Below are 72,089 nucleotides of genomic sequence, written 5' to 3'. Positions count from 1 at the left end.
AGGATACGCTGCTCCCAGAAGACCGCAAGGAAGGATCGGGGGACTGTGCCGGTAACGCTGCTTCCCGCGGTGAGTGTCCCGCGCTGCGCGCGTGCGATGCCCTGGCCCCTGGGGGCCACTTCCGCAGTGCTGGTGTTATGAGCGGGCAATGACCGGGGCAGCTGCAGGGGTGTATACTTGTCACGGTATAGGCCTGAGGGCAGCACAGCTGTAGGGCCGGTCTGTGGAATCTGCGGGTGATGATGGGCATGCGATTCTTCGCTGCACTTAGTCAGGGCACCAGTTAGTGGACACCAATGCCAGGGTTCAGTAACAGCGGTTTTATTATAGATGAGGTAACTAGTAGCAACAGTTCTGTCCGGATGCAACCGGGTATATAGCAGGCTTTGACAAATAAGGCAGGAGTGGTGCTGCATAGGCTGTGAGAATACGTGCCGGATGATGGGAGTAGGAGTATGAGAGGAATAGCGTTGCTGGGTGGATTAGCTTGAGAGTAATACTTGCTGTGAATCCTTGCAGCGATGAGGAGAGATAACGGAATGACACCCAGATGAGAGAGAAGAATCCGGTCACTTGAGCAGGCAGATACAGCCGAAGACTTGAATATAGCAGCAGACTCAGTCACTCTTCTGAGGGAGAGGACAGAACAACACAACCTCCTTGCTTGAAAGCAGGGGGAAGACTAACTTGTCAGCAGGAAGTGGGAGGTCACATGGTTGCTCCTGGCCAGAACTAGTCGGCCATTGGAGGAACCATGGTTACAAGTCACGTGATCAACAGCCTTGCATACCACTGTACACTGTAATAATACACAGGAATACATGACAATACACATGAAAATGCACATTACCAGAGAATACTAGGGGAAAACCAGCAGCAGTTGCAGTGCAAACACTTACCAGAACAGGCATTGACACAGCAATAGAAATGGCCATAATAGGAGTAGTAGTCTGCATGTTCTGGGACACTGCATACCTCCCTAGCAAATTTGAGCCGACCTCGGCGAATCTAGAAGGCAGCAAACACGAATAGACTGGACAATCAAACAACAGGAATGAATGATGAGAGTGAGTGTGATGAGGTGTGTGTTTCCCACGCCCAAGGCACAGGTGAGAAGAGAGAGAGAATGAGAAACCCTAGTGGCAGGACTTCACCTAGGGGTGCCTAACGTACTCTGGCGACCAGGTAGCTAGTGCGTGAACCATCTGACGTGTAAGCCAGGACAACTTAACTGCTGGTGGGTGACCCTCAATATTCCAGCCAGTTAGACAGTAGGTTTTCTGTTAAATGTGTTACCCTACTGGAAAAGAGAACTGTGAAGACCTGTGTACTACCTTGGCGTGTCTGAGTAGTGTCTTGGATACCTGGAAGAGAAAGGAACAAAATAATAAAAGCAAACATACATGGGGAGCTCCCTTTCATACCACTCGATCACACACACAAGCACTCCACAGGCCAAACACACGAAAAGGCATCCAAGGTGCAATATGTATGGACCAGTGTGAAAGTTAGGTATGACTATGTGTGATAACTACTGTGTTGGGACAAGACGGAGGCGAACAAATACTCAAAACAAAAGGAAGGGAAACACAACAGACAACAAATACTGCGAGGTCTTGAGGAGAACTGGCTCACATGAATCTGAATGAAAATCTGAGAGAAATCTGAATGAAAATCTGAGAAAAATCTGCATACAAACTGGCTCAACTAAATCTTTCCAGCTATAGATATGATAATAATACACAATAATGAGACTGGATGAGAAAATACACTCCTACATAATCTGGACTTTCTCTGAGGTATATATATACTGACTTCTCTTACTCAGAGGAGGAGCTATCTGACTTTGACACTGGAAAATATACTGTTTTACAAAAGAGGCGCTCTACTCTGAGGCAATCTATGTAACCTTGTGCTTACTCAGAGGAGGAAATACAAAGACTCCGATAACACTGGAATACAATAGTACAATAAGTGCAATAATACCCTGTGTGGAACACACAATCACAGGAAAGTGCATTAGGAAGGAATGGGTTAAGTGTCTCTGTTAGGTAAAGTCTCTTTTAGGCAATTGGAACATCGTCCATGTGAAAGGCTCTGGGACAGGCACTAGAGAACTTTTTGTAATGGTAAGTGTCCATCAGCTCATGGCTGGTTAGTACAGGGAACTTAGTCAGGAGGACCAGGCACGAACCTTGAACGTTGCATGAACTAAATGGTGAAACAGCACACAAAAAAAACACAGTCATAGAACTCAGCCCTTGGGAGGACATTTAACAGAAATGTTCTGGAGGACCCCAAGTGGCACCCCTCTTTTTCTCCCAGGGATAATACCGGGAGGAAGCCGGAGCAGGAGCATCATCTGCTGCGGTTGTGACCACGAGGCTAGGGGTCACGGTGGTCACAGGAGAGACAGTAGGGGCCACATGGTAGGTAGCGGTGGTGGTCGCAGCTTTAGCCACGGCAGTGGTAGGGGAAGTCACCGTAGTAGCCATGGTGAGGGGGGCTTTAGCCACCGGAGGTAGCAAGGTTAGGGCCTGCTTGATCTCATCCGCCAACTTCTTGATAACCGGGTCGTCCCCAAACACCCACTGAGGCAGGGATGGTGACTCGGGCCCGGGGAGCCTCCAGGGACTGGCGTAGCCGGTGGCCTTAAAGTTATCCCCCTGGCTAGAGGCAGGAAGAGGGGCGCCCGGAACCCCGGTACTCACGGATCCATCGTTTTCTGGCGAGGTCGATCCTCCTGTGGAGAAGGCAACCTCGGAAGTGCTGGAGCAACGAGATCCCGGTGAGACGCTGGCGATGGAGACAGGCTCTTCCTCCGGACCGTTGGAGACTGGTGTAGAGCCCCAACTGATATCGCTGTCGGAGGGTGGCGGCATTAGCAGGCACGCAGGATTGAGCAGAGGCAGACTCTCAGGCAGTGTAGGCATCACAAGCGCTGGGGCTGCAGGCAGGTGCTCTTCATAGGCCGCCATCTTGCGTTCCACTGGCCGGAACTTGTAGCAGGAAGGGGAGGAGCGCCAGGCTGGAGGATCAGGCTCCAAAGTCTGCCCAGCAACAATGACGTCAGTGGAAGCGGCCGGCCAATCAGGAGAGACACAGTCATTATCAATGGCGCCAAGCAATTCCCGCTTCTCGGCCGCATGGCAGTTAACCCCCTCGTCACTGGGGGATGGCGCAGGTAGAAATAACAGCAAGAAGCGGCCATTTTGTGTACAGTCCCAGCCGTGCAGCGACTCAGTTATCAGAACTCCCATGGCAATTTTAGCACAGTCTCTGGAGACGATATTAAACTGTAGATCTGGTACACCGCGTGGCGGGTAGATCCTGTTCGTGACGCCAAAAATGCGATGCCCTGGCCCCTGGGGGCCACTTCCGCAGTGCTGGTGTTATGAGCGGGCAATGACCGGGGCAGCTGCAGGGGTTATACTTGTCACGGTATAGGCCTGAGGGCGGCACAGCTGTAGGGCCGGTCTGTGGAATCTGCGGGTGATGATGGGCATGCGATTCTTCGCTGCACTTAGTCAGGGCACCAGTTAGTGGACACCAATGCCAGGGTTCAGTAACAGCGGTTTTATTATAGATGAGGTAACTAGTAGCAACAGTTCTGTCCGGATGCAACCGGGTATATAGCAGGCTTTGACAAATAAAGCAGGAGTGGTGCTGCATAGGCTGTGAGAATACGTGCCGGATGATGGGAGTAGGAGTATGAGAGAAATAGCGTTGCTGGGTGGATTAGCTTGAGAATAATACTTGCTGTGAATCCTTGTAGCGATGAGGAGAGATAACGGAATGACACCCAGATGAGAGAGAAGACTCCGGACACTTGAGCAGGCAGATACAGCCGAAGACTTGAATATAGCAGCAGACTTAGTCCCTCTTCTGTGGGAGAGGACAGAACCACACAACCTCCTTGCTTGGAAGCAGGGGGAAGACTCACTTGTCAGCAGGAAGTGGGAGGTCACATGGTTGCTCCTGGCCAGAACTAGTCGGCCATTGGAGGAACCATGGTTACAGGTCACGTGATCAACAGCCTTGCATACCACTGTACACTGTAATAATACACAGGAATACATGACAATACACATGAAAATGCACATTACCAGAGAATACTAGGGGAAAACCAGCAGCAGTTGCAGTGCAAACACTTACCAGAACAGGCATGGACACAGCAATAGAAATGGCCATAATAGGAGTAGTAGTCTGCATGTTCTGGGACACTGCACGCGCGCCGCCGCCGCCCCGTCCGTCTCACCAGGCCGCAGATGAAGAAGGTCTCTTGCCGGGCACCACTAGTCTTCAGGGTTGCCGGTAGGAGTGTAGGGGTCACGGGTACCTCAGGGGGGCAAGCTGGGGCCGAGGGGGGAGCCCGTACAGGATATATTCAGGAGAATAGGCCAGGGAATGCAGGAGCTCTCAGGAGAAGCGTCTGCCTCAGGCAGCCATCAGACCACGCCCCCATATATATATATATATACACACACACACACATACCATTATATATATATATATATATATATATATATATATATACACACACACACATACCATTTTATATATATATATATATATATATATATATATATATATATATATATACACAGGACATGTAACACACACTGCATTCATACACATTACACACTACATGTACAGTACACTCTAGTATACCACTACACCCAGCATGCTGGGTGTAGTGGTGAATCCCCCTCATGTTCCTTAGCAGCAGGCTGTCATCCTCACCCGGCAGCCCTCTCCTCCATCGTCCCGACAGCTCCACACCAGAGGAGGAAGTCACGTGCAGTGAGAGGAGCTGGAGGGAGGGGGAGGGGGAGCTACACACACGGAGCAGACACCGAGCCCAACGTCCTGCAGCCTCTGTGTGACCCCTGATGGCAGCAGCCAGGGATCACTCCCAGACGCTGCAGGACCCTGTCTGTGCTCTCCTCTCCTACTGGAACTGTGGTAGGGGGCCCCTGGGGGATGGGGGCCCTGGGCATTTGCCCTGCTTGCCCCCCCCTAACGCTGGCCCTGCTGCCAGGCCTAACATGGGCCTGCTCTTATATCACCTCCGACCAGGGCCGGACTGGGACTAAAAAGCAGCCCTGGCAGTCAAACCCTACCAGCCCACATACAATGCAGTGCCCTCAGAAGGTACGAGTAATCGAGCAGCCGGACCGCACAAACGATCACTGTCATACCTCCCAACCGTCCCGGATTTCGCGGGACAGTCCCGTTTTTCGGGGTGCTGTCCCGCGGTCCCGGAACGGCCCCCAGTGTCCCGCATTATATGTGGCCCCACAGAAAAAAACAATAAACCAGTAACTCACCTGTCCTCCGGTCCCAGCAGCTCCTCTCCCGGCAGAGCGCGCACTCCCGTCATCCTCCGGGGCGGGCAGCGGGGTACAGAGTCACTGACTGTGCCGGAAGTGACCTGCAGCCTCTGTCATTAATCACTTCCGACACAGTCAGTGTCTGTATACCCCGCTGCCCGCCCCGGAGGATGACGGTAGTGCGCGCTCTGCCGGGAGAGGAGCTGCTGGGACCGGCGGACAGGTGAGTTACTGGTTTATTGTTTTTTTTCGCTGGGGCCACAGAAATGGGGGGTATTGGCTACTCTGTGGGGCACTATATGGGGTATTGGCTACTATGTGGGGCACTATATGGGGAATTGGCTACTATGTGGGGCACTATATGGGGGATTGGCTACTATATGGGGCATATATGGGGGATTGGATAATATGTGGGGCACTATATGGGGGATTGGCTACTATGTGGGGCATATATGGGGGCATTGGCTACTATGTGGGGCATATATGGGGGATTGGCTACTATGTGGGGCACTATATGGGGGCATTGGCTACTATGTGGGGCACTATATGGGGGATTGGCTATAATGTGGGGCATATATGGGGGCATTGGCTACTATGTGGGGCACTATATGGAGGATTGGCTACTATGTGGGGCATATATGGGGGATTGGCTACTATTTGGGGCATATATGGGGGCATTGGCTACTATGTGGGCACTCTATGGGGGTTTGGCTACTATGTGGGGCATATATGGAGGGATTGGCTACTATGTGGGGCACTATATGGGGATTGGCTACTATGTGGGGCACTATATGGGGATTGGTTACTGTATGAGGGATTGGATACTATGTGGGGCATATATGGGGGGATTGGCTACTATGTGGGCATATATGGGGGATTGGCTACTATGTGGGGCACTATATGGGGGCATTGGCTACTATGTGGGGCACTATATGGGGGATTGGATAATATGTGGGGCACTATATGGGGGCATTGGCTACTATGTGGCGCACTATATGGGGATTGGCTACTATGTGGGGCACTATATGGGGGCATTGGCTACTATGTGGGGCATATATGAGGGTATTGGCTACTATGTGGGGCACTATATGGGGGATTGGCTACTATGTGGGGCACTATATGGGGATTGGCTACTATGTGGGCACTATATGGGGGGATTGGCTACTATGTGGGGTACTATATGGGGATTGGCTACTATGTGGGGCACTATATGGGGGCATTGGCTACTATGTGGGGTACTATATGGGGGCATAGGCTACTATGTGGGGCACTATATGGGGGCATTGGATTCTTTGTGGGGCACTATATGGGGCATTGGCTACTATGTGGGGCACTGGCTACTATGTGGGGCACTATAATGGGGGATTGGATACTATGTGGGGCACTATAATGGGGGATTGGATACTGTATAGGGCACTATTCAGTCAGCAACATGTGGTGACTGTAGGGGAGTGGCTATGGAGGGCTGCTATGGGGGCGTGGCTATGGAGGGTTGCTATGGGGGCGTGGCTATGGAGGGTCGCTATGGGGGTGTGGCTATGGGGACCGCGGCGCACATGTCCCTCTTTGCTTTTTGCAAAAGTTGGGAGGTATGCACTGTATTGTTCATGTGGCCATTGAAATATATTGCTATTGTCCAGTGAGATGTGTGGGCAATAGCAATATATTTGACTGCCCACACAAAAGATAAGATGAGCTGAGGTTTCTGTGATAAGGAACTATTAGACAAGTGTACTCCGGCAAATATCTTGTTTTTTTAAACTGGTGTCAGAAAGTTATACAGATTTGTAAATTACTTCTATTTAAAAAATCTCAAACCTTCCAGTATTTATCAGCTGCTGTATGTCCTGCTGGAAGTGGTGTATTCTCTCCAGTCTGACACACTGCTCTCTGCTGCCACCTCTGCCCATGTCAGGAACTGTCCAGAGCAGCAGCAAATCCCCATAGAAAACCTTTCCTGCTCTGGACAGTTCCTGACATGGTCAAAGGGGGCAGCAGAGAGCACTGTATCACACTGGAGAGAATACACCACTTCCTGCAGGACATACAGCAGCTAATAAGTACTGGAAGAGTGGAGATTTTTAAACAAAAATAAATTACAAATCTTTATAACTTTCTGACACCAGTTGATATAGACAGAGTAGCCCTTTAATGCAGAGCGGAATGCAAGCTGTGGCAAACTCTGACTTACTAGGTCACATCCCTTCACATCCCGTCACATCTTCACTATCACTACACAAAGAACCATATAACACATAATACATAGGTGCACTGGAAAGTATTATCACACTGCCATTTTGGTCAGTTTTTTGCAGTGGCAAATTTTTTCAAATCACGGCCATTATTTCAAATCAACTGCCAGTGTTTTGAAATAATGGCGGCTATTTGCCAATAAATGGCGGCCATCCACTCAATTTCAGCAGTGTGTGAACAGATCCTTTCTGTGTTTTCAATCCACTCCTGGTTTTGGTTGCAAAAATACTGCGTGGGAACATAGGCTAATAAAGAATCTGCCACTTTTCCTAACCAGTCAGCTTTAGGAAATACAAGTATATAAATGTATTATCCATTAATGATTCCAGAGCATCTTGATCCTCTTTTATTCATCCTGGAAATATATGAATGTCTGGATGTAAATATTCTCTTTGTCATAGTGCCGTGTCCCCACACAGTACAGTGTCCAGGGACAGGAATATGGCGGCACCCAATACATATTAACTAATGAGTGACGGCAGCCTTCCACAACTAAATGGATTGCTGTTCATTGGAGGCGGAGCCTCATAGGTAAAATGAAGACATTGAGGGAGATTTATCAAACATGGTGTAAAGAGAAACTGGCTCAGTCGCCCCCGGCAACCAATCAGATTCCACCTCTCATTTTCCAAAGAGTCTGTGAGGAATGAGAGGTGGAATCTGATTGGTTGCCGGGGGCGACTGAGCCAGTCTCACTTTACACCATATTTGATAAATCTCGCCCCATTGTGTTACAAAAGTCTCCATGTAGAGCCGACCTTACATAGATATTTCCAGGAGGAATAACAGAGGGACATTACAACACAGAGTTCTAAGTCAAAATGCTCCAGAATTATTATGCTGTGGGAAATAAAAAGGATGTACTGTACAGGTCAGGGGAGGTGACAGGGTCTCTATGATCTGAGACTCACAGAGAACGTCCTTTCTGTTTGAAGTCATGGGGAATTTATCAATTATGTTATGTTATTATTATTATGTAAAAAGTTCTTATTTCGTCGTAAAACGGGCAGATGCGAATGAATTTATTCGTGAAAGCTCAGTTTACGCCACTTGCACCAGGGGGGCGGGGAAGGGGCAGAAGGGGGGCGCTCAGAGCTGGTGTAGGTTTCCCTCCGTGCGCTTAGGATTTATTTAGTCAGTGCGCCTCTACATAAATCTGCCTACTGTCAGAGCTGGGGGAACATTTTTAAGCCTGGTGCAAAAAACGCCGGACTTAATAAATGTTCCCCATTGTTTCCTTTTTCACCTGCCTCCGACCACCATGACAATGTCTTTCTTGCTGAGGCATTCTTGGCCCCTCATTCCTGTAGGCAGCCACAACTCTATACCTACACAGTAAGGGTATGTTTACACTACGGAATTTAATGGAAATTTCAAGCAGAGTTTGTGCGGCGGTCCCCACATGAAGTTCCGCCTCTCCCATAGACTCAATGATATTGACATGTCAATTCTTTGGGTAGATCGAGCTTCAGAATATCATTGATCTTATGGGACAGGTGGAACCGCCACCCGGATTCCGCTTGATATTTCCACCCAAATTTCATAGTGTGCACATACCTATAGATTAAAAACCAGACCAGAAATCATGATTCATCTAACCCAGTGTTTCTCAACCTGCGGTACGCGTACCCCAGGGGGTACGCGCCGCAGGCTGAGGGGGTACGCCGGGAGGTGGGGGAAAAAAATATTTTGGGTGCCGGGACACTGCTATCACCCAGCAATGTCCCAGCACCTGTCCCCGCCGCTGCTCTCACATCCTTCCCCCAGCAGCCTCACCAGCTTTCTGTACAGGACATGGTGAGGCTGCTGGGGGAAGGATGAAGTCCGAGGTCACAAACCAGCAGCCTCTCAACTCACTGTCTCTGAGGCCCTGCTGGTCCGGCCGCCTGCGGGGACATCAGCCCGCCACCGCCGCCACATCTCCTCTCCGCCGGGTCACCTCAGGCAGCCTGTTCGGGATTCGTCCCCAGGCTGCCGCATATCCTGCTGGAGCCCCCGGCTGGACGCTGCAACCCGATCCGGGAGCCTCACGCTCTTCCCCCGCGGCTCCCGGATCGGGCTGCAGCGTCCAGCCGGGGGCTCCAGCAGGATATGCGGCAGCCTGGGGACGAATCCCGAACAGGCTGCCTGAGGTGACCCGGCGGAGAGGAGACGAGATGCGGCGGTGGCAGGCTGATGTCCCCGCAGGCGGCCGGACCAGCAGGGCCTCAGAGACAGTCAGTTGCGAGGGGGTAGTGGTGCTACCCCGCCCGCGGCTCCTGCAGTAGATTGTGGACCAGGATATGGGGCGGCCCCCATGTCCACCTGCCGCTGCTTCTCTCCGGTCAATCAGTGGTTTGTAGACCGGGAGATGGGGCCCCAATCGTCCTACGGTTGACGCTGCTGCCTGTGGAAGTGGGGTGCCCCATCTCCCGGTCCACAATCGCCTGCAGCAGAAGCCCCCGGCGCACCACTACATCATCACCTCTCTCCCCCCTCCACCTTCTCTCTACCCCCATAATCACCTCTCTCCCCCTCCACCTCCTTTCTACCCTCATCATCACCTCTCTCCCCCCTCCACCTTCTCTCTACCCCCATCATCACCTCTCTACCCCCATCATCACCTCTGTACCCCCATAATCACCTCTCTCCCCCTCCACCTCCTCTCTACCCTCATCATCACCTCTCTCCCCCCTCCACCTTCTCTCTACCCCCATCATCACCTCTCTACCCCCATCATCACCTCTGTACCCCCATAATCACCTCTCTCCCCCTCCACCTCCTCTCTACCCCCATCATCACCTCTCTACCCCCATCATCACCTCTCTACCCCCTCCACCTCCTCTCTACCCCCATCATCACCTATGAACCCCCATCATCACCTCTGTACCCCCATAATCACCTCGCTCCCCCTCCACCTCCTCTCTACCCCCATCATCACCTCTCTACCCCCTCCACCTCCTCTGTACCCCCATCATCACCTCTCTACCCCCATCATCACCTCTCTACCCCCATCATCACCTCTCTACCCCATCATCACCTCTCTACCCCCATCATCACCTCTGTACCCCCATAATCACCTCTCTCCCCCCTCCACCTCCTCTCTACCCTCATCATCACCTCTGTACCCCCTCCACCTCCTCTCTACCCCCATCATCACCTCTCTACCCCCATCATCACCTCTCTACCCCCATCATCACCTCTCTCCCCCCTCCACCTCCTCTGTACCCCCATCATCACCTCTTACCCCCCCTCCACCTCTTTTCTACCCCCATCATCACCTCTCTACCCCCATCATCACCTCTGTCCCCCCTCCACTTCCTCTCTACCCCCATTATTACCTCTGTACCCCCATCATCACCTCTCTACCCCCATCATCACCTCCCTACCCCCATCATCTCCTCTGTACCCCCATCATCTCCTCTGTACCCCCTCCACCTCCTCCCTACCCCCACCACCTCCTCTCACCCCTCACCTTCTCTCACCCCCATCACCGCTCTCCTCCTCTGTCCTCCTCTCTCCCTTGTCTTCCTCTCCCCCCTTCACCTCCTCTCTCCCCCGTCTTCCTCTCCCCCATCACCTCCTCTCTCCCCTGTCTTCCTCTCCCCATCACCTCCTCTCTCCCCTGTCTTCCTCTCCCCATCACCTCCTCTCTCCCCTGTCTTCCTCTCTCCCCTTCACCTCCTCTCTCTTCCTCTCCCTTCTTCGCCTCCTCTCTCTTCCTCTCTCCCCTTCACCTCCTCTCTCTTCCTCTCCCTTCTTCACCTCCTCTCTCTTCCTCTCCCTTCTTCGCCTCCTCTCTCTTCCTCTCCCATTTCACCTCCTCTCTCTTCCTCTCCCCCCTTCACCTTCTCTCTCTTCCACTCCCCCTTCACCTCCTCTATCCCCCTCTTTCCTTCTTTTCCCCCTCAGACCTTACTCTCCCCTAATCTCCTTGTGGCTCAGAGGCTGGAGAAGAGAGGAAGACCTCCTCCATGGGCGGATAACGTGAGTATGAATTTTTTTTGTTTGTTGGGGCAGGAGGGGGAGGGAGTAGAAGGGTGGGCATTACTATGGGGGCAGGGCAGGAGGCATTATTACTATATGGAGGGTCATGGAAGGGGATATTATTTTTAATGAGGGATCCTAAATACAGGGACAACCCACACACCTACTCACTTTACAGCGCATTACACCAAACAGCGGAATTATTACTGTATGGGAGCCTATAGGTAGGAAAAAGGGAGGGAAGTTAAAGGAAAACTGTGACGCCTAAGATGTTTGGCAGGTTGTCTGGCAAGAGGTAAATTGTAGCTGCAAGAAATCATCATGGTGGTCTGGGCCAGATGGAGAGGAAAATGAAAAGTGATATATGGCTACATGGGGAGGTATCTGGCTATAGAAGGAGGTATCTTAACTACATGGGGAGATGTCTGGCTGCAAGGGGGTAGGTATCTGACTACATAGGGGGAGGTATCTGACTACATGGGGGGAGGTATCTGACTACACGGGGAGGAGGTATCTGACTACATGGGGGAGATATCTGGCTACATGGGGGAGAGATATCTGGCTACATGGGGGAGAGGTATCTGGCTACATGGGGGAGAGGTATCTGGCTACATGGGGGAGAGGTATCTGGCTACATGGGGGAGAGGTATCTGGCTACATGGGGGAGAGGTATCTGGCTACATGGGGGAGGTATCTGGCTACATGGGGGAGGTATCTGACTACATTGCAGAGGTATCTGGCTACATAGGGAGGTATCTGGCTACATAGGGAGGAGGTATCTGACTACATGGGGAGGAGGTATCTGACTACATGGGGAGGAGGTATCTGACTACATAGGGGGAGGTATCTGACTACATGGGGGGAGGTATCTGACTACATGGGGAGGAGGTATCTGACTACATGGGGAGGAGGTATCTGACTACATAGGGAGGAGGTATCTGACTACATGGGGAGGAGGTATCTGACTACATGGGGAGGAGGTATCTGACTACATGGGGAGGAGGTATCTGACTACATGGGGAGGAGGTATCTGACTACATGGGGAGGAGGTATCTGACTACATGGGGAGGAGGTATCTGACTACATGGGGAGGAGGTATCTGACTACATGGGGAGGAGGTATCTGACTACATGGGGAGGAGGTATCTGACTACATGGGGAGGAGGTATCTGACTACATGGGAGGAAGTATTTGGCTACATAGGGAGGTATCTGACTACATGGGGAGGAGGTATCTGGCTACATGGGGAGATATCTTGCTACATATAAGGGGTATCTGGCTACATAGGGAAAATATCTGGCTACATAGAAGAAGGCCTCTTGACTACATGGGGGAGGTATCTGACTACATGGGGGAGATATCTGGCTACATAGAAGAAGGCCTCTTGACTACATGGGGGGAGGTATCTGGCTCCAGGGTGACATATCCATCTCTGTGGGATATATCCCACCTGCTTCTCTGGCACCCGGTTTACTGACGGCCTGCTCAGCCAATCAGTGCACAGTCCCACCGTAGCCACTGATTGGATGAGTGGGCTGTCAGTGAGCTGGGAGCCAGAGAAGCAGGTGGGAGTACAGGGAGGTAAGTATGATCTGTTAAGGGCCGGCAGCTAATTAGGTAAATAGGCAGCGGCTACATTCTCGCAGCAGATTGAAAATCCTCTGTGAGAATGCAGATACATAGGCCATAACAGTACAGAGTATCGCAGTGGATTTTGCTGTGAAACGTACATGTAAATCTACCCTGGGCAATGTTATTAATGGATGGCATCGTTGGGGGTACTCGGCTGGAGCATCTTGTCACATGGGGGTACTTGGCCTGAAAAGGTTGAGAAACACTGATCTAACCTGTACTGCATGCATCAGGGGACATCAGAGGTGAGTTGCAAACAAACTCGCTGATAGCCCTGCAGCTGCGGACATTGATGTGCATGTGCAGGAACAGCAGGCATCTGTACATAGGTAAGCGTCACTGAATGAGGCGGCAGGAGGGGTGAGAGGGCGCTCTGGGGGTCATTGTCACAGACATGAGGTACGCAGCTGCAGGGGTATCAGCGGGTTGGTTGGTTATACCCCATAGTTTCCCTTTACCTCCTAGTGTTATGGCCTCTATAGAGACTGATTCAGCCCCCACAAGAGTCACATCAATGGGATGACAGGAACAGGGACTGAAATGACCACCCAGGGTCACTAATCCTCTGTATACTGTAGATATGGGGGCAGAATTTCAGCCCCTATTCCTGTCACCTGGACTTTTATCAATATGGAATTGCTGCCATAAAAAACAGCATTGCAACTAACTCACCTCCTTCTGGGAGGCCTGGGGGCGGGCGGAGGGAGCTGAGGAGCGGCCTGAGGTGACCCCTAGAGGAGGATGGGTAATCCGGCATTATCCCCAACGGCATCGCCAGCCCGTGCGGGGCGGGGCTAAAGGTCAGGGGGCGGAGCCAATCGGGACACATAGAAGACATCTCAGGGTAGAGGTCAGGACCTTGTATGAAAATCGGCTTCTTCACCTGTCTGGGGCTGGGGATCAGAGGAGAGCAGCCCCTACAGGGACTCACCAACCGGCCCAGGGGAATCTGCCTGCAGGGGAGCTCACTGCTTCAGTGTTCCCACAGTATCAGCCAGAGCTCCTCTTCTCCCCTGCTTGCCTCCCGACATGTGAGTGGTTACTCAGGCAGCAGCTGGCCCTGTCTCCCCCTCCTCCTCTGTGCCGTCAGCGACTGCTCTGCAGCGTCCAGCAGCGCTCCCCTCACTGCAGTGTGACAGGATGACAGTGTCAGAAGCCGCGGCCCCCAGTGTCAGGAAGCGGCCCTCTTCAGATGCGCTACTGGTTTACATTAATATACGATTTTAACACACACACTAGGCAGCCTCCCCGGATTGGCAATCGGGCAGCCCAGAGGGCATTTGCCCGGTACGACAGATTACCAATCCGGGCCTGCCTCCGACACAGCTATGCCCTGCACTTGGTTGTCCTCCAGTGCTTTTGTAGTGTCCACAACTTCATTGTGGGATTTGGCAAAGTCCTCCATTTTGGATTCAAGATGAGACGCGCAGGCCCCTATGGCAACCACATCATGGCGCATAGATTTCATAGCTGACTTAAAGTCCGCTTGCAGAGTAGCTTTAACATCTGCTAATAAGGCACGGACTAAAGCTTCTGTTATGGCGGCAGAGGGATGTGCAAGGGAGCTTCCCATCAGATCGCTGTTATGCTGCATTGCCACACGTGACAGGGAAGATGGCGTCTGCTTACCCCCTCCTGATGCTGAAGGCCTCGGTGGGCCGTTACCCCCGTCGTGCTGAGATGGAGGTGAGTAGCCCAGAGACTCTGATTGGGAGGAGTAGGAGCCCGGGAACACGTCACCTGGGAAGTCTGAGACGCTTGTGAGGCCGGATCGCTGTGTGAGGCTGGAGAGGCAGCTGCGCCATCTTGGACTTTTTGCAGGTCCTCATAGAGCCTGCAAGCTGCCAGGAGCTGGGTAGTGGAGGTTAGAGTCCATTCTGCAAGCCGTAGAATGTGTATAGCTGCTTTAGTACCGGTCACGATGCGGAGCTACTGTACCAAGCGTCTGCCGCCATGCGCTGCAGGCCACGCCCCAGGGGCTTTTATTCTTACTCTGTATATTGTGGTGCAGGAAACACAGAATGTTGCTTGTTTTCTACATCCTCTGCAGCTGTGACTGTTGGTACAATCCTATGATACTCCCCTGCAAATGGCCTTATCCTGCCAGCCTAAGCTGCCCTCCATGTATACTCTCCTCCCCATCTCCAGCCTGAGTGATCTGCCTTCTAGGTATGCTTCTCTCCTCCCCATCTCTTGTGATATGTGACCTCCATGTATGTTCTCCTCCCTATATACAACCTGTGTAAGCTTTCCTCCACGTATGCACTCTTCCCCATCTCCAGCTTGTGTGAGCTGCCCTCTATGTACACTCTTCTCCCCATCTCCAGCTTGTGTGAGCTGCCCTCTATGTACACTCTTCTCCCCATCTCCAGCTTGTGTGAGCTGCCCTCTATGTACACTCTTCTCCCCATCTCCAGCTTGTGTGAGCTGCCCTCTATGTACACTCTTCTCCCCATCTCCAGCTTGTGTGAGCTGCCCTCTATGTACACTCTTCTCCCCATCTCCAGCTTGTGTGAGCTGCCCTCTATGTACACTCTTCTCCCCATCTCCAGTGATCTGACCTCCATGTACGCTCTCCTCATTTCCAGCCTGTGTGATCTGCCCTCTTTGTATGATCTCCTCCCCATCTACAGCCTGTATAATTCCCCCATGCAACCCACAGAGAAAAGACCCCCACACACCCCAGGCAGGGTGTCCCCCAGCTCCCCACACACCCCAGGCAGGGTGTCCCCCAGCTCCCCACACACCCCAGGCAGGGTGTCCCCCAGCTCCCCACACACCCCAGGCAGGGTGTCCCCCAGCTCCCCACACACCCCAGGCAGGGTGTCCCCCAGCTCCCCACACACCCCAGGCAGGGTGTCCCCCAGCTCCCCACACACCCCAGGCAGGGTGTCCCCCAGCTCCCCACACACCCCAGGCAGGGTGTCCCCCAGCTCCCCACACACCCCAGGCAGGGTGTCCCCCAGCTCCCCACACACCCCAGGCAGGGTGTCCCCCAGCTCCCCACACACCCCAGGCAGGGTGTCCCCCAGCTCCCCACACACCCCAGGCAGGGTGTCCCCCAGCTCCCCACACACCCCAGGCAGGGTGTCCCCCAGCTCCCCACACACCCCAGGCAGGGTGTCCCCCAGCTCCCCACACACCCCAGGCAGGGTGTCCCCCAGCTCCCCACACACCCCAGGCATACCATCATCAATCCGCCCCAACATAGACAGAATCCATAACACAACCTGACGTAAAAAAATTAAAGGTTTTATTGCTTGGACGGAGCGAGGACAGAACACAGATCCACAATTTGTCGGTTCCCTTCTCCGCTGCTCAGGAGTGCAATTACATTGTCTGCTATGGAAGACAGAGGGAGGAGCCCGGGGCCCGGGGGTATGGCAGGGGCCCCAGGACTTACTCTGCAGGGAGAAAAGGGAAATCATGAAAATAAATCTGTATTTCTACTAAAAAAAAAAAAGAAATTAAGAAATGGAGCATCCCCTGCGGAGGCGTGTGCTTGAGAGGCATGTCCTCGGGGGCGGAGCCATGTCACAGTGTGCAGATGAGACAGGCTTATGGCATGGCAAAGCGGGGACAGCTCCTCCATCTGCAGAACTCCCCTCCATTGCATTGGTTTGGCTGACAGTTCAGGGCACACAATATACACACGAGGTAAATCCATTCAGAGGTTCAGGGGAGGGGGGGCTGTGGGACTTCTTGCTGGGTTGCGGGATGAGCACCATCTTGTTGCCACCCATTGTACTGCGGTGGCTGTCTCTTCCCCCCAGAAGAGTCACATGTCAGTCCTGTATCCCCCCCTCCCCCGTATAAGTCCATGGTTCAGTCTGAGGCTTCCCTACATCAGTCCATCTCCATGGACATGAGCCGCCGATGCTCCCGTCGCTTCTCCTGGACCGGCTGCGCCTTACAGCAAAAACGCGAACTGCAATATCCAATAAGGCAGGAGAAAAGCCCAGCCAGCAGAGACAGGCCGACACCAACCAGCAGCGGGAATCTGAAGGCGCTTAACACTGTGGGGGGCAGAAAAGACAGATTACTACGCAAGCAACAACAGACCAGCAACACCAACACTAACACCACCACCAACACTAACACTAACACCACCACCACCAGCAACACTAACATCACCACCACCAGCAACACTATCACCACCACCAGCAACACCAACACTAACACCACCACCAGCAACACCAACACTAACACCACCACCACCAGCAACACTAACATCACCACCACCAGCAACACTATCACCACCACCAGCAACACCAACACTAACACCACCACCAGCAACACCAACACTAACACCACCAGCAACACTAACATCACCACCACCAGCAACACTAACATCACCACCACCAGCAACACCAACACTAACACCACCACCAGCAACACCAACACTAACACCACCACCACCAGCAACACTAACATCACCACCACCAGCAACACTATCACCACCACCAGCAACACCAACACTAACACCACCACCAGCAACACCAACACTAACACCACCAGCAACACTAACATCACCACCACCAGCAACACTAACATCACCACCACCAGCAACACCAACACTAACACCACCACCAGCAACACCAACACTAACACCACCACCACCAGCAACACTAACACCACCACCAACACTAACACTAACACCACCAGCAACACCAACACTAACATCAGCACCACCAGCAACACTAACATCACCACCACCAGCAACACTAACATCACCACCACCAGCAACACCAACACTAACACCACCACCAGCAACACCAACACTAACACCACCACCACCAGCAACACTAACATCACCACCACCAGCAACACTATCACCACCACCAGCAACACCAACACTAACACCACCACCAGCAACACCAACACTAACACCACCAGCAACACTAACATCACCACCACCAGCAACACTAACATCACCACCACCAGCAACACCAACACTAACACCACCACCAGCAACACCAACACTAACACCACCAGCAACACTAACACCACCACCAACACTAACACTAACACCACCAGCAACACCAACACTAACATCACCACCACCAGCAACACTAACATCACCACCACCAGCAACACCAACACTAACACCACCAGCAACACTAACACCACCAGCAACACTAACACCACCAGCAACACTAACACCACCAGCAACACTAACACCACCAGCAACACTAACACCACCAGCAACACTAACACCACCAGCAACACTAACACCACCAGCAACACTAACACCACCAGCAACACTAACACCACCAGCAACACTAACACCACCAGCAACACCAACCAACACTAATACTAACACCACCGGCAACACTAACACCACCGGCAACACTAACACCACCGGCAACACTAACACCACCGGCAACACTAACACCACCGGCAACACTAACACCACCGGCAACACTAACACCACCGGCAACACTAACACCACCGGCAACACTAACACCACCGGCAACACTAACACCACCGGCAACACTAACACCACCGGCAACACTAACACCACCGGCAACACTAACACCACGGCAACACTAACACCACCAGCAACACTAACACCACCAGCAACACTAACACCACCAGCAACACTAACACCACCAGCAACACTAACACCACCAGCAACACTAACACCACCAGCAACACTAGCACCACCAGCAACACTAACACCACCAGCAACACTAACACCACCAGCAACACCAACCAACACTAATACTAACACCATCAGCAACACTAAGATCACTACCACCACCAGCAACACCACCATCACCACCAGCAGCAGCACTAACACCACACCACATAGAGGCAGGGAGGGGAAGGACAGGTCTAGAGATGCTGCTCCAGGGCTGTGATATATCATACACTGTGCTCTGCAGGTACTCTCTATAGGGGGCGCTCACTATAGTCACTTACAGTCCATCTTGACGCTCAGGGAGATGATGTCGGAGGTGATGGCCTCTTGTCTGCTCCAGCCGCCCTCGCCGCTCCGCACCCACGGTGTCACGGTGCAGTAATGGCCGCCGGTGTCGTCCTCCTGGCAGCCGTACACCCGCAGCCTGTACTCCATGTCGCTGACCCGCTCCAGGGACACCTCGCTGCTGCTGTTCCTCTGGTTGTGTCGGACCTGAGCGCCGCGATCTACGGCCGCCAGGAACAAGGAGGATCCGCCCACTCTCTGCACGAACCAGGATACATCGAATGCCAGGTCACCTGTGAAGAAGAGGTGGAGAGGGGGGCATGGGTCACATGACCTGGTGAGGGGGGCGCCATGGGTCACATGACCTGGTGAGGGGGGCGCCATGGGTCACATGACCTGGTGAGGGGGGCGCCATGGGTCACATGACCTGGTGAGGGGGGCGCCATGGGTCACATGACCTGGTGAGGGGGGCGCCATGGGTCACATGACCTGGTGAGGGGGGCGCCATGGGTCACATGACCTGGTGAGGGGGGGCGCCATGGGTCACATGACCTGGTGAGGGGGGCGCCATGGGTCACATGACCTGGTGAGGGGGGCGCCATGGGTCACATGACCTGGTGAGGGGGGCGCCATGGGTCACATGACCTGGTGAGGGGGGCGCCATGGGTCACATGACCTGGTGAGGGGGGCGCCATGGGTCACATGACCTGGTGAGGGGGGCGCCATGGGTCACATGACCTGGTGAGCGTGTTACCTGGATCCACGGCCGGACCATCTATGGTAATGATGCACCAGAACTCTGCTCTCTCGCCGTGGTACACGCTCAGGCTGTCTGACCGCGCCGTCACATTGAACACTGGACCTTATAGGAAGAACACGGAGGGTTAAAGTCCAACGCCACATGGGGCCGCTCGGACCTCCAGCCCGCCGCCACATGGGGCCGCTCGGACCTCCAGCCCGCCGCCACATGGGGCCGCTCGGACCTCCCTACCTGAAGTCTGGAAGTGGAGGGGCATGGGGTTGGTGGTCTTGTTGTGCGCCATCCTCCAGGCCCCGCCTCCACCCTGCGTCCACGCGGTTATCTGGCACTGGTAGGAGCCCACGTCCTGGCTCTGCGCCCGGCACAGTCTGAACAGGTAGGCGCCCTCCTTGCCCTTCTCCAGCATGGTGTTGATGAGCGCGCTCGACCTTCGGCGTATTACACCGTCTCGGCTCAGCGAGATCACAAAGATGGGGGCAGCACCTTCCTGTGGGGGTCTCAGTGTCACTTCGACAGAATACTGGGGGGAGGGGAGGTTCTGGGCCTGGACTGTGCAGATCATCTCAAAGGTTCCTCCAGCCGCAGACACCATCTTTATCAGCCGAGCGTCCACCACCACAGAGGAGCCTGCAGGGAGGACAATGCGGCAGAATGAGCACAGCTCTGGAGAATAAGAACTGATATAAAAGCAGAATAGTGAGTGCAGCTCTGGAGGATGAGACACAATGTAACAGCAGAATAGTGAGTGCAGCTCTGGAGGATGAGACATGATGTAACAGCAGAATAGTGAGTGCAGCTCTGGAGGATGAGACATGGTGTAACAGCAGAATAGTGAGTGCAGCTCTGGAGGATGAGACATGATGTAAAAGCAGAATAGTGAGTGCAGCTCTGGAGGATGAGACACAATGTAACAGCAGAATAGTGAGTGCAGCTCTGGAGGATGACAGGATGTAACAGCAGAATAGTGAGTGCAGCTCTGGAGGATGAGACATGGTGTAACAGCAGAATAGTGAATGCAGCTCTGGAGGATGAGACATGGTGTAACAGCAGAATAGTGAGTGCAGCTCTGGAGGAGGAGTCATGATGTAACAGCAGAATAGTGAGTGGAGCTCTGGAGGATGAGACCAGCTGTAACAGCAGAATAGTGAGTGCAGCTCTGGAGGAGGAGACATGATGTAACAGCAGAATAGTGAGTGGAGCTCTGGAGGAGGAGTCATGATGTAACAGCAGAATAGTGAGTGCAGCTCTGGAGGATGAGACATGATGTAACAGCAGAACAGTGAGTGCAGCTGTAAAGGATGAGACATGATGTAACAGCAGAATAGTGAGTGCAGCTCTGGAGGATGAGACATGATGTAACAGCAGAACAGTGAGTGCAGCTGTAAAGGATGAGACATGATGTAACAGCAGAACAGTGAGTGCAGCTCTGGAGGATGGGACACAATGTAACAGCAGAATAGTGAGTGCACCCCGGAGGATGAGACACAATGTAACAGCAGAAGAGTGCAGCTCTGGAGGCTAGCACTTCTGTATAGCATTCTCCTCCTCACCTGCGGTCACCCAGGTCAGTCTGGCAGGTGGTGACATCTCCTGGGCGGCAGGAGTCCAGCTCTGGTTGCGCAGTTGTCTCCAGCTGGTCCCGGTGCAGTGGTAGTCGCCCTTGTCCTCCTCAGACGTCCACTGTATACGCAGCACAAAGGTTTGGGGTCCCCGGCGGGACAGGAAGAGCTCCCCCCTCTCCACCCGCTGCTGGTACGTGGCTCCTGCCTGCAGGCTTCCCTCTCGGTCCAGGGCCCCCACGAGGATCGGGGAGCTGTTCCCCTGAGATGGTGTAAAATACCAGGACACAGAGAGATGGGGGGCCCCGGTCATGTGACACAACAGCTCCGAGGGCTCCTCTGCCACCTGGGGGGCCACAGAAATGTTCAGGGACACCTTGAGATCCGGGGCTAAGAGGACAACACAAAAGATGGTGAGAGCAAGCACAGGCGAAAACAAAGGAGCAAGCGAGCACAGGCGAGAACAAAGGAGCAAGCGAGCACAGGCGAGAACAAAGGAGCAAGCGAGCACAGGCGAGAACAAAGGAGCAAGCGAGCACAGGCGAGAACAAAGGAGCAAGCGAGCACAGGCGAGAACAAAGGAGCAAGCGAGCACAGGCGAGAACAAAGGAGCAAGCGAGCACAGGCAAAAACAAAGGAACAAGCGAGCACAGGCAAAAACAAAGGAACAAGCGAGCACAGGCAAAAACAAAGGAGCAAGCGAGCACAGGCAAAAACAAAGGAGCAAGCGAGCACAGGCAAAAACAAAGGAGCAAGCGAGCACAGGCAAAAACAAAGGAGCAAGCGAGCACAGGCAAAAACAAAGGAGCAAGCGAGCACAGGCGAGAACAAAGGAGCAAGCGAGAACAAAGGAGCAAGCGAGAACAAAGGAGCAAGCGAGAACAAAGGAGCAAGCGAGAACAAAGGAGCAAGCGAGCACAGGCGAGAACAAAGGAGCAAGCGAGCACAGGCGAGAACAAAGGAGCAAGCGAGCACAGGCAAAAACAAAGGGGCAAGCGAGCACAGGGAAAAACAAAGGAGCAAGCGAGCACAGGCGAGAACAAAGGAGCAAGCGAGAACAAAGGAGCAGGCGAGAACAAAGGAGCAAGCGAGCACAGGCGAGAACAAAGGAGCAAGCGAGCACAGGCGAGAACAAAGGAGCAAGCGAGCACAGGCGAGAACAAAGGAGCAAGCGAGCACAGGCGAGAACAAAGGAGCAAGCGAGCACAGGCGAGAACAAAGGAGCAAGCGAGCACAGGCGAGAACAAAGGAGCAAGCGAGCACAGGCGAGAACAAAGGAGCAAGCGAGCACAGGCGAGAACAAAGGAGCAAGCGAGCACAGGCGAGAACAAAGGAGCAAGCAAGCACAGGCGAGAACAAAGGAGCAAGCGAGCACAGGCGAGAACAAAGGAGCAAGCGAGCACAGGCAAAAACAAAGGGGCAAGCGAGCACAGGCGAGAACAAAGGAGCAAGCGAGCACAGGCGAGAACAAAGGAGCAAGCGAGAACAAAGGAGCAAGCGAGCACAGGCGAGAACAAAGGAGCAAGCGAGCACAGGCAAAAACAAAGGAGCAAGCGAGCACAGGCAAAAACAAAGGAGCAAGCGAGCACAGGCAAAAACAAAGGGGCAAGCGAGCACAGGGAAAAACAAAGGAGCAAGCGAGCACAGGCGAAAACAAAGGAGCAAGCGAGCACAGGCGAAAACAAAGGAGCAAGCGAGCACAGGCGAGAACAAAGGAGCAAGCGAGCACAGGCGAGAACAAAGGAGCAAGCGAGCACAGGCGAGAACAAAGGAGCAAGCGAGCACAGGCGAGAACAAAGGAGCAAGCGAGCACAGGCGAGAACAAAGGAGCAAGCGAGCACAGGCGAGAACAAAGGAGCAAGCGAGCACAGGCGAGAACAAAGGAGCAAGCGAGCACAGGCGAGAACAAAGGAGCAAGCGAGCACAGGCGAGAAAGGAGCAAGCGAGCACAGGCGAGAACAAAGGAGCAAGCGAGCACAGGCGAGAACAAAGGAGCAAGCGAGCACAGGCGAGAACAAAGGAGCAAGCGAGCACAGGCGAGAACAAAGGAGCAAGCGAGCACAGGCGAGAACAAAGGAGCAAGCGAGCACAGGCAAAAACAAAAGGGCAAGCGAGCACAGGCGAGAACAAAGGAGCAAGCGAGCACAGGCGAGAACAAAGGAGCAAGCGAGCACAGGCGAGAACAAAGGAGCAAGCGATCACAGGCGAGAACAAAGGAGCAAGCGAGCACAGGCGAGAACAAAGGAGCAAGCGAGCACAGGCGAGAACAAAGGAGCAAGCGAGCACAACACAGGCGAGACTGAAGGAGCGAGCACAGGCGAAAACAAAGGAGCAAGCGAGCACAACACAGGCGAGACTGAAGGAGCGAGCACAGGTGAAAACAAAGGAGTAAGCGAGCGCTAGCACAGACGAGAACAAAGTAGCAAGTGAGGACGACACAGGCGAGACCGAAGGAGCGAGCAAGCACGACACAGGCAACACAGAAGGACTAACCCAGGAGAGAGTGCGAGTGACAGAAGGAGATAACAGGAGAGAGTGCGAGTGACAGAGGGAGATAACAGGAGAGAGTGCGAGTGACAGAAGGAGATAACAGGAGAGAGTGAGTGACAGAGGGCGAGATAACAGGAGAGTGCGAGTGACAGAGGGAGATAACAGGAGAGAGTGCGAGTGACAGAAGGAGATAACAGGAGAGAGTGCGAGTGACAGAGGGAGATAACAGGAGAGAGTGAGTGACAGAGGGAGATAACAGGAGAGAGTGCGAGTGACAGAGGGAGATAACAGGAGAGAGTGCGAGTGACAGAGGGAGATAACAGGAGAGAGTGCGAGTGACAGAGGGAGATAACAGGAGAGAGTGCGAGTGACAGAGGGAGATAACAGGAGAGAGGGCGAGATAACAGGAGAGAGTGCGAGTGACAGAGGGAGATAACAGGAGAGAGCGAGTGACAGAGGGAGATAACAGGAGAGAGTGCGAGTGACAGAGGGAGATAACAGGAGAGAGCGAGTGACAGAGGGAGATAACAGGAGAGAGTGCGAGTGACAGAGGGAGATAACAGGAGAGAGTGCGAGTGACAGAGGGAGATAACAGGAGAGAGTGCGAGTGACAGAGGGCGAGATAACAGGAGAGAGCGAGTGACAGAGGGAGATAACAGGAGAGAGTGCGAGTGACAGAGGGAGATAACAGGAGAGAGTGCGAGTGACAGAGGGAGATAACAGGAGAGAGTGCGAGTGACAGAGGGAGATAACAGGAGAGAGTGCGAGTGACAGAGGGAGATAACAAGAGAGAGTGAGTGACAGAGGGAGATAACAGGAGAGAGTGCGAGTGACAGAGGGAGATAACAGGAGAGAGCGAGTGACAGAGGGAGATAACAGGAGAGAGTGCGAGTGACAGAGGGAGATAACAGGAGAGAGTGCGAGTGACAGAGGGAGATAACAGGAGAGAGTGAGTGACAGAGGGAGATAACAGGAGAGAGTGAGTGACAGAGGGAGTACCACAGGAGAGAGTGCGAGTGACAGAGGGAGATAACAGGAGAGAGTGAGTGACAGAGGGAGATAACAGGAGAGAGTGCGAGTGACAGAGGGAGATAACAGGAGAGAGTGCGAGTGACAGAGGGAGATAACAAGAGAGAGTGAGTGACAGAGGGAGATAACAGGAGAGAGTGAGTGACAGAGGGAGATAACAGGAGAGAGTGCGAGTGACAGAGGGGGAGAACAGGAGAGAGTGAGTGACAGAAGGAGATAACAGGAGAGAGCGAGTGACAGAGGGAGATAACAGGAGAGAGCGAGTGACAGAGGGAGATAACAGGAGAGAGTGCGAGTGACAGAAGGAGATAACAGGAGAGAGCGAGTGACAGAGGGAGATAACAGGAGAGAGTGCGAGTGACAGAGGGAGATAACAGGAGAGAGTGCGAGTGACAGAGGGAGATAACAGGAGAGAGTGCGAGTGACAGAGGGAGATAACAAGAGAGAGTGCGAGTGACAGAGGGAGATAACAGGAGAGAGTGAGTGACAGAGGGAGATAACAGGAGAGAGTGAGTGACAGAGGGAGATAACAGGAGAGAGCGAGTGACAGAGGGAGATAACAGGAGAGAGCGAGTGACAGAGGGAGATAACAGGAGAGAGTGCGAGTGACAGAGGGAGATAACAGGAGAGAGTGCAAGTGACAGAGGGAGATAACAAGAGAGAGTGCGAGTGACAGAGGGAGATAACAGGAGAGAGTGAGTGACAGAGGGAGATAACAGGAGAGAGTGCGAGTGACAGAGGGAGATAACAGGAGAGAGTGAGTGACAGAGGGAGATAACAGGAGAGAGTGCGAGTGACAGAGGGAGATAACAGGAGAGAGTGAGTGACAGAGGGAGATAACGAGAGAGTGCGAGTGACAGAGGGAGATAACAAGAGAGAGTGCGAGTGACAGAGGGAGATAACAGGAGAGAGTGCGAGTGACAGAGGGAGATAACAGGAGAGAGTGCGAGTGACAGAGGGAGATAACAGGAGAGAGTGCGAGTGACAGAGGGAGATAACAGGAGAGAGTGCGAGTGACAGAGGGAGATAACAGGAGAGAGTGAGTGACAGAGGGAGATAACAGGAGAGAGTGAGTGACAGAGGGAGATAACAGGAGAGAGTGAGTGACAGAGGGAGAGCGCACACTCACCATCACGCACCACCTGCACTCTGACGGGAGACGACTTCTCCTCAGCAGCTCGGTACCAGGTGCCGTTCCGGAGCAGCATCCAGGCGCTGGCTTGGCAGGTGTACTCCCCGGAGTCCCATGCGTGTGGCACCAGCAGCTGGTGGGTGGTCTGGTGGTCGGGGTCAGGCTCACTGGGTAGTTGGTGCAGCTCTCCTGAATATGAGTGTAACCAGTGCACGCGGGTGATGAGAGGGGCGCTGGAGTCTACGGATACGAGGCAGGACAGCCTAAAGGGGGCGCCCTCTGACACGGCCAGGGCCGGCTCCATGATGGACACCACCAGCTCTGCGGATAAGGACACAATACTGAGTTGTGCACTGGTTCAAAGTAATGCCCCCCCCCATAGGATCCGCTGCCGGGTACTAACCGATGGGACGGACTTCCACCTTGGCCGCAGCGGCCATCTTCTCCTGGATCTTCTCCCAGCCTTCGGCCCCTGGCACCCAGGTACGGGCCACACAGCTGTACTCTCCGGCGTCCCCCAGCTGTGCCCCCTCCACTCTCAGGGTGTAAGTATCAGCCTCTGCCGTGTCCACCCGTAACTCCCCACCGCTGTAGCGGGCCAGGTATCCTGTGCCGGGCTGCAGACGCCCCAGGTGCGTCAGAGTCAGGACCTCAGAGAGCGACCCCCCCGACTGGCGCTGCCAGGTGAGGGAGAGGTGGGCATGAGTGGTGCCATCTTCTAGTGAGGCCTGGCACACTATCTGGAAGGAGCCGCCTTCTGTCACATTATGGGTGCTGGAGCGGCGACCCTTGGGGACCTGGAGGTGCAGGGTGTCCGCAATCACTGCAGAGACAAGACATAAGGGGATGAGATGTGGCAGAGCGTGCTGCCAGAGCCAAGATAGGCGGCTAATACACTGCGGCTCCACCCAGCTCTACAGATCCTGCAGCCCTATAATACATGGAATATTCCAGATAATCACATTGTAGGATTTATAACAATTATCATTTTATTCCATTGGTCGCCGTCCAACCAGAGCAAATCGTGATGTATCTGAGGGCTTGGCTATGGATGATGGACATCTTTGTGTGGGTTGGATAAAGCTGTTCCATTGTAGGTATGTATGGTGGAGTTCTCTATAGATATAGTTGTGTCCAGGAAATGGATTTTGGATTTGGAGTAGCTGAGTGTGAGTTTGATGGTGGGATGGAAGTTATTAAAGTTGCTGTGGAAGGTGAGCAGTTCCTCTTCCAATGGTGTCCAAATTATGAGTAAATCATCAATGTACCGGAGATAAGCTAGAGGTCTGATCATACAAGTATTTAGGAACTCCTCCTCCAATTTGGCCGTGAAGAGATTGGCATATTGAGGAGACATTTTGCTTCCCATAGCACTTCCCATACATTGCAGATACATGTCATAGTTCTGGTTAAGCACAAACCTGATGAGTTGTGGTGTTGGTTCTGCCCTTCTGCCTTCTGCCCTGCAAAACAACTTGACAGAACCCAATTTTGCAGTGATATAGAATTTTTTTTCGCAGATTGCGATTAAAAGAGTTTTTCTATGACAATGGATTTTAACTCACAAACTGACAGAGAACAAGAACCTACAAACAACAACAAGAGGACAACCTGGACTCCACGACCCGGACATAATCAAACCCTGGATTACTACATAGACTGCTTTAGAAAGAAAGTTAAATCTGGTATTTTGGATAAACGAGAAAACCAAACACATAACCTCAGTGCGGAGGAAAGGAAAGCTATAAAATCTCTAAAACTTAACAAAAATATCACTATTACAGCGGCAGATAAAGGAGGAGCTGTAGTGATTATGAACACGTCTGATTATATCAAAGAAGCAAAGAGACAACTCCAGGACAGAAGATACTACAAGCCATTGCAGGAGGACCCCACAAAACCATATACTAAGGAACCTTTAAATGTCATAGGGAGCTCCAACTCTACATCTACCAATCTACTGGACCTTGTACCAGACAATCCCAAAATGGGGACTTTCTACATCCTACCAAAAATACATAAAGAAGGTGATCCAGGGAGACCAATCATCTCTGGTATTGGGACACTAACAGAAGCCATCTCTGGCTGGGTTGAGAATATTTTAAAGCCTTTGGTGAAGCAAACACCCAGATGTGTCCAGGACACCACCGACATTGTCTACAAACTGTCAGCCCTGGGCCCACTACCACGGCACACGATATTGGCCACCATGGATGTGGAATCTCTGTATTCAAACATCCCCCATGAGGACGGCATTGCTGCCTGCCAACACAACAAGGCCATGGAACCAACAACACAACTCATCAGGTTTGTGCTTAACCAGAACTATGACATGTATCTGCAATGTATGGGAAGTGCTATGGGAAGCAAAATGTCTCCTCAATATGCCAATCTCTTCACGGCCAAATTGGAGGAGGAGTTCCTAAATACTTGTATGATCAAACCTCTAGCTTATCTCCGGTACATAGATGATTTACTCATGATGGACAGCATCGGAAGAGGAACTGCTCACCTTCCACAGCAACTTTAATAACTTCCATCCCACCATCAAACTCACACTCAGCTACTCCAAATCCAAAATCCATTTCCTGGACACAACCATATCTATAGAGAACACCACCATACAAACCTACAGGCCACCCAGCATACCTACAATGGAACAGCTTTCATCCAACCCACACAAAGATGTCCATCATCCATAGCCAAGCCCTCAGATACATCAGGATTTGCTCTGGTGATAAAGATAGAGAACACCACCTATCATCTTTAAAGGGAATGTGTCGCCAAGTAAAAAAAATTTTTGAAAGTGTTAAAACTGAATTTGTTATTTTTTTTATTAATTTATATGTGTTTTTAATTTTTTTAACATGTCAGTAAATATGAAAAATTAACAATCGAATTTTTCATTTTTCTCAGTGATGGCCACCAGGGGGAGCTCCAGCAGGAAACTGCTGGTAAAAGCAGCCTGAAAAAGGGATGCTGAAAAAAAAGAGGCTGTCCCTGCTCAGCTGCTGTGACATCATCACCTCCCCCCTCTTTTCACAAAAGAACAAAGAGGGGAAAGGTGATATTATGTGTACTGTTGGGCATCGCCATTTTGTTGTTGTCTGCACAGCAGTACAGCTAGAAGAAGCATGTGACACTGAGGACACCAGAGAACAATAGCCTGTACTCTCCTGTGTGTCTGTCTACATATCTATCTATCTATCTATCTATCTATCTATCTATCTCCTATCTATCTATCTATCTATCTATCTCCTATCTATCTATCTATCTATCTCCTATCTATCTATCTATCTATCTATCTATCTAGCCTACCTGTGCAATGTGTGACACTGCAGACACCAGCGAACACTAGCCTGTATATGTGTATATATATATATATATATATATATATATATATATATATATATATATATATATATATAATTTATTTATTTACAGGCTAGTGTTCGCTGGTGTCCGCTGTGTCACACATTTCACAGGTAGGCTAGATAGATAGATAGATAGATAGATAGATAGGAGATAGATAGATAGATAGATAGGAGATAGATAGATAGATAGATAGATAGATAGATAGATAGATAGGAGATAGATAGATAGATATAGATAGATAGGAGATAGATAGATAGGAGATAGATAGATAGATAGATAGATAGATAGGAGATAGATAGATAGATAGATAGATAGATAGATAGGAGATAGATAGATAGATAGATAGATAGATAGATAGATAGATAGATAGATAGATAGATATGTAGACAGACACACAGGAGAGTACAGGCTAGTGTTCGCTGGTGTCCGCTGTGTCACACATTTCACAGGTAGGCGGGATATAGAGACAGGGGGTAGAGGCTGGGGTGATGGGAGGGAGAGGCTGGGGTGATGGGAGGGAGAGGCTGGGGTGACAGGGGGGAGAGATGCTGGGGTGATGGGAGGGAGAGGCTGGGGTGATGGGAGGGAGAGGCTGGGGTGACAGGGGGCAGAGAGGCTGGGGTGATGGGAGGGAGAGGCTGGGGTGATGGGAGGGAGAGGCTGGGGTGACAGGGGGCAGAGAGGCTGGGGTGACAGGGGGCAGAGAGGCTGGGGTGACAGGGGGCGGGGAAAAGTGGGGGGCACAGGGAGAAGGCACGGTAGAGGCAGGCTGGTTTCCCCCAGAACAGGGCAGCACGGTGGCTCAAGTGGTTAGCACTCTCCGTGTCTCTCCGTGTTTGCGTGGGTTTCCTCCCACACCCAAAACATACAGATAGGTGAATTGTGAGCCCTAAAGGGGACAGGGAGCAATAATTGGCAAAAAAAAAACAAAAAAAAACGATGTAAAGTGCTGCAGAATCTGTGTGCGCTATACAAATAAAAGCATTATTATTATTATTATTATAACAGTTACAGGAGGTGGTGGGGGTGAGAGTAGGTGAAGGGGAGAGAGGAGAAGATGATGGGGGTGAGAGGAGAAGATGATGGGGGTGAGAGGAGAAGATGATGGGGGTGAGAGGAGAAGATGATGGGGGTGAGAGGAGAAGATGATGGGGGTGACAGAGGAGGGGTTGATGGGGGTGACAGAGGAGGGGATGATGGGGGTGACAGAGGAGGGGATGATGGGGGTGACAGAGGAGGGGATGATGGGGGTGACAGAGGAGGGGATGATGGGGGTGACAGAGGAGGGGATGATGGGGGTGACAGAGGAGGGGATGATGGGGGTGACAGAGGAGGGGATGATGGGGGTGACAGAGGAGGGGATGATGGGGGTGACAGAGGAGGGGATGATGGGGGTGACAGAGGAGGGGATGATGGGGGTGACAGAGGAGGGGATGATGGGGGTGACAGAGGAGGGGATGATGGGGGTGACAGAGGAGGGGATGATGGGGGTGACAGAGGAGGGGATGATGGGGGTGACAGAGGAGGGGATGATGGGGGTGACAGAGGAGGGGATGATGGGGGTGACAGAGGAGGGGATGATGGGGGTGACAGAGGAGGGGATGATGGGGGTGACAGAGGAGGGGATGATGGGGGTGACAGAGGAGGTGAGGAGATGAGGGGGTGGATTTAACATCGGGGATCTAATCGGCGCAGAATAATCCTATTCAGACCTGAGAGGGATCCGGGCAGCTGTCAGAGAACCAGGCCGGCGAGGAGTCGGGGTGCGCGCTCCGGGCTGTGACAGGAGTGGAATGCAAACCGGAAGATGGGGCAGCCCCGGCATCCATCGGCCGCTGCCGCTGTTTCCACCTGGTGGCCCTGGACGCCGGGGCTGCCCCATCTCCCAGTCTGCATTCTGTTACAGCCCGGAGCGCGCACCCCGACTCCTCGCCGGCCCGGTTCTCTGACAGCTGCCCGGATCCCTCTCAGGTCTGAATAGGATTATTCTGCGCCGATTAGATCCCCGATGTTAAATCCACCCCCTCATCTCCTCACCTCCTCTGTCACCCCCATCACGATGCTGCCGCACCCGGGTCCGGCAGCCGCAGGGGGGACAGCATGCAGCAGGGGGGACGCTACTGTGCCCTGCTCCTCCAGCGATCAGCCTGACTCTCTCCATCCCCCCGCAGCATGCTGCTGGGGGAAAGGAGAGAGCTGCGGTGACTGGTGGCGGGACATTGCTGGGTGATAGCAGTGTCCCGATACACCCAAAGCACAAGTTTATTTACTTTCTCCCACTCCGGCGGGGGGTGGGGGGTGGGTGGAGAGAGAGCGCTGCACACACAGATCTCCTGTCTCTCTCTCCTCCCTGGTTCCCGTGCCGCCCGTGCCGGGACTTCAAGAAAATGGTGCCGCCACCCACCCCATGTACTTCAGCTGTGTACTGCGCATGTCTATGCGCATGCGCAGTACACAGCGACGGAACCTCAATGTAAGTGAACCAGACGGACTCCGTCGGTTCACTCTAATGATCTGGAGGTGCCGTATAGCGTCTGTGTGTGTGCCGTGAAATGACGTCACACACAGACACTATAAACATGGCAGCCCCCTGTGCAGGAGTAAATTTTATTAAAAATAATCAAACACTAAGTTAAAAAAAAAAAAAAAAAATCCAACACACTTATTTGATCTTATTACTTTTCATTAAAAAATTTCCAAAAATGTGACACTGTCCCTTTAAGAGAGACATTCCTAAAACAAGGCTACCATCCAATAACTATAGATGAACAGATCCACAGAGCCAAAAGAATTCCAAGACAAAGCCTCCTGGGATATAAGCAGAAGGAGGAGAACAGCCGGGGACCATTGGTGGTCACCTATAACCCTCATATGAAGATCCTACAAAAGATTGCTGCTCAACTACAACCAATATTCCAGAGGGACAACAGACTAAGATTTTCCCAGAATTACCTCTTTCATTCAAACAGCCCCCAAATTTAAGAAACCTCCTTGTAAAAAGCGCTCATCAACAGAGCCGGGCACCTTCCCCTGCCACACCAGAGCCGGGCACCTCCCCCTGCCACACCAGAGCCGGGCACCTCCCCCTGCCACACCAGAGCCGGGCACCTCCCCCTGCCACACCAGAGCCAGGCACCTTCCCCCGCCACACCAGAGCCGGGCACCTTCCCCTGCCACACCAGAGCCGGGCACCTTCCCCTGCCACACCAGAGCCGGGCACCTTCCCCTGCCACACCAGAGCCGGGCACCTTCCCCTGCCACACCAGAGCCGGGCACCTTCCCCTGCCACACCAGAGACTGACACCTTCCCCTGCCACACCAGAGCCGGGCACCTCCCCCTGCCACACCAGAGCCGGGCACCTCCCCCTGCCACACCAGAGCCGGGCACCTTCCCCTGCCACACCAGAGCCGGGCACCTTCCCCCGCCACACCAGAGCCGGGCACCTTCCCCTGCCACACCAGAGACTGACACCTTCCCCTGCCACACCAGAGCCGGGCACCTTCCCCTGCCACACCAGAGCCGGGCACCTTCCCCTGCCACACCAGAGCCGGGCACCTTCCCCTGCCACACCAGAGCCGGGCACCTTCCCCTGCCACACCAGAGCCGGGCACCTTCCCCTGCCACACCAGAGCCGGGCACCTTCCCCTGCCACACCAGAGCCGGGCACCTTCCCCTGCCACACCAGAGCCGGGCACCTTCCCCTGCCACACAAGAGCCGGGCACCTTCCCCTGCCACACCAGAGCCGGGCACCTTCCCCTGCCACACCAGAGCCGGGCACCTTCCCCTGCCACACCAGAGCCGGGCACCTTCCCCCGCCACACCAGAGCCGGGCACCTCCCCCTGCCACACCAGAAGATGCAGCACATGTCCCCACATAGTACAAACAAACACAATCCGCATCCTCAATACACTAAATATAAACTGGAAAGCAGAAACCTGCAGCTCCAGGAAGGGAAGCGGAGACTGGAAATAGTAACAGATAATTACCTTTCCCAACTAGTACAGGAACCAACAAGAGGGGGGGCCCTCCTGGACCTGATCTAACCAATAGGCCGGACAGAATATCAAAAATAGTGGTGGGGGGTCACCCAGGTAATAGTCACCATAACATAGTAAGTTTTCAATTATCCTTCAATAAACTGATTAGTAGAGGGGCTACAAAAACATTACATTTCAGGAAGGCTAATTTCCAAAAACTAAGAGAGGACCCCGGGGACATAGACTGGGGGGACACTGCCCTGAGATATAAGAGAGGACCCCGGGGACATAGACTGGGGGGACACTGCCCTGAGATATAAGAGAGGACCCCGGGGACATAGACTGGGGGGACACTGCCCTGAGATATAAGAGAGGACCCCGGGGACATAGACACTGCCCTGAGATATAAGAGAGGACCCCGGGGACATAGACTGGGGGGACACTGCCCTGAGATATAAGAGAGGACCCCGGGGACATAGACACTGCCCTGAGATATAAGAGAGGACCCCGGGGACATAGACTGGGGGGACACTGCCCTGAGATATAAGAGAGGACCCCGGGGACATAGACTGGGACACTGCCCTGAGATATAAGAGAGGACCCCGGGGACATAGACACTGCCCTGAGATATAAGAGAGGACCCCGGGGACATAGACTGGGGGGACACTGCCCTGAGATATAAGAGAGGACCCCGGGGACATAGACACTGCCCTGAGATATAAGAGAGGACCCCGGGGACATAGACTGGGGGGACACTGCCCTGAGATATAAGAGAGGACCCCGGGGACATAGACTGGGGGGACACTGCCCTGAGATATAAGAGAGGACCCCGGGGACATAGACTGGGGGGACACTGCCCTGAGATATAAGAGAGGACCCCGGGGACATAGACACTGCCCTGAGATATAAGAGAGGACCCCGGGGACATAGACTGGGGGGACACTGCCCTGAGATATAAGAGAGGACCCCGGGGACATAGACACTGCCCTGAGATATCAGAGAGGACCCCGGGGACATAGACTGGGGGGACACTGCCCTGAGATATAAGAGAGGACCCCGGGGACATAGACTGGGACACTGCCCTGAGATATAAGAGAGGACCCCGGGGACATAGACACTGCCCTGAGATATAAGAGAGGACCCCGGGGACATAGACTGGGGGGACACTGCCCTGAGATATAAGAGAGGACCCCGGGGACATAGACACTGCCCTGAGATATAAGAGAGGACCCCGGGGACATAGACTGGGGGGACACTGCCCTGAGATATAAGAGAGGACCCCGGGGACATAGACTGGGACACTGCCCTGAGATATAAGAGAGGACCCCGGGGACATAGACTGGGGGGACACTGCCCTGAGATATAAGAGAGGACCCCGGGGACATAGACTGGGGGGACACAGCCCTGAGATATAAGAGAGGACCCCGGGGACATAGACTGGGACACTGCCCTGAGATATAAGAGAGGACCCCGGGGACATAGACTGGGGGGACACTGCACTGAGATATAAGGGAGGACCCCGGGGACATAGACTGGGGGGACACTGCCCTGAGATATAAGAGAGGACCCCGGGGACATAGACTGGGGGGACACTGCCCTGAGATATTAGAGAGGACCCCGGGGACATAGACTGGGGGGACACTGCCCTGAGATATAAGAGAGGACCCCGGGGACATAGACTGGGGGGACACTGCCCTGAGATATAAGAGAGGACCCCGGGGACATAGACCGGGACACTGCCCTGAGATATAAGAGAGGACCCCGGGGACATAGACTGGGGGGACACTGCCCTGAGATATAAGAGAGGACCCCAGGGACATAGACTGGGGGGACACTCCCCTGAGATATAAGAGAGGACCCCGGGGACATAGACTGGGGGGACACTCCCCTGAGATATAAGAGAGGACCCCGGGGACATAGACTGGGACACAGCCCTGAGATATAAGAGAGGACCCCGGGGACATAGACTGGGGGGACACTGCCCTGAGATATAAGAGAGGACCCCGGGGACATAGACTGGGGGGACACTGCCCTGAGATATAAGAGAGGACCCCGGGGACATAGACTGGGACACTGCCCTGAGATATAAGAGAGGACCCCGGGGACATAGACACTGCCCTGAGATATAAGAGAGGACCCCGGGGACACTGCCCTGAGATATAAGAGAGGACCCCGGGGACATAGACTGGGGGGGACACTGCCCTGAGATATAAGAGAGGACCCCGGGGACATAGACTGGGACACTGCCCTGAGATATAAGAGAGGACCCCGGGGACATAGACTGGGGGGACACTGCCCTGAGATATAAGAGAGGACCCCGGGGACATAGACTGGGGGGACACTGCCCTGAGATATAAGAGAGGACCCCGAGGACATAGACTGGGGGGACACTGCCCTGAGATATAAGAGAGGACCCCGGGGACATAGACTGGGACACTGCCCTGAGATATAAGAGAGGACCCCGGGGACATAGACACTGCCCTGAGATATAAGAGAGGACCCCGGGGACATAGACTGGGGGGGACACTGCCCTGAGATATAAGAGAGGACCCCGGGGACATAGATTGGGGGGGACACTGCCCTGAGATATTAGAGAGGACCCCGGGGACATAGACTGGGACACTGCCCTGAGATATAAGAGAGGACCCCGGGGACATATGTAAGAGCATCCTGGGTAAATGGTGTGAAGGACACATACTGTACCATATGGGAATAAACGTAGTAGAAATAAGAGAAATCCAATGTGGTAACTTCAGCTGTAAGGGGGGCAATAAGTGATAAGAAACAAGCAGTCAGACTACTAAAACAAGAAGGTAGTGGGGAAGCATGGAGCGACTATAGACAGAAGAATAGAATGTGTAAAAAGCAAATAAAAGAAGCAAAAATAGCAACAGAAAGAAGGAAAGAAGAAGGATTTCCACAAAATGTAACAGGAATCCCAAAATGTTCTTCACCTATATAAACAACAAAAGACTTAAAACCGAAAATGTTGGTCCCCTCAAAAATAATCTGGGTGTAATGGTGGAGGGAGGAGAGGAAAAGGCCAATCTACTAAATACATTCTTCTCTACTGTATTCACAGAGGAGAATCCCATAACAGACGACATGACTAGGGATAATATAAATCCTCCCATAAATCTCACCTGCCTAAGTGGGGAGACTCTTTAAAAACATTAAAATCAATAAGTCACCGGTCCCAGAAGGCATCCATCCTAGAGTAGTGCAGGAATTATGTACTGTGTTAGACAGACCGATATTCCTAATATTTATAGATTCTATAATGACAGGGATTGTTCCACAGGACTGGCGCATAGCTAATGTGATACCAATATTCAAGAAGGGGTCAGAGAGTGATCCTGGAAACTACAAGCCTGTAAGTCTAACATCTATAGTAGGTAAAGTATATGAGGGGTTTGTAAGAGATGCTATACTGGGGTATAATATATAAGAGATGTATACTGGGGTATAATATATAAGAGATGTATACTGGGGTATAATATATAAGAGATGTATACTGGGGTATAATATATAAGAGATGTATACTGGAGTATAATATATAAGAGATGCTATACTGGGGTATAATATATAAGAGATGTATACTGGGGTATAATATATAAGAGATGTATACTGGAGTATAATATATAAGAGATGTATACTGGGGTGTATATATATATAAGAGGTGTATACTGGTGTATAATATATAAGAGATGTATACTGGGGTATAATATATAAGAGATGTATACTGGAGTATAATATATAAGAGATGCTATACTGGGGTATAATATATAAGAGGTGTATACTGGAGTATAATATATAAGAGATGCTATACTGGGGTATAATATATAAGAGGTGTATACTGGAGTATAATATATAAGAGATGCTATACTGGGGTATAATATATAAGAGAAGTATACTGGAGTATAATATATAAGAGATGCTATACTGGAGTATAATATATAAGAGATGCTATACTGGTGTATAATATATAAGAGATGTATACTGGGGTATAATATATAAGAGATGTATACTGGGGTATAATATATAAGAGATGTATACTGGGGTATGATATATAAGAGATGTATACTGGAGTATAATATATAAGAGGTGTATACTGGGGTATAATATATAAGAGATGTATACTGGGGTATAATATATAAGATGTATACTGGAGTATAATATATAAGAGATGCTATACTGGGGTATAATATATAAGAGATGTATACTGGGGTATAATATATAAGAGATGTATACTGGGGTATAATATATAAGAGATGTATACTGGGGTATAATATATAAGAGATGTATACTGGGGTATAATATATAAGAGATGTATACTGGAGTATAATATATAAGAGATGTATACTGGTGTATAATATATAAGAGATGTATACTGGGGTATAATATATAAGAGATGTATACTGGGGTATAATATATAAGAGATGTATACTGGAGTATAATATATAAGATGTATACTGGAGTATAATATATAAGAGATGCTATACTGGGGTATAATATATAAGAGATGTATACTGGGGTATAATATATAAGAGATGTATACTGGGGTATAATATATAAGATGTATACTGGAGTATAATATATAAGAGATGCTATACTGGGGTATAATATATAAGAGATGTATACTGGGGTATAATATATAAGAGATGTATACTGGGGTATAATATATAAGAGATGTATACTGGGGTATAATATATAAGAGATGCTATACTGGGGTATAATATATAAGAGATGCTATACTGGTGTATAATATATAAGAGATGTATACTGGGGTATAATATATAAGAGATGTATACTGGGGTATAATATATAAGAGATGTATACTGGGGTATAATATATAAGAGATGTATACTGGGATATAATATATAAGAGATGTATACTGGGGTATAATATATAAGAGATGTATACTGGGGTATAATATATAAGAGATGTATACTGGTGTATAATATATAAGAGATGTATACTGGAGTATAATATATAAGATGTATACTGGAGTATAATATATAATATGTATACTGGAGTATAATATATAAGAGATGTATACTGGTGTATAATATATAAGAGATGTATACTGGGGTATAATATATAAGATGTATACTGGAGTATAATATATAATATGTATACTGGAGTATAATATATAGGAGATGTATACTGGGGTATAATATATGAGATGTATACTGGGGTATAATATATAAGAGATGTATACTGGGGTATAATATATAAGAGATGCTATACTGGGGTATAATATATAAGAGATGCTATACTGGTGTATAATATATAAGAGATGTATACTGGGGTATAATATATAAGAGATGTATACTGGGGTATAATATATAAGAGATGTATACTGGGGTATAATATATAAGAGATGTATACTGGGATATAATATATAAGAGATGTATACTGGGGTATAATATATAAGAGATGTATACTGGGGTATAATATATAAGAGATGTATACTGGTGTATAATATATAAGAGATGTATACTGGAGTATAATATATAAGAGATGTATACTGGGGTATAATATATAAGAGATGTATACTGGGGTATAATATATAAGAGATGTATACTGGGATATAATATATAAGAGATGTATACTGGGGTATAATATATAAGAGATGTATACTGGGGTATAATATATAAGAGATGTATACTGGGGTATAATATATAAGAGATGTATACTGGTGTATAATATATAAGAGATGTATACTGGGGTATAATATATAAGAGATGTATACTGGGGTATAATATATAAGAGATGTATACTGTAGTATAATATATAAGATGTATACTGGGGTATAATATATAAGATGTATACTGGGGTATAATATATAAGAGATGTATACTAGAGTATAATATATAAGAGATGTATACTGGGGTATAATATATAAGAGATGTATACTGGGGTATAATATATAAGAGATGTATACTGGGGTATAATATATAAGAGATGTATACTGGGGTATAATATATAAGAGATGCTATACTGGTGTATAATATATAAGAGATGCTATACTGGGGTATAATATATAAGAGATGTATACTGGGGTATAATATATAAGAGATGTATACTGGAGTATAATATATAAGATGTATACTGGGGTATAATATATAAGAGATGTATACTAGAGTATAATATATAAGAGATGTATACTGGGGTATAATATATAAGATGTATACTGGAGTATAATATATAAGAGATGTATACTGGTGTATAATATATAAGAGATGTATACTGGAGTATAATATATAAGAGATGTATACTGGGGTATAATATATAAGAGATGTATACTGGAGTATAATATATAAGAGATGTATACTGGGGTATAATATATAAGAGATGCTATACTGGAGTATAATATATAAGAGATGTATACTGGAGTATAATATATAAGATGTATACTGGGGTATAATATATAAGAGATGTATACTAGAGTATAATATATAAGAGATGTATACTGGGGTATAATATATAAGATGTATACTGGAGTATAATATATAAGAGATGTATACTGGTGTATAATATATAAGAGATGTATACTGGAGTATAATATATAAGAGATGTATACTGGGGTATAATATATAAGAGATGTATACTGGAGTATAATATATAAGAGATGTATACTGGGGTATAATATATAAGAGGTGTATACTGGGGTATAATATATAAGAGATGTATACTGGGGTATAATATATAAGAGATGTATACTGGGGTATAATATATAAGAGGTGTATACTGGGGTATAATATATAAGAGATGCTATACTGGAGTATAATATATAAGAGATGTATACTGGAGTATAATATATAAGATGTATACTGGAGTATAATATATAAGATGTATACTGGGGTATAATATATAAGAGATGTATACTGGGGTATAATATATAAGAGATGCTATACTGGAGTATAATATATAAGAGATGTATACTGGTGTATAATATATAAGAGATGCTATACTGGGGTATAATATATAAGAGATGTATACTGGAGTATAATATATAAGAGATGTATACTAGAGTATAATATATAAGATGTATACTGGGGTATAATATATAAGATGTATACTGGAGTATAATATATAAGAGATGTATACTGGTGTATAATATATAAGAGATGTATACTGGAGTATAATATATAAGAGATGTATACTGGGGTATAATATATAAGAGATGTATACTGGGGTATAATATATATATAAGAGATGTATACTGGGGTATAATATATATATAAGAGATGTATACTGGGGTATAATATATATATAAGAGATGTATACTGGGGTATAATATATAAGAGATGTATACTGGAGTATAATATATAAGAGATGTATACTAGAGTATAATATATAAGAGATGTATACTGGGGTATAATATATAAGATGTATACTGGAGTATAATATATAAGAGATGTATACTGGTGTATAATATATAAGAGATGTATACTGTGGTATAATATATAAGAGATGTATACTGGGGTATAATATATAAGAGATGTATACTGGAGTATAATATATAAGAGATGTATACTAGAGTATAATATATAAGAGATGTATACTGGGGTATAATATATAAGATGTATACTGGAGTATAATATATAAGAGATGTATACTGGTGTATAATATATAAGAGATGTATACTGTGGTATAATATATAAGAGATGTATACTGGAGTATAATATATAAGAGATGTATACTGGGGTATAATATATAAGAGATGTATACTGGTGTATAATATATAAGAGGTGTATACTGGGGTATAATATATAAGAGATGTATACTGGAGTATAATATATAAGAGGTGTATACTGGGGTATAATATATAAGAGATGTATACTGGGGTATAATATATAAGAGGTGTATACTGGGGTATAATATATAAGAGATGTATACTGGGGTATAATATATAAGAGATGTATACTGGGGTATAATATATAAGAGATGTATACTGGGGTATAATATATAAGAGATGTATACTGGGGTATAATATATAAGAGATGTATACTGGAGTATCTTAATAAAAATAATCTTATGACGCAGCACCAGCATTGGGGGGGGGGGGGAGGAATTATGAGGGATCGGTCCTGTCAGACTAATCTGATTGGCTTCTATGAAGAGGTAAGTTATAGACTGGACCTGGGGGAGGCTGTATATGTGTATATAGACAGGACCTGGGGGAGGCTGTATATATGTGTATATAGACAGGACCTGGGGGAGGCTGTATATGTGTATATAGACAGGACCTGGGGGAGGCTGTATATGTGTATATAGACAGGACCTGGGGGAGGCTGTATATATGTATATAGACTGGACCTGGGGGAGGCTGTATATGTGTATATAGACTGGACCTGGGGGAGGCTGTATATGTGTATATAGACAGGACCTGGGGGAGGCTGTATATGTGTATATAGACAGGACCTGGGGGAGGCTGTATATGTGTATATAGACAGGACCTGGGGGAGGCTGTATATGTGTATATAGACTGGACCTGGGGAGGCTGTATATGTGTATATAGACTGGACCTGGGGGAGGCTGTATATGTGTATATAGATAGGACCTGGGGGAGGCTGTATATGTGTATATAGACAGGACCTGGGGGAGGCTGTATATGTGTATATAGACTGGACCTGGGGGAGGCTGTATATGTGTATATAGACTGGACCTGGGGGAGGCTGTATATGTGTATATAGACTGGACCTGGGGGAGGCTGTGGACGTTGTGTATATAGACTGGACCTGGGGGAGGCTGTATATGTGTATATAGACAGGACCTGGGGGAGGCTGTATATGTGTATATAGACAGGACCTGGGGGAGGCTGTATATGTGTATATAGACAGGACCTGGGGGAGGCTGTATATGTGTATATAGACAGGACCTGGGGGAGGCTGTATATGTGTATATAGACAGGACCTGGGGAGGCTGTATATGTGTATATAGACAGGACCTGGGGGAGGCTGTATATGTGTATATATAGACAGGACCTGGGGGAGGCTGTATATGTGTATATAGACAGGACCTGGGGGAGGCTGTATATGTGTATATAGACAGGACCTGGGGGAGGCTGTATATGTGTATATAGACTGGACCGGGGGGAGGCTGTGGATGTTGTGTATATAGACAGGACCTGGGGGAGGCTGTATATGTGTATATAGGCTGGACCTGGGGGAGGCTGTATATGTGTATATAGACAGGACCTGGGGGAGGCTGTATATGTGTATATAGACAGGACCTGGGGGAGGCTGTATATGTGTATATAGATAGGACCTGGGGGAGGCTGTATATGTGTATATAGACAGGACCTGGGGGAGGCTGTATATGTGTATATAGACTGGACCTGGGGGAGGCTGTATATGTGTATATAGACAGGACCTGGGGGAGGCTGTATATGTGTATATAGATAGGACCTGGGGGAGGCTGTATATGTGTATATAGACTGGACCTGGGGGAGGCTGTATATGTGTATATAGACTGGACCTGGGGGAGGCTGTATATGTGTATATAGACAGGACCTGGGGGAGGCTGTATATGTGTATATAGACAGGACCTGGGGGAGGCTGTGGACGTTGTGTATATAGACTGGACCTGGGGGAGGCTGTGGACGTTGTGTATATAGACTGGACCTGGGGGAGGCTGTGGATGTGTATATAGACTGGACCTGGAGGAGGCTGTATATGTGTATATAGACTGGACCTGGGGGAGGCTGTATATGTGTATATAGACAGGACCTGGGGGAGGCTGTATATGTGTATATAGACAGGACCTGGGGGAGGCTGTATATGTGTATATAGACTGGACCTGGGGGAGGCTGTATATGTGTATATAGACAGGACCTGGGGGAGGCTGTGGACGTTGTGTATATAGACTGGACCTGGGGGAGGCTGTGGACGTTGTGTATATAGACTGGACCTGGGGGAGGCTGTGGACGTTGTGTATCTGGACGTTTCTATAGTATTTGATACTGTGCCGCATGAAAGGTCGGTCTACAAAATGAGGATGCTGGGACTGGGGGAAAACGTATGCAAATGGGTAAGTAACTGGTTGTGTGATAGAAAACAGAGGGTGGTCATTGATGGAACATATTCAGATTGGGTTTTAGTTACTAGTGGGGTACCACAGGGGTCAGTGTTGGGTCAGTTACTAGTGGGGTACAACAGGGGTCAGTGTTGGGTGACAGTTACTAGTGGGGTACAGCAGGGGTCAGTGTTGGGTGACAGTTACTAGTGGGGTACCGCAGGGGTCAGTGTTGGGTCAGTTACTAGTGGGGTACCACAGGGGTCAGTGTTGGGTAACAGTTACTAGTGGGGTACCACAGGGGTCAGTGTTGGGTCACAGTTACTAGTGGGGTACAGCAGGGGTCAGTGTTGGGTCACAGTTACTAGTGGGGTACCACAGGGGTCAGTGTTGGGTCAGTTACTAGTGGGGTACCACAGGGGTCAGTGTTGGGTCAGTTACTAGTGGGGTACCACAGCGGTCAGTGTTGGGTCAGTTACTAGTGGGGTACCACAGGGGTCAGTGTTGGGTCAGTTACTAGTGGGGTACCACAGGGGTCAGTGTTGGGTCAGTTACTAGTGGGGTACCACAGGGGTCAGTGTTGGGTCAGTTACTAGTGGGGTACCACAGGGGTCAGTGTTGGGTCCACTTCTTTTCAATATTTTTATTATTGACCTTGTAGAGGGGCTACAGAGTAAAATCTCTATTTTTGCAGATGATACTAAACTGGGTAAAGTAATCACCACAGAGGAGGATATCATCATATTACAGAGGGATCTGGAGAAGCTAGAGGCTTGGGCAGTGAAATGGCAGATGATGTATAATGTGGATAAATGTAAGGTTATGCACTTGGGCAGTAGAAATAATAAGTTATGTGCTAAATAATAAAACACTGGGTAACACTGATGCCGGGAAGGAGCTGGGGATTGGTGGACAGTATCTATAGTGATCAGTGCCAGGCAGCAGCTGCCAAGGCTAATGGCATCAAAAGAGGCCGAGATGCTAAAGATGAGAACATAGTTTTGCCTCTTTATAAATCACTGGTCACCACACATGGTATATACTGTATACAGCACCGGGCACCTGTATATAAGAACATAGTGTCCTCTATACATAACACTGGTCACCACACATGGTATATACTGTATACAGCACCATATACCTGTATATAAGAGCATAGTGTCCTCTATACAGATCACTGGTCACCACACATGGTATATACTGTGTTCTTATATACAGGTATATGGTGCTGTACATAGTGTCCTCTATACAGATCACTGGTCACCACACATGGTATATACTGTATACAGCACCGGGCACCTGTATATAAGAACATAGTGTCCTCTATACAGATCACTGGTCACCACACATGGTATATACTGTATACAGCACCATACACCTGTATATAAGAACATAGTGTCCTCTATACAGATCACTGGTCACCACACATGGTATATACTGTATACAGCACCATACACCTGTATATAAGAACATAGTGTCCTCTATACAGATCACTGGTCACCACACATGGTATATACTGTATACAGCACTGGGCACCTGTATATAAGAACATACAGATCACTGGTCACCACACATGGTATATACTGTATACAGCACCAGGCACCTGTATATAAGAACATACAGATCACTGGTCACCACACATGGTATATACTGTATACAGCACCGGGCACCTGTATATAAGAGCATAGTGTCCTCTATACAGATCACTGGTCACCACACATGGTATATACTGTATACAGCACCGGGCACCTGTATATAAGAGCATAGTGTGCTCTATACAGATCACTGGTCACCACACATGGTATATACTGTATACAGCACCGGGCACCTGTATATAAGAACATACAGATCACTGGTCACCACACATGGTATATACTGTATACAGCACCGGGCACCTGTATATAAGAACATAGTGTCCTCTATACAGATCACTGGTCACCACACATGGTATATACTGTATACAGCACCATACACCTGTATATAAGATCATACAGATCACTGGTCACCACACATGGTATATACTGTATACAGCACCGGGCACCTGTATATAAGAACATAGTGTCCTCTATACAGATCACTGGTCACCACACATGGTATATACTGTATACAGCACCGGGCACCTGTATATAAGAACATAGTGTCCTCTATACAGATCACTGGTCACCACACATGGTATATACTGTATACAGCACCGGGCACCTGTATATAAGAACATAGTGTCCTCTATACAGATCACTGGTCACCACACATGGTATATACTGTATACAGCACCGGGCACCTGTATATAAGAACATAGTGTCCTCTATACATAACACTGGTCACCACACATGGTATATACTGTATACAGCACCGGGCACCTGTATATAAGAACATAGTGTCCTCTATACAGATCACTGGTCACCACACATGGTATATACTGTATACAGCACCGGGCACCTGTATATAAGAACATAGTGTCCTCTATACATAACACTGGTCACCACACATGGTATATACTGTATACAGCACCGGGCACCTGTATATAAGAACATAGTGTCCTCTATACAGATCACTGGTCACCACACATGGTATATACTGTATACAGCACCATACACCTGTATATAAGAACATAGTGTCCTCTATACATAACACTGGTCACCACACATGGTATATACTGTATACAGCACCGGGCACCTGTATATAAGAACATAGTGTCCTCTATACAGATCACTGGTCACCACACATGGTATATACTGTATACAGCACCGGGCACCTGTATATAAGAACATAGTGTCCTCTATACAGATCACTGGTCACCACACATGGTATATACTGTATACAGCACCGGGCACCTGTATATAAGAACATAGTGTCCTCTATACAGATCACTGGTCACCACACATGGTATATACTGTATACAGCACCGGGCACCTGTATATAAGAACATAGTGTCCTCTTTATAAATCACTGGTCACCACACATGGTATATACTGTATACAGCACCGGGCACCTGTATATAAGAACATAGTGTCCTCTATACATAACACTGGTCACCACACATGGTATATACTGTATATACTGTATACAGCACCATATACCTGTATATAAGAACATAGTGTCCTCTATACAGATCACTGGTCACCACACATGGTATATACTGTATACAGCACCGGGCACCTGTATATAAGAACATAGTGTCCTCTATACATAACACTGGTCACCACACATGGTATATACTGTATACAGCACCATACACCTGTATATAAGAACATAGTGTCCTCTATACAGATCACTGGTCACCACACATGGTATATACTGTATACAGCACCGGGCACCTGTATATAAGAACATACAGATCACTGGTCACCACACATGGTATATACTGTATACAGCACCATACACCTGTATATAAGAGCATAGTGTCCTCTATACAGATCACTGGTCACCACACATGGTATATACTGTATACAGCACCGGGCACCTGTATATAAGAGCATAGTGTCCTCTATACAGATCACTGGTCACCACACATGGTATATACTGTATACAGCACCGGGCACCTGTATATAAGAACATAGTGTCCTCTATGCAGATCACTGGTCACCACACATGGTATATACTGTATACAGCACCGGGCACCTGTATATAAGAACATAGTGTCCTCTATACAGATCACTGGTCACCACACATGGTATTTACTGTATACAGCACCCGGCACCTGTATATAAGAACATAGTGTCCTCTATACAGATCACTGGTCACCACACATGGTATATACTGTATACAGCACCATACACCTGTATATAAGAGCATAGTGTCCTCTATACAGATCACTGGTCACCACACATGGTATATACTGTGTACAGCACCGGGCACCTGTATATAAGAACATAGTGTCCTCTATACAGATCACTGGTCACCACACATGGTATATACTGTATACAGCACCGGGCACCTGTATATAAGAACATAGTGTCCTCTATACAGATCACTGGTCACCACACATGGTATATACTGTATACAGCACCGGGCACCTGTATATAAGAACATAGTGTCCTCTATACATAACACTGGTCACCACACATGGTATATACTGTATACAGCACCATACACCTGTATATAAGAACATAGTGTCCTCTATACAGATCACTGGTCACCACACATGGTATATACTGTATACAGCACCATACACCTGTATATAAGAACATAGTGTCCTCTATACATAACACTGGTCACCACACATGGTATATACTGTATACAGCACCGGGCACCTGTATATAAGAACATAGTGTCCTCTATACAGATCACTGGTCACCACACATGGTATATACTGTATACAGCACCGGGCACCTGTATATAAGAAGGACACAGATGAACTGGAGCGGGTGCAGAGGAGGGCGACAAAGGTCATTAAAGGGGTGTTCCCCCCAAGAGCAAAAAAAATGAAATGCTCCCAAACCTAGCTGGTCTTACTCACCAAGTCCCCCTGAGTATTTTGAGCCGTCTCCCACCTTTCAAGCTCCTGTCGTTCCTGAGTTACACTTTTTTAAAAAGATGGTCTATTATCAAGATAGGAAACTACATTTCCCATCATGCAATGCTCATGCCTGATGATGATGAAGTAGCATTGCTGAGATGGTGACTCGGCGCAGCAGAGCTGAGATGGTGATTCGGCGCAGCAGAGCTGAGGGGGAGGGGGCTGCCGGTAAACTGGGATGGTGAGGGTAATGGGGGTGCCGTGGGCGAGCAGCACAAGTGAGCCGCGGGTGAAGGGGGGGGGGCGTGATTGAGGCCAGCGCGGGGGGGGGGGGGGGGGGGGGGGGGGGGTTTGGGGGAATGCCGCTGGTATACTGGGACGGTGGGCGGGCGGTACGACGGGATGGGAGGTGTCGTGGATGGGCTTGGGGGGGGGGGGGGGGGGGGGTTTGGGCGGGGGGTGGTGAGCGGGCGGCACGAGTGAACCGCGGGTGACAAGGGTGGAGGGGTGTTGCGATTGAGCCCAGCAGAGGAGGGGGGTGCCGGTTAGCGCTGCCGCAGGTCACGGGAGGTGCCGCGGAAGAGGCCAGCGGAGGTTGGAGGAAGGAGCGGAGGAAGATGTCGCCGGTGGTGAGCAGGCGGGACGAGGGAGCTGTGGTTAACAGAGAGCTGTGGGTGACCCAGCGTGGGGGGGGGGGGTAAGCGCCGCCGCGGGTGACGCCGCCGATGAGCCCAACGGGCGGGGGGGTTGAGGGCAGCCGCCGGTAAGGAAGGTGAGGTGCCGTGGATGAGCACAGGGGTGTTGTGGGCGAGGGACGCGAGTGACAAGGGTGACAGGGGACACAGTCAGGGGGTGAGCTCTGGGGCTGGGGGGCACACTGTACCGGTGACTGGGGTGGCTGCAGTTAGAGAGGGAGACAGTGATCAGTGCAGCTGTCACTAACATCAGCCACCCCCAGTCCTCCTTCACTTCAGTTTGGCTGGGTTACATGCTAACCCGGCCCATTGAAGAGAGGGAGGACATGTGATGCCGTCTCGGAGGGTGGGGGCTAGGAGCAGGGAGCGTGTGGGGTTGGACTGAGGTCTGATGATTCTATGCAATCCGTGGGGGTAGATGTACCTAGTTAACAGCAAAACTGTGCAGAATCTTTAATACCTTCATATAGGAAAGATGGAAAGCTACGGGTGGGCGACGTATTAATGCAAAAATAATTTTGGGGGGAATACCCCTTTAAGGAAATGGGTGGGTTACAGGACCAGGACAGGTTATCACGCTTGGGGTTATTTATGCTAGAAAAAAGACGTCTTAGGGGCGATCTGATCCCAATGTACAGATATATGACTGGACAGTACAGAGATCTTTGTAGGGTCTCCTTACTCCTAGGTCTGTAACCTGACAAGGGGGGATGAAAGAAGATTTCATCATCAGCATCGACGCGGGTTCTTTACTGTACGAGCGGTAAGACTGTGGAACTCTCTATATTCTTTACTGTACGAGCGGTAAGACTGTGGAACTCTCTATATTCTTTACTGTACGAGTGGTAAGACTGTGGAACTCTCTATATTCTTTACTGTACGAGCGGTAAGACTGTGGAACTCTCTATATTCTTTACTGTACGAGCGGTTAAGACTGTGGAACTCTCTCTATTCTTTACTGTACGAGCGGTAAGACTGTGGAACTCTCTATATTCTTTACTGTACGAGTGGTAAGACTGTGGAACTCTCTATATTCTTTACTGTACGAGCGGTAAGACTGTGGAACTCTCTGCCACATGCTGCTGTCATGGCCGATTCATTATATAAGTTCAGGGGAGGCCCGGATGCTTTTCTTGTACAATATAATATTACAAGTCATGGGCATTAGATTTCCGGTGATACACTGATCCAGGGATTGTTCTGATCGCCATTGGAGTTGGGGGGGGGGTGGGGGGGAGTTTTCTCCCTGTGGTGGGGCAATTGTCGTCTGTCTCATAGGGGTTTTTGCCTTCCCTGGATCAGCACAGTAGGGTTCCCCTAGGTTGAACCTGATGGACTCTTGTCTCCTTTCATCCTTATTTACTATGTTACTATGTTACAGCGGGACTATACAACCACCAATGCTTTCTCATGTCCATCCTCCAATGTGGTCTACATCAGCGCTGCTCAAACTATGAGGCGCAGCTTGCAGTCTGGTGAGGCGCAGGGTCCCGGTCTTTGGCCGGCACAGCAGGGACTCCAGGATTTGTGGCCAGCGTTCCCGATGCGCGGCGGCTCAGCGGACAGGGAGGCTTCGCGTCCTTCCTCCAGCCGCCCGCTCAGTCCCCCTCGCAGCTATTTTTTTTTTTTTTACAGACAAACCGATAAAGAAACAACTGAACCTCAAAATTATGTTAAAATGAAAAAATCTTAATTGTTTAAAAACACCTATAGACAGAAGAGCAGGAAAAAGCAATGAATCACCACTGGAAACCATGACAAGGAACATCCAAGCAGGGGATTAGCACATTGGCACCTTTTCTGACTTCAGTAGATATAGTATCATTACCGTTCGGTAAATTACACCGTATGCGGTCCACCTAGATCATCCCCTGCTTGTATGTTCCTTCTCATGGTTTCCAGTGGTGATTCATTGCTTTTTCCTGCTCTTCTGTCTATAGGTGTTTTTAAACAATTAAGATTTTTTCATGTTGACATAATTTTGAGGTTGAGTTGTTTCTTTATCGGTTTGTCTGTCTATAACTAGAGCCCTATATATGTAGTTCATCACATAATACGAGACAACTACAGTCTTTGATTGAGGGAACGCTGCTTAACTGAATTTCGGTGTGTACTAGTTTTTTTTTAACCTGGTGCAATGAGGCTTCGTACGGCCTCAGCGCATCACTGCTCGTGATTGGCCTGCCCACCTGTCCATCACTGCTGCCCGTCCGGCTCCTATCCTCCTGTCACTGTGACTGTTCGTCACTCAGAACCCAGGGGAAGAGCACGGCGCCAACTGTGATGGACAGGCGGGCGGGCCAATCAGGAGGTCGTACAGAGCCTCAGTGCACCTGATTAAAAAAATAAAAATGGCTGCGCCACGAGCTGTGTGGGCGGCTGGAGGAAGAACGCGGGGCCTCCCTGTCAGTTGAGCGGCCGAAGGTTAGGGGACATGTGTGTTGAAACCAGGGGGGGGAGGGGGACATATGGAAACCAGAGGGAGAGAGGGGGACATATGGAATACAGGGGGGGAGAGGGGGACATATGGAATACAGGGGGGGAGAGGGGGACATATGGAATACAGGGGGGGAGGGGGACATATGGAAACCAGAGGGAAAGAGGGGGACATATGGAAACCAGAGGGGGAGGGGGACATATGGAAACCAGAGGGGGAGGGGGACATATGGAATACAGTGGGGGAGAGGGGGACATATGGAAACCAGAGGGAAAGAGGGGGACATATGGAAACCAGAGGGAAAGAGGGGGACATATGGAAACCAGAGGGAAAGAGGGGGACATATGGAAACCAGAGGGGGAGGGGGACATATGGAAACCAGGGGGAGAGAGGGACATATGGAAACCAGAGGGGAGAGGGGGACATATGGAAACCAGAGGGGGAGGGGGACATATGGAAACCAGAGGGGGAGGGGGACATATGGAATACATGGGGGGAGAGGGGGACATATGGAATACAGGGGGAGAGGGGGACATATGGAATACAGGGGGAGAGGGGGACATATGGAAACCAGAGGGAAAGAGGGGGACATATGGAAACCAGAGGGAAAGAGGGGGACATATGGAAACCAGAGGGGGAGGGGGACATATGGAATACAGGGGGGGAGAGGGGGACATATGGAAACCAGGGGGGGGAGGGGGACATATGGAAACCAGGGGGGGAGGGGGACATATGGAATACAGGGGGAGAGGGGGACATATGGAAACCAGGGGGGGAGGGGGACATATGGAAACCAGAGGGGGAGAGGGGGACATATGGAATACATAGGGGGAGAGGGGGACATATGGAATACATAGGGGGAGAGGGGGACATATGGAATACATAGGGGGAGAGGGGGACATATGGAAACCAGGGGGGGAGAGGGGGACATATGGAATACATGGGGGGAGAGGGGGACATATGGAATACATGGGGGGAGAGGGGGACATATGGAATACATGGGGGGAGAGGGGGACATATGGAATACAGGGGGAGAGGGGGACATATGGAAACCAGAGGGGGAGGGGGGACATATGGAATACAGGGGGGGAGAGGGGGACATATGGAAACCAGGGGGGGAGGGGGACATATGGAAACCGGGGGGAGAGGGGGACATATGGAAACCAGAGGGGGAGGGGGACATATGGAATACAGGGGGGAGAGGGGGACATATGGAATACATGGGGGGAGAGGGGGACATATGGAATACATGGGGGGAGAGGGGGACATATGGAATACATGGGGGGAGAGGGGGACATATGGAATACAGGGGGAGAGGGGGACATATGGAAACCAGAGGGGGAGGGGGACATATGGAATACAGGGGGGGAGAGGGGGACATATGGAAACCAGAGGGGGAGGGGGACATATGGAATACAGGGGGGGAGAGGGGGACATATGGAAACCAGGGGGGGAGGGGGACATATGGAAACCGGGGGGAGAGGGGGACATATGGAAACCAGGGGGGGAGAGGGGGACATATGGAAACCAGGGGGGAGGGGGACATATGGAAACCAGAGGGGGAGAGGGGGACATATGGAAACCAGGGGGGGAGGGGGACATATGGAATACAGGGGGGGAGAGGGACATATGGAAACCAGGGGGGGAGAGGGGGACATATGGAATACATAGGGGGAGAGGGGGACATATGGAAACCAGGGGGGAGGGGGACATATGGAATACATAGGGGGAGAGGGGGACATATGGTATACAGGGGGGGAGAGGGGGACATATGGTATACAGAGGGAGAGGGGGACATATGGAAACCAGGGGGGGGAGGGGGGGACATATGGAAACCAGGGGGGGAGGGGGGGACATATGGAAACCAGGGGGGGAGGGGGGGACATATGGAAACCAGGGGGGGAGGGGGGGACATATGGAAACCAGAGGGGAGAGGGGGACATATGGAAACCAGAGGGGGAGGGGGGGACATATGGAAACCAGAGGGGGAGAGGGGGACATATGGAAACCAGGGGGGGAGGGGGGGACATATGGAATACATAGAGGGAGAGGGGGACATATGGTATACAGAGGAGGATAGGGGGACATATGGTATACAGAGGGGGAGAGGGGGACATATGGAATACATAGGGGGGGAGGGGGACATATGGAATACATAGGGGGAGAGGGGGACATATGGTATACAGAGGGGGAGAGGGGGACATATGGAATACATAGGGGGGAGGGGGACATATGGTATACAGAGGGGGAGAGGGGGACATATGGAAACCAGGGGGAGAGGGGGACATATGGAAACCAGGGGGGGAGGGGGACATATGGTATACAGAGGGAGAGGGGGACATATGGAATACATAGAGGGAGAGGGGGACATATGGTATACAGGGGGGGAGAGGGGGACATATGGTATACAGGGGGAGAGGGGGACATATGGAATACATAGGGGGAGAGGGGGGCATATGGTATACAGAGGGAGAGGGGGACATATGGAAACCAGGGGGGGAGGGGGACATATGGTATACATAGGGGGAGAGGGGGACATATGGAAACCAGGGGGGGAGGGGGACATATGGAAAACAGGGGGGGAGGGGGACATATGGAAAACAGGGGGGGGGGAGGGTCAGGTGGGGTAGTGTGTGGGGGGATGAAGGGCAGGTGGGGTAGTGTGTGTGCGTGGGGGGGTGGGGTTCAAGTGGGGTAGTGTGTGGGGGGATGGAGGGCAGGTGGGGTACTGTAAGTGTGTCGGGGGTCAGGTGGGGGAGTTTGTGTGTAGAGGGGTCAGGTTGATTGCAGGCAGAGGGGGGAACTTAACTGGGGGATACAGAAGGTGCATTATTACTATGTAGGGGGGCACAGCACTGGACATTATTATTATATGGGGGCACAGCACGGGGGAAGGTATTAACTACTATGTGGGAGCTATTATAGGAATACCTATTACTCTGACAGTGGCAGGAACACTGCACATCACTCTGACAGTGGCAGGAATGCCAAATGTACAGAAATGGGGTAAGGAGGGGAGAGAGCTACCACAGGAAGAGGAGGTTAGGGGTAGAATCATGCTAGCGTGTGTGTAAGCTGCCAGGTGGGTTATGGAGAAAGAAATGCTGCATTGTGGGGCTGGTATACAGGTGGAGCACTATGTGGTAATGGGTTACTGCAGGTGGAGCAGTATGTATTTTCTGCATTGTGCTGGTGGTTTACTAAAGGTGAAGCAACAATTATTTCTGCACTTTGATGTTGTTTTGATGCTGCTCTGGGACATAATATGCAGTACATGGCGGTATCTGGCGATTCATAGTTGTATATGTTTGTTGGTGAGGCCCGAGCATCAACATGGATTGCCGGGTGAGGCCCGAGAACAAAAAGTTTGAAAATCACTGGACTACATGATAAAGTGTACACGATGCCCCACAGGGATTTACATTGGGGAAACAAAACAGAAATTACAAACTAGAATGAACTGACATAGACATACAATAAAAAGAAGTCTCAGCAGCCCTGTAGGCCACATCAGGACTGGACCATAGAATAAGATTTAAAGGTTATGGTCCTCAAAGGTCCCTTCCAGAGTCAGAGAGAGGAAAGTGTGGGAATTCACAGTGATAGAAACCTTCCAGTCATTAACACATGGACTAATACACCGGGATGTATGACCCACTACATGGACTAATACACCGGGATGTATGACCCACTACATGGACTAATACACTGGATGTATGACCCACTACATGGACTAATACACAGGATGTATGACCCACTACATGGACTAATACACCGGGATGTATGACCCACTACATGGACTAATACACCGGGATGTATGACCCACTACATGGACTAATACACCAGGATGTATGACCCACTACATGGACTAATACACCGGGATGTATGACCCACTACATGGACTAATATACCGGGATGTATGACCCACTACATGGACTAATACACGGGATGTATGACCCACTACATGGACTAATACACCGGGATGTATGACCCACTACATGGACTAATACACCGGAATGTATGACCCACTACATGGACTAATACACCGGGATGTATGACCCACTACATGGACTAATACACCAGGATGTATGACCCACTACATGGACTAATACACCGGGATGTATGACCCACTACATGGACTAATACACCAGGACGCATGACCCACTACATGGACTAATACACCAGGACACATGACCCACTACATGGACTAATACACCAGGACGCATGACCCACTACATGGACTAATACACCAGGACGCATGACCCACTACATGGACTAATACACCAGGACGCATGACCCACTACATGGACTAATACACCAGGACGCATGACCCACTACATGGACTAATACACCAGGACGCATGACCCACTACATGGACTAATACACCAGGATGTATGACCCACTACATGGACTAATACACCGGGATGTATGACCCACTACATGGACTAATACACCGGGATGTATGACCCACTACATGGACTAATACACCGGGATGTATGACCCACTACATGGACTAATACACCGGGATGTATGACCTACTACATGGACTAATACACCAGGATGTATGACCCACCACATGGACTAATACACCGGGATGTATGACCCACCACATGGACTAATACACCGGGATGTATGACCCACTACATGGACTAATACACCGGGATGTATGACCCACTACATGGACTAATACACCGGGATGTATGACCCACTACATGGACTAATACACGGGATGTATGACCCACTACATGGACTAATACACGGGATGTATGACCCACTACATGGACACACTCCACAGATAAGACTGAACTGACCAAGAATCTTGGACTTCCAAATAAGCTTTAATTTACAACAAGTCTGTTTAATTGCCCTGGCTTATCTATGTGATGTATATATGTATATACCCCCCCACCTCCCGCCCCCCAATTCACAGATGTCTCTCCCTTCTTGTTTGTAACATCCCCAATATGTTGTGCTTTTTCTTTATTTGTGAACTTGTCTGACGAAGGGATCTTGTGAATCCCGGAATCTCACAGCTCTAACAGTTTTTTGTTGGCCAATGAAGGTCTCACTCCTGAAATACTTTGATCACAAGTATTTACTACCATATGGATTTTTCTGGCTAACACGGTACCATGCTATACATTTTTTTCCACATGGAAAAATAAAAACTACAGCAATTGTTTCCCTCTGATGTGACGCTGTACAGACCCCAGATCCTGTAGGGTGGGTTCACACCCCAGGAGGAGAACGTTCTGCTCCCCTGCACCCGCTCCTTTATTCAAACGATAGAGGAGCACAGAAAGAACGCCCACAGATGAGGCAGCACAGCACCAGAGCACAACGTCCTGCAATACCAAACACCAGCACCAGGTGGAGCCATGATACCAGGAGAGACAATGAGCTGCTAGAGACATGCAAGGAGGAGGAGGAGGAGGAAGTGGTGTAACCAACAGTCATGACTGTATCCAAGCTATAGAGACAAGGGGAGGAGTGGATCCAACCTATAGGGAAAATCATAAACGGAAGGGGTGAGCGAGACCCCAAACATTAGGCAGTGATCGACTATCTAGGATTGGTGGATTAGAGGAGGAGTGACCCCTGTAGTGTAGGCGGGGGCGGTACTATCTAGGATTAGAGGAGGAGAGACCCCTGTAGTGTAGGGGGGGGCGGTACTATCTAGGATTAGAGGAGGAGTGACCCCTGCAGTGTAGGCGGGGGCGGTACTATTTAGGATTAGAGGAGGAGTGACCCCTGCAGTGTAGGGGGGGGGGGGGGCGGTACTATCTAGGATTAGAGGAGGAGTGACCCCTGCAGTGTAGGGGGGGGGGGGGCGGTACTATCTAGGATTAGAGGAGGAGTGACCCCTGCAGTGTAGGCTGGGGGCGGTACTATCTAGAATTAGAGGAGGAGTGACCCCTGTAGTGTAGGCTGGGGGCGGTACTATCTAGGATTAGAGGAGGAGTGACCCCTGTAGTGTAGGGGGGGGGGCGGTACTATCTAGGATTAGAGGAGGAGTGACCCCTGTAGTGTAGGGGGGGGGGCGGTACTATCTAGGATTAGAGGAGGAGTGACCCCTGCAGTGTAGGGGGGGGGGGCGGTAATATCTAGGATTAGAGGAGGAGTGACCCCTGCAGTGTAGGCTGGGGGCGTTACTATCTAGGATTAGAGGAGGAGTGACCCCTGTAGTGTAGGCGGGGGCGTTACTATCTAGGATTAGAGGAGGAGTGACCCCTGTAGTGTAGGCTGGGGGCGGTACTATCTAGGATTAGAGGAGGAGTGACCCCTGTAGTGTAGGCTGGGGGCGGTACTATCTAGGATTAGAGGAGGAGTGACCCCTGTAGTGTAGGGGGGGGCGGTACTATCTAGGATTAGAGGAGGAGTGACCCCTGTAGTGTAGGGGGGGGGCGGTACTATCTAGGATTAGAGGAGGAGTGACCCCTGTAGTGTAGGGGGGGGGGGCGGTACTATCTAGGATTAGAGGAGGAGTGACCCCTGTAGTGTAGGCTGGGGGCGGTACTATCTAGGATTAGAGGAGGAGTGACCCCTGTAGTGTAGGGGGGGGGGGGGGCGTTACTATCTAGGATTAGAGGAGGAGTGACCCCTGTAGTGTAGGCGGGGGCGGTACTATCTAGGATTAGAGGAGGAGTGACCCCTGTAGTGTAGGCGGGGGCGTTACTATCTAGGATTAGAGGAGGAGTGACCCCTGTAGTGTAGGGGGGGGGGGGCGGTACTATCTAGGATTAGAGTAGGAGTGACCCCTGTAGTGTAGGGGGGGGGGCGGTACTATCTAGGATTAGAGGAGGAGTGACCCCTGCAGTGTAGGCGGGGGCGGTACTATCTAGGATTAGAGGAGGAGTGACCCCTGTAGTGTAGGCTGGGGGCGGTACTATCTAGGATTAGAGGAGGAGTGACCCCTGTAGTGTAGGCAGGGGCGTTACTATCTAGGATTAAAGGAGGAGTGACCCCTGTAGTGTAGGCGGGGGGCGGTACTATCTAGGATTAGAGGAGGAGTGACCCCTGTAGTGTAGGCAGGGGCGTTACTATCTAGGATTAGAGGAGGAGTGACCCCTGTAGTGTAGGGGGGGGGTGCTATCTAGGATTAGAGTAGGAGTGACCCCTGTAGTGTAGGGGGGGGGGGGCGGTACTATCTAGGATTAGAGTAGGAGTGACCCCTGTAGTGTAGGGGGGGGGGGGGGGGGGCGGTACTATCTAGGATTAGAGGAGGAGTGACCCCTGCAGTGTAGGCGGGGGCGGTACTATCTAGGATTAGAGGAGGAGTGACCCCTGTAGTGTAGGCTGGGGGCGGTACTATCTAGGATTAGAGGAGGAGTGACCCCTGTAGTGTAGGGGGGGGGGCGGTACAATCTAGGATTAAAGGAGGAGTGACCCCTGTAGTGTAGGCTGGGGGCGGTACTATCTAGGATTAAAGGAGGAGTGACCCCTGCAGTGTAGGGGGGGGGCGGTACTATCTAGGATTAGAGGAGGAGTGACCCCTGTAGTGTAGGCAGGGGCGTTACTATCTAGGATTAGAGGAGGAGTGACCCCTGTAGTGTAGGGGGGGGGTGCTATCTAGGATTAGAGGAGGAGTGACCCCTGTAGTGTAGGGGGGGGGTGCTATCTAGGATTAGAGGAGGAGTGACCCCTGTAGTGTTGGGGGGGGGGGGGGGCGGTAAAATCTAGGATTAGAGGAGGAGTGACCCCTGTAGTGTAGGGGGGGGGGGGGGCGGTACTATCTAGGATTAGAGGAGGAGTGACCCCTGTAGTGTAGGGGGGGGGGGGGGGCGGTACTATCTAGGATTAAAGGAGGAGTGACCCCTGTAGTGTAGGCGGGGGGCGGTACTATCTAGGATTAGAGGAGGAGTGACCCCTGTAGTGTAGGCGGGGGCGGTACTATCTAGGATTGGTGGATTAGAGGAGGAGTGACCCCTGTAGTGTAGGGGGGGGGGCAGTACTATCTAGGATTAGAGGAGGAGTGACCCTGTAGTGTAGGGGGGGGGGGCGGTACTATCTAGGATTAGAGGAGGAGTGACCCCTGCAGTGTAGGCGGGGGCGGTACTATCTAGGATTAGAGGAGGAGTGACCCCTGCAGTGTAGGGGGGGGGGGGGCGGTACTATCTAGGATTAGAGGAGGAGTGACCCCTGTAGTGTAGGGGGGGGGGCGGTACTATCTAGGATTAGAGGAGGAGTGACCCCTGCAGTGTAGGCGGGGGCGGTACTATCTAGGATTAGAGGAGGAGTGACCCCTGTAAGGTAGGTGGGGGCGGTACTATCTAGGATTAGAGGAGGAGTGACCCCTGTAAGGTAGGTGGGGGCGGTACTATCTAGGATTAGAGGAGGAGTGACCCCTGTAGTGTAGGCGGGGCGGTACTATCTAGGATTAGAGGAGGAGTGACCCCTGTAGTGTAGGCGGGGGGCGGTACTATCTAGGATTGGTGGATTAGAGGAGGAGTGACCCCTGTAGTGTAGGGGGGGGGGCAGTACTATCTAGGATTAGAGGAGGAGTGACCCCTGTAGTGTAGGGGGGGGGGCGGTACTATCTAGGATTAGAGGAGGAGTGACCCCTGCAGTGTAGGCGGGGGCGGTACTATCTAGGATTAGAGGAGGAGTGACCCCTGCAGTGTAGGGGGGGGGGGGGCGGTACTATCTAGGATTAGAGGAGGAGTGACCCCTGTAGTGTAGGGGGGGGGGGCGGTACTATCTAGGATTAGAGGAGGAGTGACCCCTGCAGTGTAGGCGGGGGCGGTACTATCTAGGATTAGAGGAGGAGTGACCCCTGTAAGGTAGGTGGGGGCGGTACTATCTAGGATTAGAGGAGGAGTGACCCCTGTAAGGTAGGTGGGGGCGGTACTATCTAGGATTAGAGGAGGAGTGACCCCTGTAGTGTAGGCGGGGGCGGTACTATCTAGGATTAGAGGAGGAGTGACCCCTGTAGTGTAGGCGGGGGCGGTACTATCTAGGATTAGAGGAGGAGTGACCCCTGTAGTGTAGGCTGGGAGCGGTATTATCTAGGATTAGAGTAGGAGTGACCCCTGTAGTGTAGGCAGGGGCGGTACTACCTAGGATTAGAGGAGGAGTGACCCCTGTAGTGTAGGCAGGGGCGGTACTATCTAGGATTAGAGTAGGAGTGACCCCTGTAGTGTAGGGGGGGGGGGGCGGTACTATCTAGGATTAGAGGAGGAGTGACCCCTGCAGTGTAGGCGGGGGCGGTACTATCTAGGATTAGAGGAGGAGTGACCCCTGTAGTGTAGGCTGGGGGCGGTACTATCTAGGATTAGAGGAGGAGTGACCCCTGTAGTGTAGGCAGGGGCGTTACTATCTAGGATTAAAGGAGGAGTGACCCCTGTAGTGTAGGCTGGGGGCGGTACTATCTAGGATTAGAGGAGGAGTGACCCCTGTAGTGTAGGCAGGGGCGTTACTATCTAGGATTAGAGGAGGAGTGACCCCTGTAGTGTAGGGGGGGGGTGCTATCTAGGATTAGAGTAGGAGTGACCCCTGTAGTGTAGGGGGGGGGGGGCGGTACTATCTAGGATTAGAGTAGGAGTGACCCCTGTAGTGTAGGGGGGGGGGGGGGGGGGGGGGGCGGTACTATCTAGGATTAGAGGAGGAGTGACCCCTGCAGTGTAGGCGGGGGCGGTACTATCTAGGATTAGAGGAGGAGTGACCCCTGTAGTGTAGGCTGGGGGCGGTACTATCTAGGATTAGAGGAGGAGTGACCCCTGTAGTGTAGGGGGGGGGGCGGTACTATCTAGGATTAAAGGAGGAGTGACCCCTGTAGTGTAGGCTGGGGGCGGTACTATCTAGGATTAAAGGAGGAGTGACCCCTGCAGTGTAGGGGGGGGGCGGTACTATCTAGGATTAGAGGAGGAGTGACCCCTGTAGTGTAGGCAGGGGCGTTACTATCTAGGATTAGAGGAGGAGTGACCCCTGTAGTGTAGGGGGGGGGTGCTATCTAGGATTAGAGGAGGAGTGACCCCTGTAGTGTAGGGGGGGGGGTGCTATCTAGGATTAGAGGAGGAGTGACCCCTGTAGTGTAGGGGGGGGGGGGGGGGCGGTACTATCTAGGATTAGAGGAGGAGTGACCCCTGTAGTGTAGGGGGGGGGGGGCGGGTACTATCTAGGATTAGAGGAGGAGTGACCCCTGTAGTGTAGGGGGGGGGGGGGGGCGGTACTATCTAGGATTAAAGGAGGAGTGACCCCTGTAGTGTAGGCGGGGGCGGTACTATCTAGGATTAGAGGAGGAGTGACCCCTGTAGTGTAGGCGGGGGGCCGGTACTATCTAGGATTGGTGGATTAGAGGAGGAGTGACCCCTGTAGTGTAGGGGGGGGGGGCAGTACTATCTAGGATTAGAGGAGGAGTGACCCCTGTAGTGTAGGGGGGGGGGGGCGGTACTATCTAGGATTAGAGGAGGAGTGACCCCTGCAGTGTAGGCGGGGGCGGTACTATCTAGGATTAGAGGAGGAGTGACCCCTGTAGTGTAGGGGGGGGGGGGGGGCGGTACTATCTAGGATTAGAGGAGGAGTGACCCCTGTAGTGTAGGGGGGGGGGCGGTACTATCTAGGATTAGAGGAGGAGTGACCCCTGCAGTGTAGGCGGGGGCGGTACTATCTAGGATTAGAGGAGGAGTGACCCCTGTAAGGTAGGTGGGGGCGGTACTATCTAGGATTAGAGGAGGAGTGACCCTGTAAGGTAGGTGGGGGCGGTACTATCTAGGATTAGAGGAGGAGTGACCCCTGTAGTGTAGGCGGGGCGGTACTATCTAGGATTAGAGGAGGAGTGACCCCTGTAGTGTAGGCGGGGGCGGTACTATCTAGGATTGGTGGATTAGAGGAGGAGTGACCCCTGTAGTGTAGGGGGGGGGGCAGTACTATCTAGGATTAGAGGAGGAGTGACCCCTGTAGTGTAGGGGGGGGGGCGGTACTATCTAGGATTAGAGGAGGAGTGACCCTGCAGTGTAGGCGGGGGCGGTACTATCTAGGATTAGAGGAGGAGTGACCCCTGCAGTGTAGGGGGGGGGGGGCGGTACTATCTAGGATTAGAGGAGGAGTGACCCCTGTAGTGTAGGGGGGGGGGCGGTACTATCTAGGATTAGAGGAGGAGTGACCCCTGCAGTGTAGGCGGGGGCGGTACTATCTAGGATTAGAGGAGGAGTGACCCCTGTAAGGTAGGTGGGGGCGGTACTATCTAGGATTAGAGGAGGAGTGACCCCTGTAAGGTAGGTGGGGGCGGTACTATCTAGGATTAGAGGAGGAGTGACCCCTGTAGTGTAGGCGGGGCGGTACTATCTAGGATTAGAGGAGGAGTGACCCCTGTAGTGTAGGCGGGGGCGGTACTATCTAGGATTAGAGGAGGAGTGACCCCTGTAGTGTAGGCTGGGAGCGGTATTATCTAGGATTAGAGTAGGAGTGACCCCTGTAGTGTAGGCAGGGGCGGTACTACCTAGGATTAGAGGAGGAGTGACCCCTGTAGTGTAGGCAGGGGCGGTACTATCTAGGATTAGAGGAGGAGTGACCCCTGTAGTGTAGGCAGGGGCGGTACTATCTAGGATTAGAGGAGGAGTGACCCCTGTAAGGTAGGTGGGGGCGGTACTATCTAGGATTAGAGGAGGAGTGACCCCTGTAAGGTAGGTGGGGGCGGTACTATCTAGGATTAGAGGAGGAGTGACCCCTGTAGTGTAGGGGGGGGGGCGGTACTATCTAGGATTAGAGGAGGAGTGACCCCTGTAGTGTAGGGGGGGGGGGGGGGGCGGTACTATCTAGGATTAAAGGAGGAGTGACCCCTGTAGTGTAGGCGGGGGGCGGTACTATCTAGGATTAGAGGAGGAGTGACCCCTGTAGTGTAGGCGGGGGGCGGTACTATCTAGGATTGGTGGATTAGAGGAGGAGTGACCCCTGTAGTGTAGGGGGGGGGGGCAGTACTATCTAGGATTAGAGGAGGAGTGACCCCTGTAGTGTAGGCTGGGGGCGGTACTATCTAGGATTAGAGGAGGAGTGACCCCTGTAGTGTAGGCGGGGCGGTACTATCTAGGATTAGAGGAGGAGTGACCCCTGCAGTGTAGGGGGGGGGGGGCGGTACTATCTAGGATTAGAGGAGGAGTGACCCCTGTAGTGTAGGGGGGGGGGGGGCGGTACTATCTAGGATTAGAGGAGGAGTGACCCCTGCAGTGTAGGCGGGGGCGGTACTATCTAGGATTAGAGGAGGAGTGACCCCTGTAAGGTAGGTGGGGGCGGTACTATCTAGGATTAGAGGAGGAGTGACCCCTGTAAGGTAGGTGGGGGCGGTACTATCTAGGATTAGAGGAGGAGTGACCCCTGTAGTGTAGGCGGGGCGGTACTATCTAGGATTAGAGGAGGAGTGACCCCTGTAGTGTAGGCGGGGCGGTACTATCTAGGATTAGAGGAGGAGTGACCCCTGTAGTGTAGGCTGGGAGCGGTATTATCTAGGATTAGAGTAGGAGTGACCCCTGTAGTGTAGGCAGGGGCGGTACTACCTAGGATTAGAGGAGGAGTGACCCCTGTAGTGTAGGCAGGGGCGGTACTACCTAGGATTAGAGGAGGAGTGACCCCTGTAGTGTAGGCAGGGGCGGTACTATCTAGGATTAGAGGAGGAGTGACCCCTGTAGTGTAGGCTGGGGGCGGTACTATCTAGGATTAGAGGAGGAGTGACCCCTGTAGTGTAGGCGGGGCAGTACTATGTAGGATTAGAGGAGGAGGAGTGACCCCTGTAGTGTAAGCGGGGCGGTAATATCTAGGATTGGTGGATTAGAGGAGGAGTGACCCCTGTAGTGTAGGCGGGGGCGGTACTATCTAGGATTAGAGGAGGAGTGACCCCTGTAGTGTAGGCTGGGGGCAGTACTATCTAGGATTAGAGGAGGAGTGACCCCTGTAGTGTAGGCTGGGGGCGGTACTATCTAGGATTAGAGGAGGAGAGACCCCTGTAGTGTAGGCTGGGGGCGGTACTATCTAGGATTAGAGGAGGAGTGACCCCTGCAGTGTAGGCGGGGGCGGTACTATCTAGGATTAGAGGAGGAGTGACCCCTGTAGTGTAGGCGGGGCGGTACTATCTAGGATTAGAGGAGAAGAGAACCCTGTAGTGTAGGCTGGGGGCGTTACTATCTAGGATTAGAGGAGGAGAGACCCCTGTAGTGTAGGCGGGGGCGGTACTATCTAGGATTGGTGGATTAGAGGAGGAGTGACCCCTGTAGTGTAGGCGGGGGCGGTACTATCTAGGATTAGAGGAGGAGTGACCCCTGTAGTGTAGGCGGGGCGGTACTATCTAGGATTAGAGGAGAAGAGAACCCTGTAGTGTAGGCTGGGGCGTTACTATCTAGGATTGGTGGATTAGAGGAGGAGTGACCCCTGTAGTGTAGGCAGGGGCGTTACTATCTAGGATTAGAGGAGGAGTGACCCCTGCAGTGTAGGCAGGGGGCGGTACTATCTAGGATTAGAGGAGGAGAGAACCCTGTAGTGTAGGCAGGGGGCGGTACTATCTAGGATTAGAGGAGGAGTGACCCCTGTAGTGTAGGCAGGGGGGTACTATCTAGGATTAGAGGAGGAGAGACCCCTGTAGTGTAGGCGGGAGCAGTACTATCTAGGATTAGAGGAGGAGAGACCCCTGTAGTGTAGGCGGGAGCGGTACTATCTAGGATTAGAGGAGAGTCTTCCCTGTAGTGTAGGCGGGGGTGGTACTATCTAGGATAAGAGGAGGAGTGACCCCTGTAAGGTAGGTGGGGGTGGTACCTTTCAGCTGGACAGAGGCCATGTAGTTTCCGCTGTAGGTGGCATCTGTGCTGGGCGTGGAGCAGGTGTATTGGCCCTCGTCGGACCCCCTTAACTGGTGTATATGGAGCAGGACCTCGCTGTTCCCCGTCCTCTGCAGCTGGATGTTTCCGGATTTCGCCAGCTCCATGTATGAGGCGTGTGTGAATGAGCTGTCCCACGTGCTGAGCACCGCCACTGCAGGGTCCGCCCCCGAGGAGAACGTCCAGTCAAAGTTCTGCTCTCTGGGTCCCTCATAGTCACTGACGTTACAGGAGATGGAAACATCAGTACCTTCCACCCGCAAGAGAGGACCGGATGGCACACGGACTACACGGCTCAGCACCACACCTACAGAGAAGAGAACATCACATGTCAATCATCCTCCAATCACAGCACACTCCATGGCCAAGCCAGAAGACACTAACATAGATCTGGATGTAACTGGAGCATGCCACATACACAACGCAGAGCATCACACCCTCTCCTGCAGAACATCACTCTGGGACCTATGCAACTGTCCAAATGCTGCATAACATCAGCCCTAGTGCAGTTATGCCATAACTGGAAGAGCAGAGCATTGCTCCAGATCATGCCTGCAGAGCATTGCCATCACCAGCCTCCCTAGGACTGTACATTATAGGATATAACGGCTGGTATCTGAACGCCCCCCCCACTCCCGGCCTCGGGGTTATAGGATGAGACTGGTGACTTTGGCGCGGCCTGTGATGTCATGAGGAGCCAATGGCCGGCACTCCCTACATAACAGGCCGTCTATTCATAGTCTGCAGATAAGAGATGCCACCCAGGGGTCAGAGGGTTAACCCCTTGCTACCCCCACAGCACTGACAGGTCACATGGTCCGGGCATCCATCAGATGGCGCAACAACTGCAGTTTCAAATCCAACCACTGGTGGCGCCATAGTCTGTCATGTCCTCGCCCGAGGCTAATGCTGGAGTGGGGTCTCATGATCAACGAGCAAAACACCTGAACCCCCCCGCCCCCGTCATGTAACCCGAGGACCGCAGAGCACAGACTCCCTCCACCCAGCCCCCTCTATACACCTGAGCCGCCCCCCCGTCATGTGACCCGAGGACCCCAGAGCACAGGCTCCCTCCCCCCAGCCCCCTCTATACACCTGAGCCGCCCCCCCCGTCATGTGACCCGAGGACCCCAGAGCACAGGCTCCCTCCCCCCAGCCCCCTCTATACACCTGAGCCGCCCCCCCGTCATGTGACCCGAGGACCCCAGAGCACAGACTCCCTCCCCCCAGCCCCCTCTATACACCTGAGCCGCCCCCCCGTCATGTGACCCGAGGACCCCAGAGCACAGACTCCCTCCCCCCAGCCCCCTCTATACACCTGAGCTGCCCCCCCGTCATGTAACCCGAGGACCCCAGAGCACAGACTCCCTCCCCATATCACCCTCTATACACCTGGCCCCCCCGAGTCATGTGACCCGATCACCCCCAGACCCCCCCAGCACCCTCTATACACCTGAGGACCCCAACCCCCCCCCCCCCATATCACCCTCTATACACCTGAATCCCCCCGTCATGTTACCCAATGACCCCCAGACCCCCCCAGCACCCTCTATACACCTGAGCCCCCCATCATGTGACCCCAGACCCCCCCCGTCAGCACCTTCTATACACCTGAGCCCCCAGTTATGTGACCTGAGGACCCCAGACCCCCCATATCACCCTCTATACACCTGAGGACCCCAGACCCCCCAAATCACCCTCTATACACCTGAGGACCCCAGACCCCCCCATATCACCCTCTATACACCTGAGGACCCCCCATATCACCCTCTATACACCAGAGGACCCCAGACCCCCCCATATCACCCTCTATACACCTGAGGACCCCAGACCCCCCATATCACCCTCTATACACCTGAGGACCCCAGACCCCCCATATCACCCTCTATACACCTGAGGACCCCAGACCCCCCATATCACCCTCTATACACCTGAGGACCCCGTCATTTGACCTGAGGACCGCAGAGCAAAGACTCCCCCCCCCCCCCCTCCCAGAACCCTCTATACACCTGAGGACCCCGAAGCACCCCGTGTTTCCGGTCATCAAGACAGGATTTCCCACCTTCCCCCAGTCTCCCAGGAGCCGCCCAGGATCTGCATGATGATGATGAGGATGATGATGGAGCGGCGTCACACCCAGTTGGTGCGACTATCCTACGGGAGAAAGTCCCCTACACACTGATAAGGAGAGACCCCAGAGGACGGACCACCCATGGGCTACAACTGCAGGAGTGACCCCCAATAGTGGATGATTGACTCCTGATCACCCCCCGCCCCGAGACATTAGACTCCGTCATGTGACCCAGAACAAGTCTGAGCAGCCCCAGCCAGCCCCGATACTGAAGCAGGGCGACGGCTCCGGACTCTGCAGGGTTAATACCAGAGACGGGCGCGGCCATGTCAGTCGTATACCAGGCCATCAGCCCAACGATCAGCCACAAAAATAAAACCAATGACGAGCCGGGCCAGGAGGCAATGAGGAAGGAGCAAGCGGGGCCAGGGGGGACCGAGGAAGGACCGAGCGGGGGTCAGAAGGGGGGGGGGGGCGAGGAAGGACCGAGCGGGGGTCAGGGGGGCGAGGGGAAGGACCGAGCGGGGATCAGGGGGGGCCGAGGAAGGACTGCGCGGGGGGTCAGGGGGGGCGAGGGGAAGGACCGAGCGGGGATCAGGGGGGGCCGAGGAAGGACTGCGCGGGGGTCAGGGGGGGCGAGGGGAAGGACCGAGCGGGGGTCAGGAGGGGCCGAGGAAGGACTGCGCGGGGGTCAGGGGGGGCGAGGGGAAGGACCGAGCGGGGATCAGGGGGGGCCGAGGAAGGACTGCGCGGGGGTCAGGGGGGGGCGAGGGGAAGGACCGAGCGGGGATCAGGGGGGGCCGAGGAAGGACTGTGCGGGGGTCAGGGGGGGCGAGGGGAAGGACCGAGCGGGGATCAGGGGGGGCCGAGGAAGGACTGCGCGGGGGTCAGGGGGGGCCGAGGAAGGACTGCGCGGGGGTCAGGGGGGGCGAGGGGAAGGACCGAGCGGGGATCAGGGGGGGGCCGAGGAAGGACTGCGCGGGGGTCAGGGGGGGCGAGGGGAAGGACCGAGCGGGGGTCAGGAGGGGCCGAGGAAGGACTGCGCGGGGGTCAGAAAGGGCCGAGGAAGGAGCGAGCGGGGGTCAGGGGGGGGGGCGAGGAAGGACTGCGCGGGGGTCAGGGGGGGCTGAGGAAGGACTGCGCGGGGGTCAGAAAGGGCCGAGGAAGGAGCGAGCGGGGGTCAGGGGGGGGGGGGGGCTAGGAAGGACTGCGCGGGGGTCAGAAAGGGCAGAGGAAGGACAGAGCGGGGGTCGGGGGGAAGGACCGAGCGGGGGTCAGGAGGGGCCGAGGAAGGACTGAGCGGGGGTCAGGAGGGGCCGAGGAAGGACTGAGCGGGGGTCACAATGCAGCGCAGCAGCAGTGGAGGGTAAAAAGCCGGCCAGGCAGGGGTTAATGACTGCTCCGGCGTGCTACGTTCCAGCAGCTGCTGATGTTTCCTTGTAGGGATATTACAGCCCCCTCCCCACAGCGGTGCCCAGGCTGGAGGTGCCAGCGCCAGGCGGTGCGTCACCACCACATCCTCACACCTCTCAGTACCAGTCATCCCAACCTCACATGAAGTGTTATGTCCTGCGGGGGGCGCAAATTACCAGACACCCCCCATTATCACAGTGGGGGAGGGGTGGTGTTGTGACTACATACCTTCACACCCCCTAACCCTGCCAACCATGTCGGCGCCAACGTACCCCAACCTGACAGCTGCAGGAGAAGATGTGAGAAGCCGATGCAGCTGTCGTGTCCATCAGGACGTCCGCAATAATATAGACCAGGCGGGGGGAGCAGAGGGGGGCGAGAAGGAGACCAGGCGGGGGGAGCAGAGGGGGGCGAGAAGGAGACCAGGCGGGTGGAGGAGAGGGGGGCGAAAAGGAGACCAGGCGGGTGGAGCAGAGGGGGGCGAGAAGGAGACCAGGCGGGGGGAGCAGAGGGGGGCGAGAAGGAGACCAGGCGGGGGGAGCGAGAAGGAGACCAGGCGGGGGGAGCAGAGGGGGGCGAGAAGGAGACCAGGCGGGGGGGAGCAGAGGGGGGCGAGAAGGAGACCAGGCGGGGGGAGCAGAGGGGGGCGAGAAGGAGACCAGGCGGGGGGAGCAGAGGGGGGCGAGAAGGAGACCAGGCGGGTGGAGGAGAGGGGGGCGAGAAGGAGACCAGGCGGGTGGAGCAGAGGGGGGCGAGAAGGAGACAAGGCGGGTGGAGCAGAGGGGGGCGAGAAGGAGACCAGGCGGGGGGAGCAAAGGGGGGCGAGAAGGAGACCAGGCGGGGGGAGCAGAGGGGGGCGAGAAGGAGACCAGGCGGGGGGAGCAGAGGGGGAGCGAGAAGGAGACCAGGCGGGTGAAGCAGAGGGGGGCGAGAAGGAGACCAGGCGGGGGAGCGAGAAGGGGAGAGAAGGAAACCAGGCGGGGGGGAGCAGAGGGGGGCGAGAAGGAGACCAGGCGGGTGAAGCAGAGGGGGGCGAGAAGGAGACCAGGCGGGGGGAGCAGAGGGGGGCGAGAAGGAGACCAGGCGGGGGGAGCAGAGGGGGGCGAGAAGGAGACCAGGCGGGGGGAGCAGAGGGGGGCGAGAAGGAGACCAGGCGGGGGGAGCAAAGGGGGGCGAGAAGGAGACCAGGCGGGGGGAGCAGAGGGGGGCGAGAAGGAGACCAGGCGGGGGGAGGAGACCAGGCGGGGGGAGCAGAGGGGGGGCGAGAAGGAAACCAGGCGGGGGGGAGCAGAGGGGGGCGAGAAGGAAACCAGGCGGGGGGGAGCAGAGGGGGGCGAGAAGGAAACCAGGCGGGGGGGGAGCAGAGGGGGGCGAGAAGGAGACCAGGCGGGTGAAGCAGAGGGGGGCGAGAAGGAGACCAGGCGGGGGGAGGAGACCAGGCGGGGGGAGCAGAGGGGGGCGAGAAGGAGACCAGGCGGGTGAAGCAGAGGGGGGCGAGAAGGAGACCAGGCGGGGGGGAGCAGAGGGGGGCGAGAAGGAAACCAGGCAGGGGGGAGCAGAGGGGGGCGAGAAGGAGACCAGGCGGGTGGAGCAGAGGGGGGCGAGAAGGAGACCAGGTGGGGGGAGCAGAGGGGGGCGAGAAGGAGACCAGGCTGGAGGAGCGAAAAGGAGACCAGGCGGGGGGAGCAGAGGGGGGCGAGAAGGAGACCAGGCGGGTGGAGCAGAGGGGGGCGAGAAGGAGACCAGGTGGGGGGAGCAGAGGGGGGCGAGAAGGAGACCAGGTGGGGGGAGCAGAGGGGGGCGAGAAGGAGACCAGGCGGGGGGAGGAGAAGGGGGGCGAGAAGGAGACCAGGCGGGTGGAGCAGAGGGGGGCGAGAAGGAGACCAGGCGGGGGGGCGAGAAGGAGACCAGGCGGGGGGAGCAGAGGGGGGCGAGAAGGAGACCAGGCGGGGGGAGCAGAGGGGGGCGAGAAGGAGACCAGGCGGGGGGAGCAGAGGGGGGCGAGAAGGAGACCAGGCGGGGGGAGCAGAGGGGGGCGAGAAGGAGACCAGGCGGGGGGAGCAGAGGGGGGCGAGAAGGAGACAAGGCGGGGGGAGCAGAGGGGGGCGAGAAGGAGACCAGGCGGGGGGAGCAGAGGGGGGCGAGAACGAGACTCCATGTGTATACTCAAGAAGGGAACCAGTGTGCAGCCGTCCTGCAGACCCCTCGCCAGGGCCGTAACAAGATGCCGTCCGTCTCTCCCAATTCCAGCAGGTAGAACAGGCGCAGCTACTCCCAACAGATGATGTGTAAAATTGCTTTATTAAAATAATTAAAACAAGTATAAAAGGCTGAGCATTACGGGTTTCTAGACCGGACTGGTGTCTTCATCATCTGTTGGGAGAAGCTGCGCCTGTTCTACCTGCTGCAGGTTGGAGAGGAGGTCCGCATCCTGTAAGATTATAAACTTCTCCTCATCAACTTTTGTTTTGCATTTTCAGAAAACATAGTAACCAAGCGACCAATCAGGGGGCGCACTACACTACCTCTCCCCACCCCAGGGGGCGCACTACACTACCTCTCCCCACCCCAGGGGGCGCACTACACTACCTCTCCCCACCCCAGGGGGCGCACTACACTACCTCTCCCCACCCCAGGGGGCGCACTACACTACCTCTCCCCACCCCAGGGGGCGCACTACAATAATATCCCCCCACCCCAGGGGGCGCACTACACTACCTCTCCCCACCCCAGGGGGCGCACTACACTACCCTCTCCCCCACCCCAGGGGGCGCACTAACACTACCTTCTCGGGCACACACACTAGAAACTACCTGCCCCCACCCCAGGGGGCGCACTACACTACCTCTCCCCACCCCAGGGGGCGCACTACAATAATATCCCCCCACCCCAGGGGGCGCACTACACTACCTCTCCCCACCCCAGGGGGCGCACTACAATACTATCCCCCCACCCCAGGGGGCGCACTACAATACTATCCCCCCACCCCAGGGGGCGCACTACAATACTATCCCTCCACCCCAGGGGGCGCACTACAATACTATCCCTCCACCCCAGGGGGCACACTACAATACTATCCCCCCACCCCAGGGGGCGCACTACAATACTATCCCCCCACCCCAGGGGGCGCACTACAATAATATCCCCCCACCCCAGGGGGCGCACTACAATAATAACCCTCCACCCCAGGGGGCGCACTACAATACTATCCCTCCACCCCAGGGGGCGCACTACAATACTATCCCCCCACCCCAGGGGGCGCACTACAATACTATCCCTCCACCCCAGGGGGCGCACTACAATAATATCCCCCCACCCCAGGGGGCGCACTACAATACTATCCCTCCACCCCAGGGGGCACACTACAATAATATCCCCCCACCCCAGGGGGCGCACTACAATAACCACGGGGGGCAGTATAGGGGACAGGGTGTTCAAGGGGGAGGGGGTGTACGGGGGGCAGTATAGGAGAGGGGGTGTTCGGGGGGGGGGGAGGGGGTGTACGGGGGGGGCAGTAGAGGAGAGGGGGTGTACGGGGGGGGGGGGGAGGGGGTGTACGGGGGGCAGTATACTGTGGTGACATGGACCCCACCATTCTGCTAGAATGTCAGCTCCTTGGCCCGGACTACATGCAGGTAGCCCGCCCCCCCCCCCCCCATGGGGCGGACACACCAGGGGGCGGATACGTGTACACTGTACACACCAGGGGGCGGATACGTGTACACTGTACACACCAGGGGGCGGATACGTGTACACTG

General features: G+C 52.1%; 1 protein-coding gene across 2 annotated transcripts; it reads right to left on the bottom strand.

Moving 5' to 3' along the window:
• Positions 1 to 16,419: 16,419 nt before the first annotated feature.
• PTGFRN (prostaglandin F2 receptor inhibitor) lies at positions 16,420 to 68,602 on the bottom strand. 2 transcript variants are annotated; one of them, XM_069944481.1, is made up of 9 exons: positions 68,560 to 68,602; positions 64,786 to 65,154; positions 26,486 to 26,905; positions 26,080 to 26,403; positions 21,423 to 21,821; positions 20,104 to 20,499; positions 19,867 to 19,974; positions 19,109 to 19,405; positions 16,420 to 17,199 (listed from the first exon to the last, which is right to left on the bottom strand). In XM_069944481.1, the coding sequence occupies exons 1-9, from the start codon at positions 68,585 to 68,587 to the stop codon at positions 17,030 to 17,032; spliced, it is 2,511 nt and encodes an 836-aa protein (XP_069800582.1). In that variant the 5' UTR covers positions 68,588 to 68,602; the 3' UTR covers positions 16,420 to 17,029. The 2 variants fall into 2 exon arrangements, with proteins under 2 accessions (XP_069800582.1, XP_069800583.1); XM_069944482.1 differs by having other exon boundaries at positions 16,420 to 16,587.
• Between the last annotated feature and the right edge of the window lie 3,487 nt (positions 68,603 to 72,089).

Source organism: Dendropsophus ebraccatus, chromosome 11 (genome assembly GCF_027789765.1).
Source record: "Dendropsophus ebraccatus isolate aDenEbr1 chromosome 11, aDenEbr1.pat, whole genome shotgun sequence".
NCBI lineage: Eukaryota > Metazoa > Chordata > Amphibia > Anura > Hylidae > Dendropsophus > Dendropsophus ebraccatus.
This window is presented reverse-complemented; position numbering and strand designations above follow the sequence as displayed.

Bases quoted from the DNA above. Each gene is read 5' to 3' on its own strand.
- PTGFRN (XM_069944481.1), bottom strand. From the start codon at position 68,587: ATGGTTGGCAGGGTTAGGGGGTGTGAAG. The intron at 20,500-21,422 runs GTGAGGAGGAGA...TCCTCCCTGCAG, and splicing joins ACTGACCTGGGTGACCGCAG to GCTCCTCTGTGGTGGTGGAC. The intron at 17,200-19,108 runs GTAAGTGACTAT...TGCCCCCCACAG, and splicing joins CCTGAGCGTCAAGATGGACT to TGTTAAGCGCCTTCAGATTC.